This window comes from Hemibagrus wyckioides, linkage group LG12 (assembly GCF_019097595.1).
Source record: "Hemibagrus wyckioides isolate EC202008001 linkage group LG12, SWU_Hwy_1.0, whole genome shotgun sequence".
NCBI classification, from domain to species: domain Eukaryota; kingdom Metazoa; phylum Chordata; class Actinopteri; order Siluriformes; family Bagridae; genus Hemibagrus; species Hemibagrus wyckioides.
The window spans coordinates 8,957,147-9,029,235 of NC_080721.1; positions in this window are offsets into that span (position 1 = coordinate 8,957,147).

A 72,089-nucleotide genomic window follows, 5' to 3' on the forward strand; every position below is an offset into this window, starting at 1 on the left:
TGCTATTCATATCCTGTCATGTAATTGTACTATAATTGGACAATGGTTTGTTTAATTACCCCATTCAAAGGCATTTGGAAGGATCTAATCTTTCTGGACTAGGAAGAAATCAGCCGTACCCTTTACTTTATGCCATTTTGTACATTTGTGTTGGTGGTTGGAGAAATTAGCAGTGCTACAATGTTTATATTAACAGGTCCTGGTTTAATGGCATAATCAACTGTTATTAAAAAAAAAAGGGTTGTTGCGTTGCAGGGAACTCTAAGGGGAGGGGTTGTTTTTGTTTGATATTTGATATTTAAAGCTAGCATCAGGTAAATTCTCAGAAAAGCGCTTGTTCTGAAATTTGTTTGTTCAGTTTTCTCTGACATTTGTGGAGATAGATAGATAGATAGATAGATAGATAGATAGATAGATAGATAGATAGATAGATAGATAGATAGATAGATAGATAGATAGATAGATACATTATTCATCCCAAAGGGAAATGCAGAGTACTGTAGAAGTACTGTACAGTATATGGTATAATGCAGTGCTAATACGTGCACACCTGTGTCTGTTTATCAGTAAAATCAATATTATTTGGTTTCAAACCAACCAAATGTTTTGCTGTATAGTAAAAGCCTTGTGTTTGCCCCCTAGTGGAAATATGCCACTACTAAAACGTTCAGTGAGACCAGTCTGAGAAACATTAAGAGAAAGGGACAATTTGTTCCTTCACGCCTTTTTATCACGGCTCTAGACAATATCCATGACCTATTGAGGACCCAAGCATGGCTGAATCATCTAATTTGTGATTAATCATTTAATTGTACCTAGATATTTCTTTACAGTCCGGCTAAACTTTTTCTCATTTTTTTATTTCACAAATCAAAGGTCTGTGTTACTCTGAATCCCTCTTCACCTCTGTCTGGGTATAAGTGAATGTCAGAATAAAGCCTGAGGCTGTAGCAGGGTGGGTTTTTTTTTCAGGGCAGGTGTTTCACATCACTCACACTGTATGTTTTGAAGCAAGTGTTGGTGTGTAAATGTATATGCGATTGAACAGACCTCTGTAGGCAAGTCCCAGGCCTGCTGATTGGCTCCCTTCTGGAGGGGTCTGAAGAGGTCAAGTGGCAGGAAGTGGGTTTGACATGTGATCCAGACCATGGACGTGTTTGTGAGTTCAACATGCCTCACAAAGCATGACAATTTTAAGCTTTTTCACCTAAAAAATAGGAATAATTAGTTCCAGGAAAAAGCGATTGGATTGGATTAGATTAGGATTATTTTAAGTTATCCTCATTAGGGATTATGGCAAGTGTGCTATTGTGTATATTACATTTCTCATCATGTTGCATCTCATAATCTCCAGTGTAAGTCGAGGCGTGGACTCCGCAAGACCTCTGAAGGTGTGCTGTGGTATCTGGCACCAAGACGTTAGCAGCAGATCCTTTAAGTCTTGTAAGTTGGCAGCTGAGGCCTCCATGGATCAGACTTGTTTGTCCAGCATTTGGACACCTTGAACTGTTTGGCATGTTCCTCAAAACATCCTTGAACAATTTTTGCTGTATGGCACGGTGCATTATTCTGCTGAAAGAGGGCACTGATATGAAGGTGTGTACTTGGTCTGCAACAACAATTAGGTAGGTAGTATGAGTAACATTTCATATGAAAAACAGAACCAGCAGAACATTGTCTGGAGCATCACACTGCCTCTGCCTTCTTCCTATAGTGCATCCTGGTACCATTTCTTCCCAAGGTTAGTGACCTGTATGGACCCAGACATGATGTACATGAAGACATCATTCGTCAGACTAGGCCACCTTTCATTGGTACATGATGCTCACACATAGCTCAAGCGGTTGTTGCTCAGAAGATCAGGGTTCAAGCTCCAGCGCTGCCAAGCGGCCAATGTTGGGCCCCTGAGCATGGCCATTAACCCTCTCTGCTCCAGGAGTGCTGTATTATAGCTGACCCTTCGCTCTGACCTCAACTTCCATAGTTGGGATATGTAAAGAAAGAATTTCACTCTGCTGTAATGTATACATGACTATAATAAACGCTTCTTCTTCACATGCCCATTGCAGCCACTTTTGGGGTGGACAGGAGAAAGCACAGACGCACCGATCGTTACACTAACCCATTTTTCCTGCTTCTAACACAACAAGAACTTTAAGAACTGACTATTCTTCTGGTGCATAATATATTCCACCACTAAACAGGTGCCACTGTAACAAGATAATCAATGTTATTCACTTTACCTGTTAGAGGTTTTTATGTTATGGCTGATTGGTGTATATTTTCCCCCCAAAAAAACAGAGAGAGAGAGAGAGAGACTTGTTAACATTTCCATTGCAATTTTCAGATGAAAATTACAAACTGCTCTTTTAAAATATACACATTGACTCAGCTCATTCATTATATCGTTAAGCCAATCCCTAACTGGTGCTTTTGTAGCAGTAATTGGTGTTATTTCTGCTGAAATGAAGACACACCATATACCAGATGAAGATGTACATAAAGTGTTTAAAGTACTACCGGCTGTAGTGTGATCATCAGTGAGAGATAAATGCATTCTGCTTCCACACGCCGTAAAGGTACTGTATGTATGGGCGTGAAAACATACCTGCTGGGCCTTGGCTTGTGTAATGTAGTAGCAGCCTTCCAGAAGCTGATGTAATCTCTATGGGTAAGTGTCATCACTCTTTATGTTTCCCTGCTGCTTTCTTCACATCATCTCATTTTCATTTTCTTCTTTAGGCATATACTGCTCAGACTAATCTCTCCCTTGCACATTTGCACACCAGTTATGATCATTATACCCAGTGCTTGTGCTTCACTCAGCCTTTTCTCTCACTCGGCTGCCCTCCCTCAGACAGATGATTACGACATGCAGTCTGGTCTGGAGCGCTCTTTTCCCCCATCACACACACACCGGAGCGTCCCGACATTGTCCTCGCAGCTCATTGGCTGCATCCCTGCGTGGAGTGACCCAGTAAACTCGCAGCTGAACCGTGCGTCTGCGTTCTCATTGGCTGTCTCCGGGCCACATGCACAGTCCAACAGATATATTCTCCTATCTCCCAATTTCTTTCCACGCCTCTTTCCATCTCCATCTCCTTTGAGCTCTATCCGTTCTTCTCCATTATGCAGAATCCAGTCTTTCGTAGTCTTTCATAAAGATGTGTTCAACAGAACAAAGACATTTCATGGATTTCTGTTCTCCTTTCTCACCCTCTCTCCTCTACTTCCACTTTCCCATGGCTTCGCACCAGTTCATGGCCTCCATCCTCACATTGTAAACTCCTATTGTGTGTGTTTCTATACAAAACGTGGGAGAGAGGAATAGAGGAAATAGGCTATTTTGAAATGCTGACAGAGACAGTGATGAATATTTTATACACAGGTTACAAATCTGAAGCTGGAAATGTAAATCAGTAGTCTTTTACTCGAGCTTTCTTTTTTTTTTATTTTAAGCACGCATTGAAGGATATTTGGATCTCATGAGGGCAGGACCTCTCCGTGATCTGTCTCTTCCGTGTAGTGCCATCATCATTTCCCCTCGGAGCTGAGAATTTTTTTTTCCTGTTGTCCTTTTTTCTCCTACACATTTTGCCAAACATCCTGCCACACTTTTCTACCCACCCTACTCCATACTTTCCAATATTTTCCACTCTCTACTATATCTGATTTTATAATGAATATGTTTAGCATCACTCGTCCCTCATATGTTTTTTAATTTTATACTCTTATACCCATATACTTTAGTATGTAAAGACTTCTATTTGACTTCCCATAGTATCAACATCTTTTCCTCCTGACTTTCCTACACCATCTCATCCATATCCTTATCCTCTAACCTTCTCCATGGCACCCATTTTCTTCCATATTTTCCTTCTTTTTTATTCCTGAACATTTTCTTTAAACATATCTTCTATACTCTTCCCTAACACCACCCCCACATGCTCTTCCATATGTTCTACCATACTACACACCCATCCATCATCCTTCTCATGAATGATCTTGAATGCACTCTTACATAATTCTCTCTTTTCTGCAGTCATACTCCATCAAATCTGTCTCCATACTCTTAATATACTTAAATATTTTCTACCATAATTTACTCTAAGCTTACCCTACTCACTACCCATACTCCTCCACTCCTCCACTATCCTATCCTCTTTACCTCTATACTCTCATACCTATCCCTCATATATGCTACTCCAAGCTTTAGTCTTAGATCTCCTACTGACTGTCATTTTCTTCTCCTCTATTCACCTAATAACCTAATGCCATTTGCTTTCTCCTTTATACTCTCATACTTATCTCTCTAAGACTCTCTTGCAAGCTCTTCTACCCACTGCCCTTTCCTCTCTACTCGATACTCTAGTACTTTTTTCCTCCTAGACTTTCTTACAAGCTCTCCAACCCACTTTCATTTCCTCTCTACTCAATACTCCCATACTAATTCCTTCTCAACTCTCCCTCAAGCTCTCCTACCCACTTTCATTTCCTCTTTACACTATACTCTCTTACATATCCCTCAAAGACTCTTCTCCATGATTTCTTCCAAACTCTTCTACCAAATATCATTTAGTTTCTCCTTTATTCTCCAATACTTATCCCTACAATACTCTCCTACAAGCTCTCTGTCTTTTCTTCTCTACTTAATACTCCCATGCTTATTCCTTCATGCTCTTCTCCTAGTTCTCCTACCGACTGTCTTTTACTCTTCTCTATGAACTTATGTTTATCCCGATACTCTCCTATCTTACAATCTCTCCATTTTTCCTCACTTCTCTATAATTTTCCACTGCATACATTGTCCATATTTCCTCTATACTCTATACTTACACTTTCCTCTCAGCTAATCCCCCTGTCCCATTTCCCCTACAGTCTACTACTGTCCTATTTTCCTTGATGTATATATATATATATATATAGATATATACTTTACTCTCCTACACACTTCCTCTACCCTAATACACACATCCTCCAAGACATGTTTTCCACCAAGTCCTGCACCATCCTTTCATCTTTCCTTCCCTCCATCCGTTCTCCAAACTTTCTTCCCTCTCTCCTCTACGCCACACTCTCTACACTGTTCTTTTGATATAAAGTTCTTTCCTTCTCACTCCCCCCTTCACATCCATCTTCCCAAACCGCTGCCGCTTTATAGCCCTCGTAAAAAACACACCCTGCTGCAGTTCCGCACTGAGGCCTATTACAGCGTAATAAACACAAAGGCTCATGTTAACATACACATGCTCTTTAACACTCTTTAGCATAAACACAGGCATGCTCTGTCTTTATCACATGTCACACACGCACACACACTTTAGATCCAGTCAGCTGCTAGTCTCTTCTGCCTGAGTGTGTGTGAAGTCTTCCTGTTCTTCCTCAGGTGTCTTATGTGTCTCAGTTCTGAGTGTGAAAAGCTGTGCAGAGCTTTCTATTTCCAGCCCCGAGTCATTCAGATCTCAGAGAAAGAGCGGGAACGTTCCTGTCGAGAGCTGAACCTGAAGCTGAAGGAGCATTCCAAGGAAAAAAAAAAAAACTGAAGGGAATATGGAATATGTAGAAGAGCTGTTTACTTGGAAGTGAAACATTGTTGCATCGTTACGGGAAGACGAATTCAGTTCCTCTTGATATGAAATACATACTTACGATATGTAAATATTTATATCCGCAAAATAGCGCCTGGAAGACGGTCCAGAGTGTTTATTCTCTCATATCCTCTTGAGGATGAATGTGTTCAACAAATGTTGCTCAATGAATGTGCAACTAGGAAGGAGATAGATAGATAGATAGATAGATAGATAGATAGATAGATAGATAGATAGATAGATAGATAGATAGATAGATAGATAGATAGATACATACATACATACATACATACATACATACATACATACATACATACATACATACATACATACAGTACATACTTACTTTTGGGGATCCCATGAGGAACATTTTTGTGTTACAGCTTAGTCAGTTACAAGACACAGTTATCAAATAAAGTAATATTTTCTTATTCATTTTAGATGGATAAATCTACAGGAGATGAAAACTCTGGCTCGTCGGATCTCCTCCTGATCCGATACCGTTCATATCCTCCATGATGAACGACGTGAAGGAGACTCATTAAGATACTTGGGCTGGAGTGTGGAGGGAAAGTGATAGCGAATAAAATCGGCAAGTCATTTGTAACACCTTCACCTTGTTACTACGAGATGGAAATAACTTCATGGTACCATTTCTAAAAATGATTTCGCGTGTTTGTTAGAGAAACTCATACATTTCCATGATGGAGAAATTCATTTCTGGTATTGGACGGGAAGTCAATCTTCCACTCCGCCTGGCCTCGTTCCCTGCAGCCTTCTCAATCACCGCTGACATCATCCTCATACCGTCACAGACCTGCGGTTTATTCTCACATGTGTCCCTCCAGCTCCCAACAGGCCTGCTGCCTTTCTCTGCGAATCATCTTTTCGCACGTTGATGCCACATTTGCCTGTTGAGAAATAGCACCTATCTGTCCATCTTCTCAGTCGCGAATGAACGGGGCTAATAATAGTCAGGGAGCTTTTGGTCAGATGGAAATGAGAGCTGCTTCTCCTCTGGGATGCACTGACATCGCCGTCATTCTTCTCGCATGTGTTGCTTGATGCAGGGGCTGACATGCACTGTTTTGAGACAAATACACTATTGCACGTGTATGTTTTTTGCTCTTTGAGGGTCAGAGGAATGGTGTGTTCACAGTAATTTACTGGATTCTTCTCAAGTCAAAGAGGATTCATATTGAGCGTATGTACAAACACAGCACTTCTTTTATGGGACGACACCAAATTCTAGCTCTATAAAAAGAGATAAATACAAAAATTGTTTTGATTGGAGGCTTATTTTCCAGTTGTTTCATTGTATCTTGATCCATCCCTGATTGTTGTTCATATCTGATCCTTCTAATTAGTCTTATTATGTCTAGAAAATCCATTTGATTTAGCTGTGGCTGAATTCTAAAAAAAAATCAGGGTTTAACCATAATTCAAAAAGTCTACAGCAAGAAGGAATGGTGTGGAAATGTGTTTATTTAGGTTACTTTCTAACCTTGCCTTGGCTGTCTGCTGTCTGCCTGCAAAGGTCACGATAGTTAAGGAGCCATTTTGCAGTGGTTTAAAAAACAAAACAAGTCAAAAAATAATAATAAAAGTCTAAGGATGTCTAAATCCTCACTAGCTAAATGCAATTTCCTCACATAGTGAATGTCACAGTTCAAATTGCAGGAGAGTGATGTGCCACAGCAAAATGGACAATAACACACAATAATCATTTCAGCCTGCAGAACAGAACCCGATGGAGTGATTTACTGCACCTGATGAGACAGAGGCTGCTGTGGGCGGTTCTGATGAAGTCTCAGTGATATTGAAACTATACGTTTCTCCATTTTACTTTAAAGGGTTTGAGATGTAAGATGTGGTATGTGATAACCAAATTTGAAATGATACAACTTCCGAGATAAGTGAGAAAATAATACAGAGGTTTAAGTATAGTGGTTTAGAGGTAAGCACATTTGTCTTGCACCTCCAGGGCTAGGGGTTTGATTCCCATCTCCATCCTGGTGAGTTTTTATGATATCCTCATCTTTCAAGGGTTTCCTCTGGGTATTTCGGTTTCCTCCCCCATCCCAAAGACTGTTGGCTCATTTGCATCTTCAAATTGTCTATTGAGTGTGTATGTGTTGGCACCCTGTCCAGGGTGTCTCCTGCCCTGTGCCCTGAGTCCAATGGGATATGCTTCAGGTTCCCTCTGACCCCTGTGTAGGATAAGCACTGGGTGGCTTGTGGATGGCTGTTTAAGTCCAGGAAAGCCTGCAGTTTTCAGAACTATTATAAATGTATTTTTTATAAGGTATATATTTTCAAGTCAACACATAGTGTCTATAATCCGCTGTTTGTCCTGTGGCATTGCATTGCATCTTAGCTTTCTAGACTGCAGTATTTCTTATAAATATTTCTGTTGTTACCTAGCCTACTAGGGGCAAAATGTAAATAGAAAAGTTCTAAAAAACCCCACACAGTTTCGATCTTCAAAGTACATGTTGATATCAAACCCATTTCTGCTCTCTGCGATACTCCAAGTGCTTGTTCATAATCATCTTAAATTTGAAAGCGTTTATCTTCAAAATTCTGTGTAAGGTTATCCAACAGAGGGAAAACACACATCTCACACTGAAATCCAACAGAGACTTGACTCGTTTTATCTCAGGGTGCGGTGATAAAATAATTCATTTATTGTCACTGATTGAAAATCTTGAGAAGGTGACTGTACTAAGCGAGTCTGCCTGCCTTGATGGGGTGTGAAAAAAGGCCAAAAGACATCACTGAATCCCTGAAATACTTACAATTACATTTGCATTTAGTCATTTTAGTTCCTAAATTGTAAATGCCACTTGCCTGAAAATATTTCTTAGCTCTCATGTGTCATATGTTGGAGTGTGAAATTGGCCTGGAGCACAGAGAGCAGTTTCCCCTGAAACAGCGAGAAGAAACACAGCTACAGGATTTGACAGAATTGCAAATCATAGCTTGACATAATGTTGAGGACGATTATGGTGATGTAATACCGATCCACGCTGCTTTATAGAGAAACGCTATCATTTATAACACGTGAAATGCGTTCCTTCACTCTAGGCAGCTGTTCACCCCTGTGTGTGTACATTTAAGCAAATTGTGTTGTCTACTGTGTTGTATTTGCTAGATTAAAGCCTTTACTGTGTCATGTATCTGAAAAAATTATGATTATCATAATTTTTGCCAGAAATAACAAACAAACTTTGAACACTGCTTAGTAAAATTAACCAAAATAATGACAAGAATAATACTTTGTACCTAGTACCTAATTTGACCTGTTTCAAAGAAAATAAATAAATAAATAAATAAATAAATAAATAGATTGTGATAAAATACACACAGCTTCCTAATAGACAAGCTTTTGGTCAGTTGAGTCAGAGCTGGAGCCAGGCCTAAACACACACACACACACACACTTCCTCTAATCTTTTCAGCAATAGCTCCTTTGCTGTTCCCAGATGTTGACTTTATGTGCGCTTTGGATTTCTGTTCTCCTAAAGCAGTAAGACTTTAACAGTATGGGATTTCTGGGATGCTGTGAGGGCTTTGACCTGTTTTGCTGCCATGCTTCGGCTCCATTTGTCCTTGTCACTACAAATCAGTTCCTCTCTGATCACCTGATGCCGATACCTTTTCTCTCCTGGTGGGTGTGGCCTATTCCAGAATGACCACGCCCCCTTCCACAAGGCACGAGGGCTCACAGAATGGTTTGGTGAGAATGAGAATGATAACAACTATATTCTGAGGCCTTCAAACTCTATCAAACCGTTCTGTGGATGAGGAAGAACCAACCAATGAAGAACAAGAACAAGCTAAAAGTTTATAGGATGAAAGAAATTGAAATCATATTCAATGACCTTCATACTCACCAGATCTCAACCCAGTATAGCAGATTTTGGAGTGACATGTTTTCGTAACACCATCATCAAAACAACTAGTGATGAAATATCTTTTGGAAGAATTATGTTCAGTAACAGTTCCAGAGACTTGTAGACGTGATGCCAAGGAGTATTGAAGTTTTTCGGGAATGTTCCACACTGCCTGGTGACCGCTGGAACAACAGCTCAGTGTTGTGTGAAATCCACAGAGCACACGCTGTCTACAGAGACACACTCAGGTTTAAAAAAGATGAACTAGTAGCAAAGGAGTAATCAGGGTCATTTAGCTTTGCCAAAAAAAATGAGGTCATAGGGAAGTCCTGAAGGATGGCCAGGGAGCAACAGCAACATGTTCCTTTGGGTGTGTGTGTGTTGTGGTTTGTAGACAGGATTTCAGGACAGGACATTTGTACAGCTTCTCGACTCTCAGGCACATTTCAGTTTACTTTTATTGGAATATTGCAGAGGAGTGGAACCATCAGCAAATTGAGAGAGTGTGTGTGTGTGTGTGTGGCTTACCATCTTCATGCCGAATTTATCTCTAGAGCTCCTGAGGATGTCTGACGGTTAGCTGGAAGCAGTGTGTATAAAACCTCTTCGGGAGCCTGCTTGTGTGTGAGCATGTGTGTGTGTGTGTGTGTGTGTGCTCGTGTTTGTGTGCGTGCCGATGATGATTAGCTGGATGTAGGTTTTTTTTAAAGCCCATCTTGGAAAGTGCGTGTGGGAACTTTAAACCCTCTCAGCTGTGTGTTTGTGGGAAGAGGAGATGGAATAAACCTTGCCTGCGAGGCAGATCTGGCTGGCAAGTTGATTGTCCACGGGAGCCTTAATGTTGAGTCAAAGAAAGCAAATTAGAAATGCATCTTAGAAAAGCTAATCCTGACAGACAGCTGGCAGATTTCGACAATATTTTGGGAAATGGATAAAGAATAGAAATAGCACGGCACCGTCATCTGACCCCGATGCGTTGCATCTTATTTATCAGACCAGGTCATGACACACTGATGATTTCTTTAGAGAAATGCGTTTAGATGCATTACAGTACCTGCTTTTAATTAAACAGAACCAAAATAGCATCAGAAATGTATAATCCTCTGGAGTACTTCAGGTTTATTTACAGGCTTTCAGTGTGTGCTGGTGTTCCAGAATAACACTCATGCTTGATGAGCAACTCTGAAGTAAAGGGAGAACTGCTGTCCAAGTTTCAAACAGAATTCATCTGATCTCTCTCACTTTGTCTGTCTGTCTCTCTCTCTCTCTCTCTCTCTCTCTCTCTCTCTCTCTCTCTCTCTGTCTGTCAGTCTCTCTTCTTCCCTCTCACTGTGTCTGTCTGTCTGTCTCTCAATCTCTCCCTCTCTTCCTCTCTCTCTCTCTCACTCTATCTTCCTCCCTCTCTCTCTCTTCCTCCCTCTCTGTCTATGTCTATGTGTCTCTTTCTCTCTAACTCTATCTCACTTCCTCCTTCTTGCTCTTTCTGTCTCTCTCTCTCTTCCTCTCTCTCTCTCTCTCTCTCTCTCTCTGTCTTTCTGTCTCTCTCTCTCTTCCTCCCTCTCTGTCTATGTCTGTGTCTCTTTCTCTCTAACTCTATCTCACTTCCTCCTTCTTGCTCTTTCTGTCTCTCTCTCTCTCTCTCTCTCTCTCTCTCTCTCTTCCTCCCTCTCTGTCTGTCTCTCTCTCTTCCTGCCTCTCTGTCTCTCTCTCTCTCTCTCTCTCTCTCTCTTCCTCTCTCTCTGTCTGTCTCTCTCTCTCTTCCTCCCTCTCTGTCTCTCTCTCTCTCTCTCTCTCTCTCTCTCTCTCTCTCTCTTTCTTTCTCTCTCTCTCTCTTCCTCCCTCTCTGATCTACTGCTAGCTAATAGTCCAGTGGAGCCAAACTTTCCAGGCTCCTTTCTGATCTGATGAACCTTTAGCTCAGATGATCTCTCATCGCACAGCAGCTTCTCTCAGCATGGAATCTGACCTTCAAAAGATCATTGGCTCATTCATCTCAGGCTTTCACATAAACAATAAAAAATACATGCAACTGTTGATTATTTCCTAGCATTTATTTATAGAAGGAATCTCTAGTGTCAGGGCCTTGCAACTCAACAGTCATTTTTATTGCTTGTCTGTAAACACTAAATTACCTTTAATCAGCTTCTAAAGCTTCTCATGCTGGTAACAGTTAAACACTAATACACACAAGAGTGCCTTGGTGCAGTTATTCTGAATATGGACATGGCTGTGATTGGGCTGTAGGCACGAGGTCACAGGGCAAGTGCTGTAGGTAACCACGTCTGTGCTGATATTCAGTATAGCAGCATGACTGCGAGTCTGAAATGACTTTTATACAACTGCTACATAAACAGGAAATGATTAAAGAGAAAGTGACTTTTCAGACACAGCCTGGCCAAATGTTTTCTTTCTTTTTGCTCCACTAGCAGACATAGATCACATAGTAGCCTGCCTAGCTAGCTCACATTGATTTAAACAATCCTGCCAAAGGTGCTCTCGGCTTCACGTCTCACTTTTCATCTTCATCTTATCGGCTTTTGTATTGTTCTAGAGGACTAGAAGGTTTAACATACAAAAGAAATCTGTTTTCAAACTCCCCTTATATAACTGGAATGATGCCTAATAAAATGTTTGTGCTTTTGTACTTGTGTTGAGTCTCTATGAGGCCCGGAATTTTCTACAGGTTCATTATAGCACTGAATAATTGGAGCAGTCTCCTTTTTTTTTATTTCCTAACTAATAAACTGTCTTCTTCAAGGCAGTTCCTAAACTAATAAACAACTGAAACTGCTCATTGAATAGTGTTAATGACTACTGAAATGCAAAAGGTGGTGTTCTTTACAGCTTAGGAGCTCTTAAAACAGAGACCTTGAGGCATTTTTCTTTCATTTTAGGTATAAAAATGTCTGGAAATTAGTAATGAAAATGACAGATTTTATTTCACGTAGCACAGTGCGGTGCCAGAGTAAGATTTAAGCGATGGATAAGGATATAGAGCTCGTCTATGGATTTGCAGATATTTATATAGTACAGAAATCTGGATGTAGGTTTCGATCTTTAATTAATAAGACAGAAAAGGAATGACTAAGGCAAGGAACAACTCCCTGAGATGATGAGGGAAAATCTGTAAAAAGGAGCCATACTCAAAAAGTATATATACTTCACTATATGGTATGTTCAGTATGAGCTTATTATTATGGCCATATTTGGACTCGGAGACTTAAGTCATGGATTTCAATCCAGACATTACATCAATATTTACTCTGGAAAATGAATTCAGAGTTGATTTTTTGGGCCTCTCCATCCAAATTATGCAAATTATCCATGTTTATTTCACCTCGGATGGTAACTCAGCTCTGAATATACAGTAGGGTCAAATTTCTGGAATGGTGCACAGGACAGTCTTTTTAGTTACACCATTTTCCTAGTATGACTTACTAAGAAATGACACAGAATTGAATCCGGCCACAGAAAAGATCTGTTACTACATGTAATTCCCGGGCATGTAAATATGTCACTTTCCATTCTGTAATATTTGTACATTCTGGACTGTTAATACATGTAAGATCATAGACTGCACGTCATGCTACTACATGTAATCATTATGCACATTACCTCTCTTCCTTTCTTATTATTTCTATTCATTACATTTACATATACGGCATTTTGGCAAACGTATCTAAAGCAACTTACATTTAACTCATGTAAACAAATGTTGAATGTTAAGGGTCTTAAACTCACAACCTTCTGATCGCTCATTCAACATCTTAACCACTGAGCTGCCATGTCATATAATAATTCTTTAACTTATAGTTGCATACTGTATATAACTGTACGTCTACGTGTGCTTTATATGACTGTACATGTGTGTGACAAATAAAAATCTTGAAGGGTTTTTCTGAAATCCCTGAGATTGAAGCTCACAACCATATAGTCACTAATACACACCCTTACCCTGAGTTACTATATGCCCCATTGACCTTCACAAAGACCCCAGTGTAGGGATTGAAGTCATGACCCTGAGATTAAAAGTGTGAGCCGGACAAGTTTCCTACACTTCAAAAGTAACCAACAAGCAGACACTTATGAGAGCTCTCAGTGTTTGTGTAAGTGAGGACTGTATGTGAGTCTGACCTCGACATTAGGCTAGATTAGCAGTAGCATGGCGTGGTGATTAAGGGATCTTTAATTGTATTAGTCGGTCAACAGATGTTCTGCTCATTAGAGAGTAATAGGTGGGGAGCAACGCCAAGCTTTATCTACAGCACTGTAATAAAGCCATCTATGAACATAGGAGCTGTATTTATGTCCATGCTTTGGCCCAAGGCCAGTCTAGATTAAAGGTCACGGTATGACCTGTTCAGGACACTCTGTGATATGTCTTTCTATTTCAGTCCTAGTGATGCATTTGAGTGAGGACATGAGATTACATAAACGAAAGAGCAAGATGTACTGAAAGGAGGCTTGTGTTCTTTACGCTCGCTCTATTCCTCATTCCCTTCAACTGTGTAAACATCTATCTGTGGAAAGCTGTAGGAGGGGAGGATGTGGGGATGGGAGGAGGAGAAGAAGGAAAAAAAAACGTGGACGAGGAGAAGAGTGAGAGAGAGAGAAAAGGGAGGTGGAGTGGGAACCTGGTGGTGGTTTGATCAGCAGATCAGCTTAAGTCTCTCCTTCATCAGAAGCAGAGCTGAGAGAGGAAGCAGACTCTACAGAGGAATAAACACAGTTTGAAGTGGCTTAGCCAGGCCTGATAATCTGAAAAATCCCCTACTATTTAGAGGGGCGCTGTTAGGTGTGTAACTTGTTCCCATAAATCTCTCTGAGTCATGTTTTTTTTTTAACAGTAGCTGCAGTGATATACTTATTATTATTGTTTATTAATTATTAAGTTGAAAATGAGAGCTGAAATGAACATAGGATTGTTTCTTCATTTACTTACACTAAAGGTGCTGGAAAACATATTCCTCTTTCCTCCATGCATGAGATGAGGAGGACTTCTGAATTTCCTGTGTTTACAATGAGCTGTTTTATTGTGCGTTTAGCCCTCAGCATGGGATACAAGCCTGGGAAGTGGACATGACTGATTGCAGTATGAGTGTGAGCAGTGATTTGGGACACAATGCCACCTCAGGGCTCCAGGAGAGAAAAAAGCAGCACTGGTATTATCTGAATATCTGTTCAGTGCTGACATCAAAGGAAGAACCTTGGACTCTGCTGCTTGTATATACAATATACAGGAAGACAAACGGTATTCTGGTTAACTTCCCATGACACACTGTGCACACTGGTCACTCTTTATTTCTACTCTTGTGTAACTTATTGTTACTCAGTGGCTATAGAAGTACATCCTCTGATGAGTAAGAGCCTTGTGTTTGTTAAACCAAGGTCTTGCTGTACCACATGGCACATTTTTTTTTTGCTTCACCAACTGGCCACGTACACTGAGAATAATTGTGTTACTGAAGGAACCTTTAGAGTCAGCATTTGTTAAGAATGATACACGTCAATGATGCATTGTACAGTACTTCACGTCATTTTACGCTGTTTACACTGTTATACAATGCAACATTCATATGTACACTCCCTCTCTTTTCCAGCAACAAGAAAAGTAAAGCTTCCTATCAAGGGCATCAGTTTTCAGCCTGGTGTCTGTGTCAAAGGTCAAATTTGGTGTAGCTTTAATTAATGTTTAGATTAAAGGTACAGCAGTGGGTCCTTAAGGTCCTGTGTACATGCAATTAATGTTTAGAGATACATTTATACAAACGGTGTACAGTTGATGTTACTGTACCTTTGTATTGTATTGTACAGTCTGTTTTTACTTTATATCCTACTGTGTTAGTGCACTTAGATCTGTCTTGTTTTATGTAGCTCCAGGGTCCTGGAGGAAAGTTGTGTCATTTTCACTGTGTATTGCACCAGATAAATATGATAGAAACGACGATAAAAGCTTCTTGACTTCAACTGACTTTGACAGCAACATGGATAAGTACATTTTAGTATATATTTGGTTCAAACTGCTACTATGCTAGAGTATATATAGTATTCTATACTGTTCTGTACTAAACTATACTATACTATACTATACTATACTATTATATTCTACACTATACTATACTATACTATACTATACTATACTATACTATACTATACTATTCTATTCTATTCTATACTATACTATACTATACTATACTATACTATACTATACTATACTATACTATACTATACTATTCTATACTATTCTATACTATTATATTCTACACTATACTATTCTATACTATACTACACTACTCTATACTATACTATTCTATACTGTACTATACTATTCTATACTATACTACACTACTCTATACTATACTATTCTATACTATACTACACTACTCTATACTATACTATACTATACTATACTATTCTACACTACACTATACTATTATATTCTACACTATACTATTCTATACTATACTATACTATACTGTACTATTCTATTCTATTCTATACTATTCTATTCTATTCTACACTACACTACACTATACTATACTACACTACACTACACTATTCTATACTATACTATACTATACTATACTATACTACACTACTCTATACTATTCTATTCTATTCTATTCTATACTATACTATATTATAATATACTATACTATACTACACTACTCTATACTATACTATACTATATTATACTATACTATATTATACTATACTATTCTATACTACTCTACACTACACTATACAATACTATTCTATACTATACTATACTATACTACTCTATACTATACTATACTATACTACACTACACAATTCTATACTATTCTATACTATACTGTACTATACTATGCTATACTATACTATAGAACCTCTGCATACAAATTTAATTGGTTCTAGAGGTGAGTTCTTAAGGTGAAAATTTGTACTGTGAAATTAATTTTCCCATAAGTAATATTGTAAATGCAGATAATCCGTTCAAGCCACCCAATAATATGACCAATATTCCCAATACGAAGCGTATGTAAACTGTATGGCTGCTTACAAACAACTGACCCAAGCCAAGCATTCCATGTCACAGGAAGTCATACCACCAAACTTCGGCCAAAATAAAACAGATCACCCACGCCACCAATCTGTAAACAACAAACACCCGAAAAATCACCTAGCTTTTGAACGCATGCCGAAGTCAATGCTGGTATTGGTTTCGAAACAGCTTTCTCTGAAAAAAAAAATTCTTAAAATTGGTAAACTCACTTTCCACGGACTAAACAAGTTTAGAATTAAACCTGTAGAATTAAATTTACTGATGTATGATTCAAGATTACAGTATATTCAGTAGCAGTAGTACTTTTCACTTGTTCATTTTGAGGAAAGTCTGCAAAAACAGTTATTTATAACATCTATAAACATTTATTTCTTCATCAGCCTTGTTTTTCTTTCTCTTAAAATAAATGCCAAAAAAAAAAACACACAGGAAACCAGAAAATAAAAGTCCACAGTTCTGAAGACTTTCCCATGTCGGAAAACTTCCCTTTAACTAAAGGTTAGAGTGTTTAATAAAATACTAACACTGGAGACTCCTTCCATGTGTATTTGCATATCAAGCATCTTTGTTCAATGACAGCTTGTTTATAAATGTGTTTCGGTTATTTTCAGATTATGTGATGTGTCTGCTAAAAAAAGGCCCTGTGAAATATCTGTTACTATAGAAACGAAAACAAATAAATGAACGCTTAAATATAACCCGGTGATATGCTTATTTACTGGAAATCTAACTCTCACACACAAACAGCAAGCTTGTATCCTCTTGACATCGGCCCTTCATTTCTGTCTTTTTTATGCAAATTGTCCTGCTACGTGATGCAAGAACTGTAGTACTATTAACACCTGTCAGATTAGCTGTGCTTTTTTACCTCGCTTGGTTGAGGCTGTTGCAGAATTACAGCAGTTATGTGACAAGCTCAATAAGTGTCTATGTATTAAAACAGGATACTAACAAAAATGCTTCATGAATCTTTAGACAAGATGACATGATTATACATGAATATATTGCTGTTTGAATGCTATACATGATATAGCAGTGTTGGTTCTTGACTCCTCTAGGGTCCATAGTACGATCATGGGCTACTTTCTGTGTATAGCTAGGTAGCCTAAGCTTTTTAAAAAGCTTCATCTATAACATCCAAACAGAAGGTTAATTATTCTGGAAACTTCATCATTTCTATATGACCTGATAAAAATGGAAGCAGTCAAGCATTAAAGAGCGCTTCATAACTCGGCCTGTAGCGTTTGTATTATGGCACACTAGATGCTTCCTCCTGTATCTGGCAGTCATGAGGGCGCAGTGTAATTTACCCGGCGCGACTCGACCAGGCCTGCATGCCATGCTCTACTGAATATTGTCGCTTTGCCTCCACATCTTCCTTTCTGCAATTCAGACTCCAGAAAAGAGCCATATTAAGAATCAGATCAGCTTTCCTCAGACCATGACGAGCCATTTAATGATAAGGGCAAATATGATGGAAAGCCTGTGGGTGAATGTTTGGGTTTGGGTGGGTCCAGAACCGTGGGATTATAAACTATAACTATATTTTCACATGATTTCGTAGTTTTTATATATATATATATATATATATATATATATATATATATATATATATATTTTTTTTTTTTTTTTTTTTAATTTCATATTTCATTTCTTTCCTGCTTGGTTTGTAATGCTGCTTATAATCTGTCGCACGCTTATTTCACAAATCGAGCATTATTTAATCCAAAGGATGTAACTCTATGTGCAAAAAGAAAGAAAGAGGAAAGATCTCAGCATCTTATTTGAAGCTCAGATCGATCTTTTCCATTCCCTGTCGAATAAACCTTTCGTTCACAGCCACAGTGTGCACTATATTTACTCACACATGCCATAATTAAACTCAAGCTTTGGGATTTAAATGCTGTTGACTTCCTCTCACCCTTGCATTCCCAATCGCTATGTTAATGGTTGTTTCCCTTGGGTCCATAATTCATGTGCTTTCTGGCTTATTTCTCCTGCTGCACTGCTCCAGTGGGTTGAAGCAGCAAATCGCTCAGCTTATGCTTACGAACTCGGCAGCCAAACCCTCCTCATTAGAGCGCAACACTCTACTTAAACGTTATGGAAGCAGTTCTCACATGTTCCAATGCCTCTCTCTCTCTCTCTCTCTCTCTTTCTTCTTCTCTGTCTTTTTTCTCTCTCTCTTTCTTTTCTAACCACATTCATGCTGATATGTGATTTGGAAACCTTCCTACTGCATGGATCATTATGCAATTTGAGGTTTGTAATTGCTGTAATTATGTAGGGACTGGGGCTCTTTTTGCTGGCTTTTATGGAAATGGGAGGGTGAGTCTAGTTGTTTAGCCCTTCCCATGAGTATTTCAAAGCTAAACGACATGTCTTGGCTGTCTAGACTGAATCATGAAGCGTGATGTTGCGCTCTCTCTGTCTTGTTATATTTACAACCATATTATTTTCCCTATATACAGTGGGAAAGTATGAGGCAAGCACAAGCATGCGAGCAGGTGAGCAAACAAGAAAAAAATTGAATTTCATATACAGAAGTCAATCCTATCTATTTTTTTTTTGTGTCTTTGTCGTCAATTAAACGAGACATTATGTGAGGAAATGAGGAAGACTACTTGAGGTGTGGAATTGTCTAAGTGTGAACAGGATGTGTGTGTGTGTGTGTGTGTGTGTGTGTGTGTGCTCCTACAGCGAGAGGTGATTACAGTCAAGCAGTCACACCAGACCTGGCTGCTAAATCAAGGTACTCAAGTGCAGTGTTGACATAGCAACAGGGCTAAAAATTGTCAATGAGCATTCACCGAGGTTTGATGTTTGATGTTTCTCAATGGCTCTCTCGCTCACTGTGTGTTTTGCAAATGGAAGCGGCTCACGAAGAAAAAGGACGTGCATACCTCAAGACGATTTCCTTTAATCAAGAGGAGAATTATTTTGTAGTATGAGATTAAGATGAGATTGAGATTCCGGAAATGTCATTTGAGTGTAAGAGCGAGTCTGAAGAGTTCAGATACAAACCAGTGAAGAAGAAGTGGCTTGATCAATTACATACAAATGGAGTAAAAAAGATCTATGTAAAGGATGAGTAACCCGGCTGCAAGCTTAACCTTCATTTCTGTAAAAAAAATCTTTTCAGTAAAATAATGAAAAATATCACGTTGAAAAGATCTTGGTTTTATGAATAACGAATAACTTGAATATTTGTTTTGCTTTTAAGAGCTTCATCACTGAGCCATGACATCCCTTTTATATTCATCCTGTAGAACAACACAAGGATGTAGACTAGCCAAACTGAATAAATGATATATCAATCAAAAGCAGACCATCACAAATTCTAGACCTTGCTTAAACTAAAAACAGTTGGAGAAATAATCTGGAGACAGGGCACAGAAAACAACCAGCTATCTCTCACCATCGGAGATGAGCCACAGATTGACTATGAGAAAATTACCCTAGGAGGACCTGAGGGCAGAACATGACAAACCACAAGAAAGGTGGAATAAAGACAGCGGGTACAAACAACTGGTTTGTTTTAGTGGAAGTAACATGCTTTCCTTTTAGGACTGCTGGAATTTACCAAGCTTTGGGATCCTGGAGGGTTTTTTTTTGGACTGTACGAGTGTGAGAAAGCAGAATGAAGAGTACTGGCTGCTTCAGCAATATATGAGCTAGGATTTCAGATTGGCTGAAAAAAAAATAACACATTTTTTTTGACTGCCCTTATGCCATTACAAATTGGAAACGAGTTTTGAGCAAATGTTCTTTCTATCTTGTTTTTTTTTTGGTTTAAATCACTAAGACATGTCCAACTGCTTGTCTGTGGTAACTGCACACTTTATATTTTTCTGGTGTTTAAGAGGAGTTTGCAGTTTTGTGAAATATAATTCAGGGTGATAATAATTGTGCTGATGGCGCCTAACGTTTCTGGAAGTGTTTTATATTTTTCCAGTATGTAAGGCTAGATAAGGTTTCTGTTGATATGCCTCCAAAAGGTATAAGAAATAGTTTGTAACCTTTACTAAACAGTTAGAATTGCATAGGTGGCTGTGGGTGGAGCTAAACCGTTACATTAGAGACAGTGGGACTAGTCAAGCTGTTAGTTGGAGTGGAGTGTGTGTGTGTGTGTTTGTGTGTGTGTATCTGTGTGTGTGTGTTTGTTTAGTGATAAGACCTCTATTTGAAGCAGTCCTGTGTGGTTGGCAGAGCTGAACTTCCTCCAACCGCTTAACCAGCAAATGTTCTCACCTCATGTAAACAGTCTTGTATTTATTTGCAGTATGAACATTTTATCTCTGCTCTTCCTTGCTTACTTCTTTTGGACTTTTGCTTCGGCTTTGTGCAGAGATAGGTGGTGTGCCATTAGCGGGCTATTGAGTGACACAATACTTGTAATTGGATCTGTTTGTATGTGGAATATATGAATATTTATGTGAAAACATGAAACTTCCAATCCTGTAATTGGGTTCATTTGAAGCAGAGGAATGTTGACAAGAGTGGCAATCGTTTGGGGGGGGGGGGGGGGGGGGGGGTTATTATTAATATGTTTGAGCAAAGTCGACTTTCAGAATGCCAGATGGTCTAAAATATATTTCTCAAGGATATATATTAGTAATAAATAACAATAATAATAATAATAACAACAACAATCATAGTAATAACAATAATAATAATAATAATAATAATAATAATAATAATAATAATAACAATAATAATAATAATAATAATAATAATAATAATAATAATAATAGGAAAAAGAATAACATAATCAGAAAAAATATGATTTATGTATTTATATAAATATGGAAAATATGTAATAAATTTATTCACTCACACACATACTGTATATAGATAAAACTATATATATATATGTGTGTGTGTGTGTGTGTGTGAGTGTGTGTGTGTGTGAGTGTGGGTGGGTGGTGCCATTCATGCAACTGGAGTATTGTGCTCAGTAACTAATTTATTCAAATTGCCCTGTCTTGATGTACTGTTTTAGGTGATGCTTGCCTGAAGCATACCAATCTCTCAGTATGTTAATGAGTTACACAAGAAACATGTTAAATATGTACACTCCTCATTTACATACAAATTCAATTAACCCAGTTGTGAGGGGGGAAAAGAGGAAAAGCTTTTGATTGATGTTTTATGCTCTAGTGTGATGGAGGTGTAAAGCGTATGAAGGGTATGGAGGATGATATATTGCAAAACATTTGTTTATTGTCTGCCTTTGATTACTGGAGATAAACAAAAAAGCCCGACTTGGAAAGATTTGACGATACGACCGTCAACACGTTCATGAGTCATGAAGTTACTAACAAGGCCTCGGCTCATGGCAGACGATAGAGGACTTCCTGCCTCCAAATACAAAAGCACACACAAGCATCGATGTTACGTTTTAATGACTTGCTTGAAGCGCATTGTCCAATTAAGGAGTATTGTAATTGGGACACACAGGAAAACTGTGCATATCAATGAAGAGGCAGCCGTACATCACGTTTGCTCGCAGGCACGTAGATCTGCGGCGTGAACCTACAACATTTACATATTAGACAATTAACTAAATTGATCTCTGGTGCCTCTGATGAGAGGTGAAAGCAGGTTTTTGTCTCCTCTGGGGTTTGAGCGCACTGGCCTTCAATCACTGGTGTCAAGGATAACACTGACACTAGTGCTTCATTAGCATACGGCTAATTAGGCCACCATAAATAGGCCGACGCTCTCTAAAGCTATGAATTTTTTATGTGGTTTTGCCCAATTTCATCTACCAAAGTCAACCATAAGTGCAGACTTGATATGCATGAAATGTGTACTTACGTGCTTGTCTATCAGGCTAGCATTTTGTATCTGATACCTCTTCCTACCACGAGGTCCTGGATAGTTTCCTGAATTTTCCCCACACAAATATTGACCAAGATTTACTCATAGAGAGAGCAAGAGGCTCATCTATTTCACAAGACTAAATGTGTGTGTTTGTATTATCTCTTCTCAAGGCTAGTGAGGATGTTCTCAGAAAGTCCATGCTGCTCATGGGAAGCAGAGTTTTCCTTGGCAAGGCCTTCGAGGTCTTAGGAGATCATCAGCTCGCCGAATGTGAGAATGATGGGGGTGTTTTCTTGGGTAATGAAGCAGTTTTCAGGTTCATCTTGGTCGCTTTCCTTCCAGGAATAAGATTTGTGTTGCAGAGGTCATTATGAAATATACATCACAGCACACACATGCTCATAATTCAGCAGAATAGCATTTATTAATGCAGGAGCCTTGAACAACCTTTAGAGTCATTATTTCTATTCTGTAGGTTGAAGATATACTGGGCTGAAGAAGAAAAAAAAATGCTATACAAACATATGCACTACTGTGGGCTTTTTGTGCAGCTACATGCTTTTTTGATTAGATCTGACGTGAGGGAGGAGCTGTGCTCTGTATAAATGGAAATGTGAAATGAGATTCTTATTCTCAGATAACACAGAACATTATTAGGACACTCAGTCTACGTATTGGAGAAAGGACAGGCTGTAATCATCCAAAAATTAGGTTCCAGCAGTGTTCTGAAAACATGAGATGTAATAATGTTTCATTCACAATGTTCAAAAAGCAAAAGCTGCTCATACAACATTTCCGGCTTAGGTGGAAATCTATAATACGGAAACGTACTGTATACTATAGCGCGCTTTGATACTCGATTCTGATTGGTGTCACTTGAGTTAATTTCCTGTAACAAGATTTTTTGTTGTGTGTGTGTGTGTGTGTGTGTTTGCATTTACAATTCCAGCATTTGTCAGACACCCTTATCCAGACGTACAGGAGCGTTCCTATGTCATGTCAATGCCGGAATGAACTACACCAAGAGGTTTATAAACATGGCTGCTATGAACTACAACCCCCCCCAGAAACGATAGTGTGTCACGTTCAAGTTCACCATCTTACTGATTACATACATCTGTTCACCACAGTATATAAGGACTCTCATTTCACACTCACCTTGCCATGGAAAAGCTTAGTGTTCCTGTGCTTTACTTTACCACACCATGCGTTATTTCTTCTCCTTTTTCTTTTTTTTTAGTTTCTTGCCCGTTTTTTGATTTACAGTTGATTTTTATTGCTCTACCCTTTACTCATCTAACCAACACCAGTATTTTGTCTTAGATCGTGTCTGAAGATACTAACCCGAACCCTAGATTTTTCTGCCTTTGCTCTGATTAAAAAGTCTCCACTCACCGCTTGACCATTGCAGAAATATTGCAGAAGTGTAAGGGCCTGGGTTTAGGTTTAGCAATGGCTAACAGTGAGGTGGAATATCAGGTCTACAGCAGAGACATATAATAAAACATATAAACATATAAATCCGCAGAGAACTTTCTTAAAGAGATATTTCAGCTGACTTAAACTGCACCACACTTCTTTGTTGAATTCTGTCCATAAGCATTTAACATGTGCAACTATACAGTATCAGAGTCAGGTCAACTCCTGTATCATCACTGTAGTATCATCCTGTATCGTCCATGTAGTGGGACACACCGTGGCCTACAAACATGGCCGTCCCTGGCCTTTCCAAAGAACAAGATCTGTCATGTTGTGAAGCAACACTTGTGAAGATTGTGTAATTTCTCTGGTTTTTGACTTTGCTCTCTCTCTCTCTCTCTCTCTCTCTTTGTTTTTGATATATGCTTTACTTTATTCAACAACACCTGATCTCTTTGTCCGTTTTTGACCACGTTTGTCTCACAATTTTGCATTCTGCCAAAATAAACTCTCTCCACACGTGCATCCAAATCCACCAATAGTTCTTCTGACAATATGAATAAAACAATAATGGTTAATTCAGTTATGTAAATAATAAGTTAACAAAAGAGTGGTGTGTTTGGTTGGACTGGAACAGACATACTATTACCCCTCTGAAGTTAAAGCGGTTTATTGCTCCAAGAAACAAGTTCCTGTTTTTGCTTATGTATGTTGTAACAGCTATAAGCAGTCATTCCCACACCAGCTTCATATTTTCTTTCTCTCTTGAAGTCAGTAGGACGAAAAAAGTGGTTTCTTGCTACTGCCACTCAGAAAAAATGACAGTTACGGCACTACCTCTGTCAAACAACTGACACTCCTGAAAGGATTTCCTCACAGAAGAATGTAGAATATTGTATTATAGTGTACGGTACATGCGCATTATACTGTATATTACGGTGGTCAAGAAGTGCTAAACAAAATAACAAACCCAAAAACAAACTAACAAATCCGAAAACTAAAAACAAACAAACCTGAAAACAAAATAACAGATCTGAAAACACAAGGACAATTCGAACAAACCCGGAAAAGGTAGGTATAGTTTGCGAATGGAAATCTTACCACTGATTGGACGAGACATCTGCCACTCAAGATATACAAGGAGTAGGAAATTGTGTATCTAACTTTATTTCTTATACATGTGTAGAGTTCTGCGGTCAATTTAAACAATTTTATTTTTTCAAAATTTAGCGTATAGGCCCTGTGATGGACTGGCGACCTGTCCAGGGTGTACCCCTACCTTTCACCCAGTGTGTGCTGGGATAGGCTCCAGCAGATCCCCGCGACCCTAATTAGGAATAAAGCGGGTATAGGATATAGAGCTGCTGTTATAGAGAATAGCCTAGAATCGAGTTCTGTTTTATAATTAAACTTAAAAAGAGCGTAAATTACCAGAATAGCTTTTATTGTAACCCATCCACTCATCCAGAGAACTCGACACATTCCTAAAGCGCATTATAGATCATGAATGTAATTGTTTTGGCAAAATGGCTGAAATGAACTAAAGAGTGACCGGCAACAGATCGAGTGTTAGCTAGCAAGATCTGCCTGGTTAATGCTGAACTGACATGCTGGATTAGTCTCTCGCGTTTTTTCTCCTCACTTCCTTTTTAAGTTATTAGGAGAATTCAGCATACTTTAGCCCCCCAAATCCTATTCCACATGTAGATCAAATCTCATTTTTTCCTGCTGAAATGTTTCACACAGTGCTTAGATTTAGTGGCTTTAAAGCAGAAGATTGAAATTGTACAGTGCTGGCTGTGATTAAGTCTTGTGCTTATTTGGCATGACACAGAGCTATGCATGATAGGATAGAGAAAGCTATGATTAGACAATCCTTAACAGGAAATTGTTCAGTTGTAGCGTAATGCAGCACACTGTAGAGCGTTTGTATTTTAAGGGTTTAAGGGGAAAGTCCCTTGTATAAGTGTATGTGTAATGACCCGGCGCGTCTGTAATTCCATGAACTTGCCTGTGTCCTTAACCCTTTCCTTGTTTTTACATTCTTTTATCTCTGCGTAGTATTTCTTCGCTCTTCTCCCATTCCCATTCAGCTCTCATACTCATCTTCTGTCTTTTCCCGTAGCTTTGTGAGACACCGCACGTGGAACGCTAACTCATTTGAGGACAAGGACAAGCTGAATTAATCAGACATCAGTCTGAAAGAGAAACAGAGAACACATATTATTTATGGAAGACGTTTATCCTTTAAAAAACTATTGAAAAGCAGACATTTTTTTTCTTTGCTCTCACACAGGACCAGGTTTCCTTTGATGCACTTTCTCCCCATGCCTCTGAATTAGTCCTCTACTGACATTTATATTTAATATAAAGACAAACATAGCCTACTAGTGACTCGATATCCTGGCCAATTAGGCCTTAGTGTAGCATTATTTCCAACAAAGCCAATCTGTCTGCCAACTTTAGATGACCCCAGTCTCTGAGGACTGATAGCGTCGCACACCAAACTGCTAAATATGCTAATTATGTTTTGGATGTCTCTCAGGCCCTGATTTACTAAAGGTTGTGTGAATAAAACAAATGCAAGCTTCAGGATCTTCAGCATGGTGTTTTAAATGAGGGAAATTCCATGTTTGGTCCATTTTTAATGAATGAATACGCAATTTGGGATGTTTCTACTTAAAATTGCAAAATGCTAGGCAGGAGTTATGAAGATACACTTATTTATTATCCATTAGATCTTATTAATTGTGTATAGAAGTGTATTATATAATATTAATATATGAATATACAGTAGTACATCTTTGTATAAATATATAACTACATGTAAATATATGAAATCATCGTAACTATATTAATCACCCTGTAGTCCGTGTCATTTATTACGAGCATTTGCATAACCCTGTTTTCTAGCATCCGATGCCAAAATGCAAGCATCAAACTTTAGTAGTTTAAAAAGTTGGCATAGTTTTCTCAAAATATATTGAAATGTGGTGCTGTATTTAAGCCACAGTGGGGAAAAAAGGAGTATGTGGTCAGTCAGATATTTTGTTTATTTGTGATATTTCTCAACAAAAAGTTTCTTTCTTAATTTGCTAGACCGAATGATGTAGAGCGAGCGTGAACAATCTACGAAAATTCATCGTGTTGTGAGATTATAAGGTGTGCTAGCTAAACTGTACATAAGTTCATTTACAAGGCTAGCTACAAGCTATTTTATGTTAAATACATAGATTCATGTGACTTATTCTGGAGCTTAAAGTGCTTCATTGTCAGTATAATTCTTGAATATGTAAATTAAGCATTATAAAGAGATGTTAGTTAAAAGGATACGGTAATGTGTTTGTTACAAAATGTAATGTGATTATATTTTCTGTATTATTATTTCAGTTTTAGGCTTTTATAATAACTACCTAATAAACCTGTGGACAGCAATCATTATCTCTAGAGTCTTAGTGAAAGAAAGGCGTTTATCTGGAAATACGTGACTCGTATAGAGGACAGCATAATGAACATAAACCAGTTACATGTGAAATCTCACGGGGATGTTGGCGCCGGTTGGATCTATAACTATAGCATTGCATTGTAATTAAACCACACATGGTAGAAAAGCGCACACACAAACACTCAACTGTGTGAACTGGACTGAACTGAACCGAACTCAACAATCCTCCTATTTATGCACAGTACTGTATAATATACAGAATGTATACTGGTCAGCACTATTTTGTGTACAGTGGAGCCTCGGCAATAGGAAATACACAATTCCCTTGTAAATTTTTGCCTTAAAATTTTTTGAAATTTTGCAAGAAATTCACATCAGTATACGAAGCATTTTCAACATACGATCGAATCGAAGCCAACACCCGGCTAAGTTGTGCGTACATCCAGGAAATGATCAAAAGTTGTTTCAGTCAGTGGAAAGCCAAGCAAAGCCAACTGAAGCAAAAAGCTGTTTTGAAAGAATCGACCCACGATACCAACATTGTCTTCGGCATGCGTTCAAAAGCTAGCTGATTTTTTGGCCGTTTTTTTGTTGACAGATCGGTGGCATGGGCGGTCTGTTCTATTTTTAGCCCAAGCTTGTTGGCACGACTTCCTGTCAGGACCCTTAACATGGAATACTTGGCTTGGGTCAGTTCTTTGTAAGCAGCCATCAAGTTTACATACGCTTCATATTGCTAATATTTTTGGATGGAACTGATTATCTGCATTTACATTATTTCTTATGAGAAAATTCATTTCGCAATACAAAGAACTCACCTCTAGATCGAATTAAATTCGTATCCCGAGGTTCCACTGTATTTTGTGTATCTGTTCTGTATTGTTTTGTATTCTGTTGTCTTGCATGGTTTGCACTAGGTTGCACACAATGCACTTTATGTGGCTAGGACAACTTACTTTTAGTCCTTAGTTCTGTGTTGTTTTATATAGCACCAGGGGTCCTGGAGGAGCATTGTTTCATTTCACTGTGTACTGCGTCAGCTATATATACTTGAAATGACAGTAAAAGCTTCTTGACTTGGTAATGTGTCTACAGCTAAACTCCAGCATCATTAATTGAAATCTCTGCTCAGGTGTGAGCTTGGGGTTTGATTTTATTCAGAGATTTGGAAATCCACGCTCATATCAAATTGGAAAACGAATTTCGACTCAATTCAATTCCGTGTACGCATTTGAATTCTGCAGCGCTTTGTTTCGATGCACTTTTACGTATATTTGAAATGACCTAACAAACTTTTCTTGTTTTGTTTCCGTTTCACGGCACTGCTGATAATTCCGCAGTAAATCTGAGGCGCAGTTACACATGCTGTACCAGGTTCTAGTTAAACTCTTCTGGGATTCTCTTCGGTATGTGAACTCATTACAGCTACAATCAAGCCCAAGAATTAAAAAAAAAAAAAAAAAAAAAAACTCATTTAAATACTGTTTCCTCCCCCTACTTAGCATGTAATGGCATTTATGAAATTATAGTTGTAAATCATCTGATAGATGGCCAGGGTCTGTACACGCAATTTATCTGATTGCACACACAAAGTAGCTTGATTGGGATCGTAGTACATCAGAGCCTGAGTGTCTTTTATCTGAGCTTCGAAACACACTGGGTCAGACAGGAAGAATTAAGGATTATGGGCCATATTTAGAGCTGAGTGATGCACAGTTATGGTCAGGAATTAATAATGAATTTGTGCTTACTGGTATCCGGACCTCATGATGGACGTAAAACTTAACTCATCTTAATCAGAGACATTGATTATTTCAAAGTTTTAATATTTACAGAGATACAATTCTGTACTATATTACTTAAAGTGAGCTGTATGATGTGTGCTAGGTCAGCATATCCTTCAGACCGTGGCTGCGTTTTCTTTAAATGCAAGCATCGTCTTCTTCTTCTTTCGGCTTTTCCCTTCAGGGGTCTCCACAGCGAATCATCTCTGTCCACCTATCCCTACCTTCTGCATCCTCAACACTTGCACCCACTAGCTTCATCTTTGGTCTTCCTCTTTGCCTCCTGCCTGGCAGCTCCATGTCCAACATTCTCCTACCAATATACTCACTCTCCCTCCTCTGAACATGTCCAAACCATCTTAATCTGTCCTCCCTAACTTCGTCCCCAAACGTCCAACATGAGCTGTCCCTCCGATGTACTCGTTCCTAATCCTGTCCACTCCCAAAGAGAACCTCAACATCTTCAGCTCTGCTCCCTCCAGCTCTGACTCCTGTCTCTTCCTTAGTCTCTAAATCATACAGCATGGCCGGTCTCACCACTGTCTTGTACCATTGTGTGCATTATTTTATTAATTTGATATAAAAAAAAAATAGGGAGAATGTTTGATAAGATTTCTTCTATCATGCTGACATTGCAATATTAACGACCTTGATTTACGTCATTACGATTAATTGTTAGCGTAACCCATCTATGAACACACTCTGTGTAAATATTTATGTAGCTTTTAAATATTAACATCAATGCAACGTGAAGCATCATCCCGAGGAATTTCTCCTTTCTCTGTATAGAGTGATGGGTGAAAAATGCTCAATTAGATCTGCAGTATTAAATCTTAGCTCAAAAGATAAATGGAATTTACAGATAATTCATTAGGGATGGTGAATCTAATTGGTTCCTTTGTCAACAAATTTGGTCATTAATTGTGTTTACCAATTTGTAAATCCTGGGAGATGTCTAACATTTTGCCGTCACAATAGTATTTTATTATTATTTTTTTTGCCTTCTACTCAACTGATTAACAGACATAATTAATCCATTTCATTAACCGCATTTTAATGTCGGGGGAAAAAAATCGATGTCAGCTGAAATTATCGCTTTGTAACACGCGGCGCATGCAAACACGGCCGAGCGTGGTTTATAAAAGACCGCTCTCGAGATTGCACTTCACATCCACGGCCTTACTGATGTTGTGTTCGCTTTGAAACATGTTAAAGAGTGAAATTACCCCTCAGACTCGCGGGCTAAGTGATGCTGACATCCCATAATTATGTCCACGACATAGAAAATTAATCAGTCGCACATCTGTGGAGACAATTTAAACATCTGTCAGTCACTTTGACAACATATGATGGATAATTGTGCGGCGCCGTGTGCTTTCTTCCCACTTGGTTTTCCGTGTAAATATTTCAGCGTCTCCGCGTTTATGATGTGCAGCGACGCAGCTGCCGTTCCTCGCCGTGCCATAGAAATATATCAGATGGGACATCCATAACACTGCATGTCATTTGCATAAACAGCAATCAAGGGTGAGAAAAAAAAGAGAAGAAGGAGAAAAAGCTTGTGTGTGATATCATCATGAGATATTTTAAACATTTAACGTTGTAGTACATCACAGTGGCGCACGCACACACACACACGCACACACACACACACACACACACACACACATATAAACCAAGTGTCTTTCTTCTCTTAAACATGCACCTCAGAGACTTGTTTGTCACTCACTTGGTTGCTTTGGGGGTTTTTTCTCCCTCCCTTTCTTTCTTTCCTCTTCCATCAGCTGGAACTGGCTAATTACAGAGTGATCATGTCTTACAGGATGAGTTGGTAATTGTGCAAAAACTTTGACACTCTTCCCCCAACGTGCAATGAGTGTATTATGTTTTCAGTGCAATCTGTTTCTCTCTCTCTCTCTCTCTCTCTCTCTCTCAATCTATGTGTTTCTCTCTCTCTCTGTCTCACTCTTTTTCTCTCCCTCTCTCTCTCTCTCTCTCTCTCTCTGTTCTTCTTTATCTCTCTATGTCTCTCTCTGTCTCTTTCTCTCTCTCTTTCTCTTTCACTCTGTTTCTCTTTATCTCTCTCTGTCCATTTCTGTCTCTCTCTGTCTGTCTCTCTCTTTCTTACTCTCTCTCTCTGTTTCTCTTTATCTCTCTATGTCTCTCTCTGTCCATCTCTCTCTCTCTGTTCTTTTTTATCTCTCTATGTCTCTCTCTGTCTATCTCTCTCTCTCTCTGTCTCTTTCTCTCTCTCTTTCACTCTATTTCTCTTTATCTCTCTCTGTCCATTTCTGTCTCTCTCTTTCTTACTCACTCTCTCTGTTTCTCTTTATCTCTCTCTGTTTCTCTCTGTCCATCTCTCTCTCTCTCTCTCTCTCTCTCTCTCTCTCTCTCTCTCTCTTTCTGTCCATTTCTCTCTCTCTCTCTCTCTCTCTCTCTCTCTTACTCTCTCTCTGTTTCTCTTTATCTCTCTATGTTTCTCTCTGTCCATCTCTCTCTCTTTCTCTCTCTCTCTGTTTCTCTTTATCTCTCTATGTTTCTCTCTGTCCATCTCTCACTCTTTCTCTCTCTCTGGTACTCTTTATCTCTGTCCATCTCTCTCTCTCTCTCTCTCTCTCTCTCTTTCTGAGATTTGTCTTCAGTTGCGCTTACAATTACAAAAATTGCTCTTTCAAATCCGTATCAGTTTATTATTATTTTTTTTAAGGAGATCAGGTAATTCAGCCTGATCCGGCGTCGACACGATGCGCTATCTCAGGATAAAGACTGCAGATTAACCATTGTTACATTGTCATTAATAGTGAGTTAATTAAAGCCTTGATTGATTAAACTGTAATGAAGTAGAGAGCTGCTGCTAGCTAGAGGAGGAGAAGCTGCCGGTGAGAGGATCTACTGGGGTTAGTGGACTTGATCATGGATGACATCACCTTCCCCTTGGATAAGGGCAAGGAAGAGGACAGCACTCGTCTGCCTCTGATTAGCTGAGAGGTGACGAGGGCGGCTCAGGGGCTACTCAGATCACTGAGGTTCAGGAGAAGAGCTCTCTCTCTCTCGCTCTCTCCCTGTATCTCTCTCTGTATCTCTTTTTTTCTCTGTTTCTCTCTAGGCAAGAAGCATCAATACATAGCTAAAAAAGGAAGAAGAAAAAAACAAGCTAGCATTTGTAATATTTCTACATATTCAGTCAATCATTCAGACACAGGTCAAGAGTTTCTGTTAATGTTCCCATCAAACAGCAGAATGGGAGGAAAATGTGATCTCAGTGATTTCTTATTGGTGCCAGATGGGCTGGTTGGAGTATTTTAAGAACTGCTGATCTCCTGGGATTTTCAGACACAACAGTCTCTAGAGTTTACACAGAACGGTGCAGAAAACAACAACAACAACAACAACAACAACAGAAAAACATCTAGTGATGAGCAGCTCTGAGGGCTGAAGTCCAGAGGAGAACAGGCAGCCTGGTTAAAGCTGACAGGAAGGTTATGGTAACTCAATTAAGCTCTATTTACAACTGTGATGAACAGAAAAGCATCTCAGAAAAAGACCACATCGGTTTTAGGCAAGAACTCCGAGGCTACAGTGGGTTGAGACTCACAAAACTGGACAGTTGATGCCTGTAGAAAAGAGAAAGGAGTTAACAAGATTTGTCTATTTAGCATTTTTAAAAGGAGTCACCAGTGTTAGTGATTTAACATAGTCGTGTTTTCTCACACAGGAATGTCTTTATTGTTGTTGTTGTCGTTTTAACTTCATAAATAGGAAATAAAGTGATGCTGTCGAGGAAGAAACTGTTTATAGCCTTTACTGCATAAGTGAGAAATGAGTTTGTTTACTGGACGCTACACAACATTCCATTGAAATCTTGGCATTTTTTAATAAATGGAATAATGTTGGAAAGTTATTGTGGTATAAGATGAATAAAAACACTTTGATATGTATTGTTCTTAAAAGAATCAACGGCAGGGATTTATTGAAGCGTTTCATGTCGTATTCGCTGATTGTTAGTCTCTGTATAGTTATAAAGGAAGACAAGCCTTTTGCGTGTAATTGGGCAGGATGTCCTCCATAAGCCCTTTAATGGTGTCAGTTTCTCACAGGGATTTGAACCATAAAGCAGTTTCCTTATCCGTAGATTACCTGTAGTTCCAGGAGATGATGGCGTATTTTCAGATGGAGTCTTTTGAAAGTCGCAGGGCCTCGGCTTTGGTGTGGGTTTTTTTTCCTCTCTAGATCTCGAGCAGGCGGGTGTGTACGTGTGAGAGAGAGAGTGTGCGTGTATTGTAATCTATGTGTGTCTCCTGGCTGGCCTTTCTATTTGCTGCGTAACACCGAGCTTGACTCCCACGGCGGCTCTGAGATCAGAGGAAAGCTCTGGGTGGCAGAACGCTGGCGTGCAGCTGCAGCTACACACAGGAAGACGAGAACGCCATCCCACACACTGCGCTCTGCTCACGGAGGAGGCGGGAAGTGCTTCAGAGTGCGCACCGGCTCTCGTGGCATGCTTAAGCTCAGCCAAGGTCCATTTCATTTCTTTGGCATGTTTGCTTACACTGTCTTTCAAGTCCGTGATTTGTGATCTGCGCAATAACTCTCAGGAAGCTGGGTGTTTTATAAGGATCCTGAATTAAATTAGCCATAAGTGCTTATTATGTACAGAATGGTTCCTGTTTAATGTGCAGGGAAAACTCACACTGTAGGACTGAACACAGATTACATTCATTTATTTATTTATTTATTTATTTATACTCATATGTGAGATGCCTAACTACCTATTTATAAGCAAAAATATCCATTTCTGAGCTGAAAAAGAAGAAGAAGAAGAAGAAGAAGAAGAAGAAGAAGAAGAGATATAGCCATAATCAGTTATTAAGAGTTTAATGTATTGTGATGCGAAGATAATGTAGGAGTTATATCCTTTTCCTTTGGTTCAGTGATAAAACCGTGATTTGTACAAAGAACATTTTCATTTTGTGAAGGTGTTTAAAAGCGTCCTAACTCACCGTTTCATAATAGTGCCACATAACGGTGGAGTGACAAGGCTCTCTAAGCTGTGGTCTTAAAGCCACCTAGCAGGCTTAGTGTCAGTCCAGTGAAGGTGCTGCTGAAATACAGGCTCACTTCCTGTGTCGGGAAAACAGCTATAAATATCAAAATGTATAAATAGCAATACAAGTTCCATTTGTTAGGTTACATAGAACTTTTAGTGCAAAAACATTTGTGTATTAGACCTAGCAGATTGATATTCTGTTAGCAGATTCTCTGCCGTTAGACTAGATTAATACTAGATTAATACAGAAACGAGATTACTAACTAATCCAAAAGCATTTCTTTAATTATATCAAGCCCTAATGGTGACACAGCACTTATTGGGGACCTTGTTGTCATAGACACACCCACGGAAATTTGGAAAAGCATTTCAGGTCTCAGGATCATCTGATTCGAGTGCATCTGTGGGATAAAAGGTGATTAGTGATTAGCCTCAAAGCAAGAAGGTCCTGGGTTCGAATCCCGGGTTCGAACAGGCAGTGAGTAGGAATAGGAGTGAATAGGAGTGAGTGTGTGTGGTTGTCCGTCCATATATGTGGCCCTGTGATGGACTGGTGACCTGTCCAGGGTGTACCCCTGGATATATATATATATATATATATATATATATATATATATATATATATATATATATATATAAATATATATATATATATATATATATATATATATATATATATATATATATAATTTGTTTTTATTATATCCTTTTAAAAGAATTTTATTATTTTTATTTATTTTGTTTTATTTATTTTATAAGAACCATATGGAAGTGAAATGATTCTTTTGCATACACAAAGCAAGCCTATTATCAACACACCCAGGGACACACCCATTTGGTGAGAACCTTTTTTTTATTATTAAAATTTGTGCCAAAATTCAGAAAAAGCATGCAAATTGTTCAACAGCTGCTATCCGCTTCACATTAGAAAAAACATACAATCCCTATAGGGCTCCTGAGCATTCGATACTAATGTTATATAGTCCATGTTTGAGAAGGAATCACAGGCTTTTTGAAGTCCCCCCTCCATGAAAACAAGGAGCATATGTTCAAAGCTAATCGTGCTCCAACTTAAACATGCCCGGTGTGATAGATCTCCTGCTCAGAGTGTGAGAGGAAAGATGATTCATTCTATTGTTCATTTACAGGCCTCCTGCTCCCCTCATGGATGCAGTGAGTTGTCTTTCTCTTCAATGTTTTCTGCCAGCACTGTGGTGGGTCCCTCATGCTCCCGATGATGAAATCTGGGCTCTGCTGAGGAAAGCCGCATGGTGGGAGGCCTCAGGGTTTCACCATGATACAGGGAATTAGCTGTTACATGCCTAAATCCTGGGTCTCTTTTCTCTGTCTCTGTCTCACACACATTGTCGTTGTTATTCGGCTCTACATATTTAGATAGTTAGCGTACCACGTGATCATAGACGTCTGTGAACAGGAAGCAGCATCTACAGTGTCGTAATAAAAAATAGCAGTGTGCTCTGTGTTGGATTTGCTCTTCCTTTTTCATATCTCACAGACTTCCCTTTGGTACATCATAGAACAATTGGGTTTGGGGGAAAATAACAAGATTTATAGCTAAGATACATTTTACCAGGTGCTTTTGTGTAGTTATGGGGTTATTTTAAGTCTTAAACGCTCAAACTGTACCACGCTACAGCATCAACTTCCTGCTAAACAGACAAAAGCAGCCACTCATTCAAAATAAGAAATAACATCTTTCTCTCTCTGATTGTAATCAGCTTCTCTTTTTATTTTAATCTTTCCCTTCTTGCACGCAGCCACTTTTTCACTTTCCTGCTCCTGGCCTCTCATCTATACTGAAGTCTATCCAATCCATTTTACTCATCTGCCAATCTCAATCTAGCCGATCAGCGCTCATCTCCTCATCTCTCTAGCTGTGTCTAATCAATTAGACCCTCCAATTGGATCGCCACCACTGCCGGTGCGAACGTGCACACAATTCCCTCTTTTAATACTCCGACTAATAGGTGAAATTGGAGTTAAATGGTAATATATACACGACCGGTGATGGAGGCGTTCTCCGTGGACTTGCGGTTTCCTGATGTGTGACATAATACGATACGCAAGACGTCCTCGCAAAACCTTCTCGCTGCAAAATTACCAATTCTTTATTACACTTAACTGGTCCTGTTGTGGTTCAATCAATATGTATATATATTAAACATTAAAACTAGCTGCCTAATATTGTGTCACTCTCGCTTATGTCTTCAGAACAGCTCTGAAGGTGTGCTGTGGTATCTGGCACCAAGACATTTTAGTAGAAGTCCTGTATGTCAGGAGGTGAGGTCTCTATGGATCCAGCTTGTTTGTCCAGCACATCCCATAGATGCTCAATCAGACTGAGATCAGGGGAATTTGGAGGCCAAGTCAACACCTTGACCTCTTTGTCATGTTCCTCAAACGGTTCCTGGGCAAGTTTTGCAGTGTGGCTCAAAGAATCCACTGACAATATGGAATACCGTTTCATGAAGGGGGTAAACTTGGTCTGCAGTAATGTTTAGGTAGGTGCTACAGATAGTTACACAGCCCCATAAAGAACAAGCTGTGATACACTGTGTGTTCTGACACCTTTGTATCATAGCCAACATTGAACTTTCCAGCAGTTTGTGCTACAGTGGCTCTTCTGTGGGATTGGACCATTTAGCCTTCTCTTCCCACATGGACCCTGTCACTTTCCTTAGTTGTCTTTTGGTACTGGTGCATACTAGGAAAACCCTACATGATCTGATGTTTTGGACATCCTATGACTCAGTGGTCTAGCCATCGCAATTTGGCCGTGTATATACTGTATATGTGGTGATGTGGGAAGCAGTGTATAGTGAGCAGCTTGTGTATAGCGCTTACTGTGGTTTATCAGCACCATAAATATGTGAAATTGTGTTGTTTATGTGGAGGTGTTTTATGAGCGAACAGAAGGATCTTGGTGCCACAGAAAGCCTAAGGGCAGGATGTAATGTCTTTTGTGAAGGGAAGCCATTAAACTTAATCGACACGTCCCGCTACCCGCTGATCTGGCTTTGTGTAACAATTAGGCCTTGCAACACGAAAAATATTGTTAAATACCGCTAGATGAATAATGCAGCGGCTTTATCGCCGACAAATGTGCGGTGTAAATCAAGAGTGCATAAAGCCACACTGGATAAAACATTCTTTACCGTTTTATTTATTTCATTATTTTTTTGTTTGCTAACCCATAAAGCTTCAGGGGTCTTTCCAGCACAAATGGCCGTGCTGTGCAGGACTGTAAAATCGTAGGATGAGATAGCAGCCTTGATTTAGGATCGTTTGCATTCAACTCAGCCTGACAAATACTCCATTCGGGTTGTTTATGAAATCATCATGCCTGCGCTCCACCGAGAGACGGGGTGTGTTACCGGCGGCGAAGCAGCATCACTAATGTGGTGATGTATGAAATAGGCTGTACGCTACTACATAACAGAGCAGGAAAATGATTGGGAAAATAATGCAAGGCAAAATTTATGGGTTTCTATATAGCAGTACGGTATGAAGCAGCACCAGGGACAAGACGTTCATGCAGGATGGTGACATTATATTGTTTGTATGTATATATATATATATATACACATGCATGATGCTGGTGAGCTCATGGTATTTTTTTTTTCTTTTTGTCATTCAAGCGCTCTCTCTCTCTCTCTCTCTCTCTCTGTTTTTCTTGTACCTATTTTAAGCCCCTCAGCCCTTCTAAGTGGCCCAAGCTCCCCCAAAAGAGGGCAAAGTTCAAAGAGCTGAAGAGTCTTTTCCTCAACAACAGTCAGCATTGGCCAAAACGTTTAAATCCATGGTGTCAATGATGCTGACATCCAAAACAATTAGTAGTTTTCCACTGATGCCGTCATTCCCCGCAAGCTCCACGGTTTTTCTTTTTTTCTAGTGACATAGTCATATTTAAAACCACACCCCTCCCACAGATAGAAGTCCATGCATGGAAATGCGATGCGATGCACATTTCCATTTCTGAGGCCTTTTCTGGCACACATCATTGTTTACTTTAACTATTTTCATAGTCCGTATTCCCACTAGCTCTATATTAATAGGTGCCGTGCCCAGAATATGCCAGAGCTACGCCATAAATAAGCAGACCCACTTCCTTCACCTCCATTACTAACAAAGTGGGCCTTATTAGAGGCCTGACCACCGTGGTCATCTCAGGTTTAGCTTCGACACGGGTGGAGCGGACTTATAGGAAAGCAGCTGGAAAAGTACTGGAGCTTAAACGCTGAGGCATGTAGGAGGCTGTTGCGTTTTTCGTGCATATCTTTATCTGTATGATGTAAGGCAGATGAAATTCACAGCGGAGATTGTTTCTGTGTCGTTTTAGATTTTCAACTCCGATTACATTTACAGTTTTCTTTTGTTTGTTTTTTTTATGTAGCATAATTGTGATACACACCGAGCACAGAAATGAGAAGTTAAGGATCTGGTTTAAAGGCCCAAATAGTAACTTTCTGTTAATTCTGCAATTTGAACTCAACCATCTGGTTACTCAGAACTTTCCAGATTATAAACGATATTCAGCAGGTAAAAAATTGTGCTGGGGGTTTGTGCTTGCATGTGTGTGTGTGTGTGTGTGTGTGAAACCACATGAGCTAAGAAAAGAATACAGAGACGTTAAACACTTTTAGTGAGCCGTGCTAAAAAGTACTTTCAAAAACCAAGTGAGGTCAATGTGTGTGTGTGTATGTGTGGGCGTGTGTGTGTGTATGTGTGGGCGTGTGTGTGAGAGCTGAGGAAGAATGCTCTTCAAAACCGTCTTTTCACTTCCCCATAATCAGACTGCCTGTAACTCAAGGTTAAATATTTGGCTTTGTGATTGAAGTCAGACGATTTTAAGGAGGTTTTTATTGTCAGGCATCACAAATTCACTAAAGAATCATTTGAATGAAAATAAGCACACATTGTTAATCACAAGCCTAAAGGACAAACACTTGATTTATTTATTTTTATAATTTTTTTTTTTTTTTCAATCTATGGTCTTTCAATAAAGCCATGTAGAATTGGAGAAAAAATAAAAAAATAAATAAAATAAAATAATAATAATAAAATAAAATAAGAAATCCAGTCTCTGTGCTTTTAACTGTAGGAAAAAAGCTACAAATTAATAACTGCAATTTCTAAAAATATTAAAATGTAAATGATAATTTTGTATATGTAAATAAAAACACATTTTTAGTTTATGAAATTGAAAACATAAAATATATAATGCATAATTATTCTTAATTAATTAAATATTATTATTATTATTATTATTATTATTATTATTATTATTATTATTATTAAAGCAATCAATCCCAGGCCCCATCCACACTTGTTTACTGTTGCTATATAGGTCGTAGGTCGTTGTCATGAACTCAACCTCTTCAAGCTTCAAATACACGTTAAATAAAACATGAGTAAGGAATAAATCGAAATAAAAATTAATTAATTAATTAAATAAATAAATCTTTTTCTGCAGCCATGATGAAGATGAGATCAGTGCTATACCACTAACACGAGCTGCTGTTATTGGAAAATAATCAATGATGAGATGGAGCGAAGTAAAACCTAAAGAGTTTTAGTGTCTAAAAGTTTTTTATATTTATCCAAGAATTTCTTTAATTGTTTATTGCTTTATATATTGCCATATGAATAAATAAATAAATAAATAAATAAATAAATAGTATTATTATTATTGCTATTGCTATTATTATTAGTGTTTATTATTTATCTATTATTAAAGATACATTAAAGACACATCTCTCTATTTATTAGTTTATAGTTATGTCTAATGATGCAAGCTATAAACACCAGACTAAGTGTGTGTGTGTGTGTGCCAGCTCTCTCTCTCTCTCGACGTTAATCATAGCGTATCAAACTCAAAACTCTTTCCCATGTTAGAAAACAGCCTTTGAATTTCACAAAACACAGAAAACCAGGTCAACAACATAACCACAAGATGCTGACTTTACATCCATTTTATGTGTGTGATATGTAAAAAAAAAAAAAAAAGGCAAGAAAAGCAAGTTTCAGTATAGCGAGCCAGCATGCTCTTATCTGATTGGTCAGAAGTTGATTTCTCTCACAGAGCAGTTTGCGCAGTGAAATTTCCTGTGAGAAGACGTTTATTTAGTGTTGATTGAACAGTTAGAGGTAAAGCTGTTATGACATGAAGGGCTTTGCAGTTATTTTCAGTGAAATGACAAGCTGCATGTGTTTTTGTCTCATTAAGTTCAAGAAAGTCATGCTGGAGACTGTTAAGAGCTGCTCATAATACACGTGTAAACAAAAACACAATGTTAAGCATAAAAACTTTTATAAACACAAGATATCGTAAATAATGTGTACAGGAGATTAAATTGTACAATCTGGCATTAACTACACTATATTGCCAAAAGTATTCGCTCACCCATCCAAATAATCAGAATCAGGTGTTCCAATCACTTCCATGGCCACAGGTGTATAAAATCAAGCACCTAGGCATGCAGACTGTTTTTACAAACATTTGTGAAAGAATGGGTCGCTCTCAGGAGCTCAGTGAATTCCAGCGTGGAACTGTGATAGGATGCCACCTGTGCAACAAATCCAGTCGTGAAATTTCCTCGCTCCTAAATATTCCACAGTCAACTGTCAGCTGTATTATAAGAACGTGGAAGTGTTTGGGAACGACAGCAACTCAGCCACGAAGTGGTAGGCCACGTAAACTGACGGAGAAGGGTCAGCGGATGCTGAGTCTCATAGTGCGAAGAGGTCGCCAACTTTCTGCAGAGTCAATCGCTACAGACCTCCAAACTTCATGTGGCCTTCAGATTAGCTCAAGAACAGTGCGCAGAGAGCTTCATGGAATGGGTTTCCATGGCCGAGCAGCTGCATCCAAGCCATACATCACCAAGTGCAATGCAAAGCGTCGGATGCAGTGGTGTAAAGCACGCCGCCACTGGACTCTTGAACAGTGGAGACGCGTTCTCTGGAGTGACGAATCACGCTTCTCCATCTGGCAATCTGATGGACGAGTCTGGGTTTGGCGGTTGCCAGGAGAACGGTACTTGTCTGACTGCATTGTGCCAAGTGTAAAGTTTGGTGGAGGGGGGATTATGGTGTGGGGTTGTTTTTCAGGAGCTGGGCTTGGCCCCTTAGTTCCAGTGAAAGGAACTCTGAATGCTTCAGCATACCAAGACATTTTGGACAATTCCATGCTCCCAACTTTGTGGGAACAGTTTGGAGCTGGCCCCTTCCTTTTCCAACATGACTGTGCACCAGTGCACAAAGCAAGGTCCATAAAGACATGGATGACAGAGTCTGGTGTGGATGAACTTGACTGGCCTGCACAGAGTCCTGACCTCAACCCGATAGAACACCTTTGGGATGAATTAGAGCGGAGACTGAGAGCCAGGCCTTCTCGTCCAACATCAGTGTGTGACCTCACAAATGCGCTTCTGGAAGAATGGTCAAAACACACTCCTAAACCTTGTGGACAGCCTTCCCAGAAGAGTTGAAGCTGTTATAGCTGCAAAGGGTGGACCGACGTCATATTGAACCCTATGGATTAGGAATGGGATGTCACTTAAGTTCATATGCGAGTCAAGGCAGGTGAGCGAATACTTTTGGCAATATAGTGTATATGTCATCTGCAGCACAAGCACTGTAAATAATGTAAATATATATTGTGGAGTTTTAGAGGTTAGTACGTTTGTCTCATACCTCCAGGGTCCTGGGTCGATTCCTGTCTCCGATCGTGTGTGTGGAATTGTAATGTTCTTCCTCTGCTTCAAGGGTTTCATCTGGGTTCTCCGGTTTCCTCCCTCACGACAAAGACATGTGTTGCAGGTTGACTGGCATCTCTAGTGTAAGATTTTACCCTGTGAAGGATTGTAACCCTCTCTAGGGTACCCCTTGTCTTGTAACCCGAATCCCCTGTGATAGACACCAGGTTCCTCGTGATATCTATGGTGTTGTTTATAATATCTGCTTAGTTCTATGTCTGACCTCATCTACTGTTTCTGATGTGATTCTGACAGACATTAATAAACCTTAAGCCGAAATAAAGCTGTCAAGCTAAAACGCTGTATAGTGTTCTGGATAGTCATGTCTGCCGCTTCAGGCAGTCCAGGATGAGGCTCGTTGTGTAAATGTTGCATAAACCTGAACAGAGATGGAAATGAAATCCATCCAGCACTGAGAGCCAGGAATGTGGTCAGTGGATTAGAGTGTCATTATTTCTGCCCAGTGCTCGCTGACATGAGAGGAGGGGTAGTGCCACCTGGTGCAATCTGCCCAGGCAGCACAGACAGAGCTCTGTGTGTGTGTGTGTGGGGCAACTTGTCAGTACTCTGCTGTACCTGGGTGTGAGCATACAGTGTTAAAACTGTGTCATAGCTGTGACATTTGGCAGTAATAGGCATAAGAGCCGTGTGTGTGTGTGTTACATTATTTTTCATAATTATTTGTCAATTAAAATATTTTATTATTTTATATACCTATTTAAATCTATGTATTATATATATATATATATATATATATATATATATATATATATATATATATATATATATATATATATATATATATATATTAGAAATAATATTAATCTACTTTGCTCTGTTGTTCTTATTATAATTAATAATATTACAATAAACATACAGTCAGTGTTATAATTATTGGCACCCTTTAAAAGAATTAGCAGCTATAATAATATATAATGGATAATGTCAGTGCATGTATACTTGCACAGACTATACAACAGAGAAATAAGTCAAGTTTGGATCACAAACAGTTAAGATGTTGGGATACTGATCATAAGGTTGTGAGTTCAAATCCCACCACTGCTGGGCCCTTGAGCATGGCCCTTAACCCTCAGCTCCTCAGTTGAATAACTGAGATAAACGTAAAGCAAACATTTTCCTGCGAATGGCATTCGTCAGTTTGTATGGGTTATAACAAACGTGTGCATGTGGTTGTTGAGCTACGCGAGTCAGGTGATGAATATAAAAAGGCATAAATAGATTTTTTATTTTTAAAAATACCATTTGTTATAATCAGTAACTGAAGTCAGGGACTTGGGATTGTTGATTTTCAAAAACGATTAGCTCCTGGAGCTCTTGTGAACACTGATGAGATGAGAGATGTAGTTTTATTAATCCCCAGTTTGTTATATAATGCTAATTATGCTATGTTCAAGTCCTCCTTGCAGGCTTGTTCATAAACGTTCAGAGGAGACTATGTTCAGAGGTTCATGGAGATTATACCGACCAGTTAACCTTCAAAATTAGCGCTTAAATCTTACCGTCTGCTGCTCTAGGCATCACATTCACATTCGGGGACAGTAGGGGTCATAAAAATATTAGTTCCTGTATTGTAATTATGACATTGTGGTGGTGTCTCATGTATACGATATTTATGACAAGACTTGAAGGAAGCATTGCTGGATATTTTTACCTCCAAACCTCTGCCAGGAAGTTCATCTTTAGCTCTGTGGATCTTCTGACATGATTAATGTTCCTGACCAAAATCCAAATGAAAGGAGCTTGAAGTGTTCTGAATGGCGAAGCATCCATCCATGCTAGGTATTATACTCAGTGTGTATCTCTAAAGGGGGCTTCATAAATGAATTTATTAACCAGGGGAGATGCTGAAAACCTGAGTACTGTGTTTAAAAAGTCATAAATCATGGCTTATATTTTAAGCTCAAAATTTAAGCATGTGTTATGTATACAGTATCAAGGTGCTTAGTTTCACAAAGAGTGCCAATAATTATGCAGCTTATTGCACCTTGAATATGGGTGAGGGAGGGAAAGAGAGAATACTGCCAGCGCTGAGGGGTGGTTAGTGAAGATATCTGATATCTCTCCTCCCTTTTTCTATCTGTCTGTCTCTATTTGATGTGCGATTGGGAGGGTGTGTTGTATTCAGTTCTGTCAGATCACTGTAACTCAGCAGAGCGCTGGGAGTGGATCCCTCCCTGCTGAGCTCGTGCCCTGCCATAACCCTGTCATAACCCTGTCATAACCTTCTCTGACAGCCTCGCAGATGGTAGGGAAAATGGGGGTTAAAACCCAAAGGCCACATCACTCCACACACTTCCCTTTATCCCCTGAAAGACCAAGTGACCTTGCTCTGACATTCTCCCGAGTCCAAAGACAGAAGTGGAGGGAGGATGTAGAACATGGGGAGGGGGTCAAATGTGCATTTCAAAGACTTGAGCCATAAATATTTGAGAAGAAAATGGCTCAGCGTTTGTCCAGATGCTTTTAGCCGTGCTGTATCACGGAAGGTTTAAATATAGGTGTGCTACATTGGCTCCTGGGAGACTCAGACAGGATAAAAAAAAAGTCTTAGCCTCATGGTAGGGGTTAAAGTTCAGTGGCTGCTGGGAGGACAGATCTTTTGTCTACCTGTCTCCAGTTGCTACATCAAGAAAAGAGTCGACTGCATTCAGATGGATCTTTTGTCTACCTGTCTCAAGCAGGCAACATCAGCTAAAGACCCTGGCTGAAATACAGAACCTAGACAGCTGGAGTGCATTTAGTCTGTTCTCTTGTTACATGTTGTACAAAAAAAAATATGGTTATGTTTACAACCTTCCATTTCTGTCCGAACTAATAACTTTCAGATTTCTGAAACTTTCCTAAATCCTTACCTGCTTCACTGTCCAATGAATTATCAATCTACCCTCAAGCTTCCCTTTTTCGTTCCTCGAATTTCTACCAAAATAATTCCCAAACACATAATTGACCTTCACATTTCACCAGCTAGAGGCTGCATTTGAAAAACAAAACAAAACAATTAATACCTGCACCCCAAATTCGATTGACTCGAATCAATAACAAATAAACATCCTTGCGGTGTGTTTCAGAGCTGATGCCATAGCTGGCGGTGTGGTTTCGGTCTGTGGGAATGTAAGGTTACTTAAGGACATATAGATAACATGGAACCTTGAGTCGAACTGACTACACACTCAGCTTTCCTCGCATAATCCATTCCAATCAGGACTTCTCCTGAATCGGAGAGAGAGGACCTGACGTCTCGAGAGTATCCAGCCTTGGACTCTGAGGTCATGTGGTCCTATTAGCATAACTCATGGCTCAGGTGGTGAAATGTTAGCATGTAGTCTCACAGGAGTCATAATGAATGACCTGCTAATTGGGACAAAGGGAAAAATGTGTGCATTAACAAATTAAGAGATGGCACCCCATAACCAAGGGCAAAGAGGGAGAGTTCTAAGCTGGGGGCTATGAATGATAACTAGATGAGATTGTCGTGGATATTTGTGCACTCAACAATGTAAATACATGACATGTATTTAGGGCTTACCAGTTGTTCCAGATTCAGACCCAAGAAAGTTTTTCAGTGGACCAAACCAGGTCCTTGAAAAAATACTGTAGCAGAAAAGAATATCACCTAAAGAAGTTTTCTAACCATGAATCTCTTGGCTTCTGTATTAGATCCTTTATGGTGGTTTATCCAAATCACATACATTTCTGTAAATGATTCACTTGAAGGCAGCTCACTGGACCAGAAGGTATATAGAGACATCCGATCAGAGACTTTTACAGACTTTTTTTTATAGATTTTTCATTTTATGTACTCTCTCTGGTCTGGCTAAAGAACTGACAACATGGCTTGTTAAATAATAAAAAAAAAATACAGAATGTTTCAAGAAAACGGAAAAGTAAAATAGTCATAATCAGAGTTGACAAGCACAAATAATTGTACATGTGTATTTCGATCAAAATATCAAAATGGAGGTGTGTATCAAGGTTCTTGTACTGTATCTGCCTGGACACCAAGACACCTTTCTGATGGTTTGGATATAACAACATGTTATGATAAAACGTATGTTTTGGAAGGAACAGATATCGGAGAAAGCAGCATCTTACATAAAGACACCTCAAGAATTGAATTTTTACTGGATAAAAATAAATTCAAATGAAATTTAAGAATATCATATGAATGCTTGGTCAGCATATATATATATATATATAGTATATATATAGTATATATATATATATATATATATATATATGTATATATATATATATATATATACACTATATTGCCAAAAGTATTCGCTCACCCATCCAAATAATCAGAATCAGGTGTTCCAATCACTTCCATGGCCACAGGTGTATAAAATCAAGCACCTAGGCATGCAGACTGTTTTTACAAACATTTGTGAAAGAATGGGTCGCTCTCAGGAGCTCAGTGAATTCCAGCGTGGAACTGTGATAGGATGCCACCTGTGCAACAAATCCAGTCGTGAAATTTCCTCGCTCCTAAATATTCCACAGTCAACTGTCAGCTGTATTATAAGAACGTGGAAGTGTTTGGGAACGACAGCAACTCAACCACGAAGTGGTAGGCCACGTAAACTGACGGAGCGGGGTCAGCGGATGCTGAGGCGCATAGTGTGAAGAGGTCGCCAACTTTCTGCAGAGTCAATCGCTACAGACCTCCAAACTTCATGTGGCCTTCAGATTAGCTCAAGAACAGTGCGCAGAGAGCTTCATGGAATGGGTTTCCATGGCCGAGCAGCTGCATCCAAGCCATACATCACCAAGTGCAATGCAAAGTGTCGGATGCAGTGGTGTAAAGCACGCCGCCACTGGACTCTAGAGCAGTGGAGACGCGTTCTCTGGAGTGACGAATCGCGCTTCTCCATCTGGCAATCTGATGGACGAGTCTGGGTTTGGCGGTTGCCAGGAGAATGGTACTTGTCTGACTGTATTGTGCCAAGTGTAAAGTTTGGTGGAGGGGGGATTATGGTGTGGGGTTGTTTTTCAGGAGCTGGGCTTGGCCCCTTAGTTCCAGTGAAAGGAACTCTGAATGCTTCAGCATACCAAGACATTTTGGACAATTCCATGCTCCCAACTTTGTGGGAACAGTTTGGAGCTGGCCCCTTCCTCTTCCAACATGACTGTGCACCAGTGCACAAAGCAAGGTCCATAAAGACATGGATGACAGAGTCTGGTGTGGATGAACTTGACTGGCCTGCACAGAGTCCTGACCTCAACCCGATAGAACACCTTTGGGATGAATTAGAGCGGAGACTGAGAGCCAGACCTTCTCGTCCAACATCAGTGTGTGACCTCACAAATGCGCTTCTGGAAGAATGGTCAAAAATTCCCATAAACACACTCCTAAACCTTGTGGACAGCCTTCCCAGAAGAGTTGAAGCTGTTATAGCTGCAAAGGGTGGACCGACGTCATATTGAACCCTATGGATTAGGAATGGGATGTCACTTAAGTTCATATGTGAGTCAAGGCAGGTGAGCGAATACTTCTGGCAATATAGTGTATATTCATTGTACTGAATTGTTTTCTGGCTAATAAGATCCAGCCCATCCTATAAGATCCAGCCCATCCTATTATTTTGCGTTTAATTTTTAAATACTTAAAAATTAAACGCAAAATAATAGGATGGGCTGGATCTTATAGGATGGGCTGGATCTTATTAGCCAGAAAACAATTCAGTACAATTTAATTCAATTCAATTTTATTTGCATAACACATTTAACAATTGACATTGTCTCAAAGCAGCTTTACAGAACATCACAGTATAAGAAACAAAGTCCTAGATGTTAGACAATGAGGGTGGATGTCATATAGCTAAATATAACTAAATTTGCAGTGATTGTTGAAACCAAAAATATTCTTAATAAAAAATCAATTTAAGCAGCTGAGTAACCCAGTTCTAAATACATGTAACTTTCTCCTATTAAACATTAAATTAACTCTGATTGTTATCCTAGAAAGCCGAACAATTTGCAGATGATATTTGTTAAACTTTGAAATAAATTTTCATATAGGTTAATAGTGTTTTTATGGAAAATATCTAGCCTGATTTAGATTTATTTTTATTAGCCTAGCAACACAAGTGCAAAATTGAAAAAGATCATTTTAAACTCTTTGGCTGATTGACAGTATTTGAGTTTAGTGTAAATTCCAACATATTTTGCACAGAACCGTTCCCTTTGACACATCTGCGCTGGTCACAAATATGCATAATCTTTTATTTTAGTATATTTTGCATATTATTGATTTGAAGACTCTTCCACCATTAGTGAAACTGAGTGTGAATGAGCATTATTGCAGCTTCGCACACAAAAAAAATGGCCACAGGTGACATAATGATAAATGGCTGCGCAGAGTTATGAAGATATTGTCAAATAAAATCCTCATGTATTAAATATTCATCCTCCTCCTTCAGTCACGAAGCTGTGATGTTAACATTGCCCTTGTGCTATGTTAATCATTTCTGCATCATAAGAATGGGCCTGTCTGGATTTGCTGCTTTGCACATTATTTGCATCTTGCATGCTCCATGAGGCTTAAACGTATAAAGCCAGCAATTCTTGCGCGTTTGACTTGCACGTTAACGTCTCTCCAGCCAGTGCCAGATTGATCGATTGCTTTGTGTGTCGCTCATAAAACCGTCTGTAATAAATTCGGCCCCCCTCCAACCCTGTTCCATTTATTTAGGCATAATTATTTAGGCGTAATTATGCATTAATAGATGCATGGCTGGTTCTGATTGAATCAAGTGATCCATGCGTTTAGAGGGAGACGTACAGGGCGCAGCCCAGATGCTCACAATGGGGAGCGCTCTCATTAGTTCCTCGCTCCACAAAGGCCTCCGGTGACTCTCTTTTGTGTTTCTCTGGATGGGGGAGAAATGCTCACTCTTCTGGGAGCGACCTATCCTGAGGATGGAAAAAAAAAAGCGTGCTAATGTTCATCTAGACAAATGACTATACGCCTTTTATTGTCTGTATTTATTGAGCTCTCTAAACTTAACGAATAATCCAGACATATGTATATGAGCAATATATAATGCTTAGTACCTAGACTATTTAATTCATTCTGGAAGTAATCTTTTTTTATGCATCACTTAGCTCAGAGGTGGTCAAAGTAAGCAGGAGAGGATCGTCTTTAGGCTCCTAAGCCTTAAAAATACAGTTTATGAAGCGCACGCTCATTTAGTCATCAATTATGCTTTCAACTTAGAGAGCAGACTGCTGGCGTAATTGAATGCTGTTTAAAAGATCAGGATGGAGTGGAGACGTGATGAGAAATGATATGCTCACCTTGCCCTAGGCCTCGCTTGGAGATAGTCTGTTCTGTTATTTGTACCGGATGAGATTTCTACCTCAGACAGTGTCTGGGATTTAAACGTTGCATGTTCTATGGAGATTACTTGAAGATTTAGTCACAGACCAACCAATGAGTATTTGGAAATACTCTCTATTCTGGACCTGGATTGTGAACTTCTGGTCAGGTTGTGGGTGGATGAAGGGGAGACAGGGGTGTGTGTGTGTTGGGGAGTGTATTGGGTATTCAGAGACAGCAGGCAGGTAATAAGGTCATGACAAAGGAGTCGTTTTGATTAATATTGGCGTAATTCATGGCGAAAGTGTTTCTGAAGAACTTTTTGAATTATGTTTGTTTTGGGGTATTTTTGTTGTTGTTGATGTCTAGTCCTTCTTCTGTATGGACAAATCACAGACAAAACAAACTAAGACTGTGTGTGTGTGTGTCCATGCATTAAGGGCTTTCACTCTGACCTAGTTTGACTCATTGCTTGTGTGAGCTTTAAACCCAGTGACCACAGACACACATGGTCAATCTGCCACTGTCACTCTTTACAGCAGTCAGACGAATGTTTGGGGCATGCTGAGAGACCACACATGACTGGCCCTTTCCCATCAACCCCTGGGGCAAAGAAAGAATCTAGGCCTCAGCTTTCTAGCACAAAAACACAAATATGCCAACCTACATATTTATCTCCCGTTAAAGTATGACTTTTATCACAGCTCAGCGATTCTTGAGTTCTTGATTCTGATTGGCTTCTGAAGGTGTTGATTAATTTCCTATAGTAGCAGATCTAAGATTATTTCTAGCTGCAAGACGAATCACAGTTTTATATTAACTTGATCATTCTAATATGTTATCGTTTCTGAAGCAACAATTTACTCAGGGACTTGTCGTGTGGGTGAAGCTCCACATAAAGTAATTGATAGGTTGATTTTTGACGTTTTCTTTGAGTTTTCAGCGTCAGTGCTTTATAACGGTCAGAGGTACAGCTGTTCCTTTAAGATTTCCAACACAGTCTACATAAATGATGACTTTATATTTTCTCCATAACATGACACGTTGAATTCTTTATCCATATCAACTTCATGAGTGAGACAAATAATGCCGCTATAAGTGACTCAGTCTAAGTAAATAACATATATAATATAATAAATAAATAAAATATATGACATCTTGTATTATAATAAATAATAATTCAAAAAATAAGATAAATGAAACACTGCATGCTGTTAAAATAATAAAAATTATTATTATTATTATTATTATTATTATTTAAACAATGCAAAACAATGTATTTAATCCGTTCACATAATTAGCAAACAGTTAGCCCCTGTTATTACTATAAACAGTTATTGTCATGGTTACGCTTGACTGCTTTATCTATTAGCCCTTGCATGTCACATGACCTTCTCACATGTCTCACTGATCACTCACACCTGCTCTGTGTTTCTCCTAATCAACAGATCTACTTAACTTCTGAGGTGCGTCTCAATCAGCTCTCTAGTTCACTATTCAGGGCACCAATCAAGAAGTCAGACATTTTAAGGACTGTCTCAATAGTCATAAAATCCCTTCCGGTGTACTGAAATGTTCTCTTTCTGTAGAAATCCCACAATGCACCACAAAAGCCAAGGAGTATGATTGCTCACTATGTTGCCTTACTGGAAAGGATGTCATGTACCCATCTGAAGCCTCTCACCTTCAGAATGATAAAGATCAATAATGATTTTAACAAAAATCCTCTAGCTAGCTTACAATCCTGCTTGAAGAATCTGTGAATTTCCCTTTGGGATGAATAAAGTATCTATCTATCTATCTATCTATCTATCTATCTATCTATCTATCTATCTATCTATCTATCTATCTATCTATCTATCTATCTATCTATCTATCTATCTATCTATCTATCTAAGAATAATGACAGAAATGCAAGCTAACACATTTATATGAGATAAAAACTGAAATATTTGATACGTATGGGTTTTTCAGTCACTGATGAAGAAATCAGAACGTCAACAGAAATTGAGGTGTCCCAGTATGTAGTGAGTAAGCGTCCTTACCAGAGTCTGAATCTGTGTATAAATGATTTACATATTCACCACCTAGGGAGCTAGGAAGCTGATTGAGATGCACCCCTAGATTCTGTGTACCTCATTGTCATGCTTCTGTTGATGTTGTGAATTGTTTGATGCTTTACCTCCCACGGCATTGCTCAGAGTCTGTATTTATGTTTTGCTGGTTTGGTTCTTTTTGTGGGCAGCATGGTGGCTTAGTGGTTAGCGCTGTTGCCTCACAGCAAGAAGGTCCCAGGTTCGAACAGGCAGGGGCCTTTCTGTGTGGAGTTTGTATGTGCCTGCATGGGGGTACTCCGGTTTCCTCCCACAGTCCAAAAACATGTACATTAGGTGGATTGGTAATTCTAAATTGCCCATAGGAGTGAGTGTGAGTGTGTGTGGTTGTCTGTCTATATGTGGCCCTGTGATGGATGGTGTACCCCTGCCTTTCGTCCAATGTGTGCTTGGATAGGCTCCAGCAGATCCCTGTGATCCTAATTAGGAATAAAGTGGGTATGGAAAATGAATAAATGGTTCTTTTTGCACCTGAATCAATAAAAGTCTGCGCCAGCATCTGCTACCTTTAACATCGCTCATTAGCTTGCCCTTTCTTTCTCTTAAAGTAAATAAGACAAATTGCAAAAAGACTATCCTGAAAACTTAATAAGAATTAAAGCTTTACCTCTGCTTGTTTTCAAAGCGCTGGCACTGGAGACTCCTTCCAACAATGCCAAAGTTTCTCACAGAAAACTTCACTGCATTATGCTTCATGCATCAACGCTTCATGTTTATACCAAGCATCCACATAGTAATTTTAATAATTATTAATAATATATTCCTACTAATATAATATATGCTTGCAGTAGATATAACTGGAAGGTCTATTTGTTTGTGTTGAAAAGATAATTACTTACTGTAAATAAACATACTGTATACATACAAGAGAACACAGCTGGACAGGTAAAGACGCACAAACACAAACCCTCAGCTTTTTCCCCCATGAATATTCAGGTGCTCTCAGAAAAGCTGCGTTTCCAGGCATTTAGCAATTAGTTATTATTGCACAGCTTTTATAAATTCATGAGCACATTTTATCACATTAGTGTGGAGGTGCAAAGGACAACATTTGGAGGCTCCTTAATTATTAAAATGTTTTTGAGAGTCATGCTTTTTAAAAAAATAAAAATAAAAATTGCAGTATTAGGACAGACAGCTCTTGAAAACCTTATAGCCACATCAATGTGGATTATTTTTTTTTATATTAACGATTACTGCGCTCAAATATTCACGACTGTTTATCACTTGTTTATCCACTATGCTAATTAGGATTAAATCACAGGCTTCAGAGTCCATTTGTATGGTTAATACTCTTTTGTGTTCGACCCAAGGGGGATTTCTAAGCAGGGCTTTAGGGTTTGAGGGAAATTCATTTTGGCTGACATCATCATATTGCCTCGTCATGTCTTTCTTATCGTTTCAAAAAGTGCTTTAAGAGATTTTCTTCCAAAAAGGCAGCAAACCAGATTCCCTTGCCAAATTGCATGCTTCGTGCTTTTTTGGGCCAAAATGTCATACAAAATTTTTTTTTTTTTTGGATGCTGAAAGTAATTTTATTGACTGTCTTCCCCATGTTATCAGAGCTGCACAGCCTGCCAGCTATCCTCCAAAAGCCTTGGGCTTTCGTGGCAGATACACACAGGTACAATGGATACCCGTCCAGACGGTCTCCAATCAAATAATTACGAGCCTTTGCCAAACCTAAGCACCAGCTAATGAATGGAAATGAGCGATTTGTATGCGGCCTGCCCGAGAGGCTTTCTCAGTACTTACCTGATAAGTGGCGCGGTGCTGCCACTCCATGATGAAGTTCATTCAGAGATGATGGCATTGTTTGAATGGGTGACGCATGGCTGGAGTCCTTGTATTGGATTTCTGAATAGCCTCAACTAAAGGTGTTCATTAAGAGCACTTAGTGCTGATTTAATGGCTGAAAACATGTCGACCTTGTGCCACCCGGCATTAAATTGGACCTTCCTGCACGTTCTTAACTTTTTGTCATGTGTATAGCTATGTATTATAGTTCTGCAGGTCTCAGGGAGCACGAGTGTCTTCTGCTGTGAATTTTTGCTCTTATTGAAGTATTCCATGCAACGATAACCTTTTAACAACTGATTTTTTTAGAAACCATGTGCACACTCAAATACTCAGACTTGACCCTGATCAGAATTTTTTATTAATGTGAATTCTGTAATGCATTATGCATTATTGCGGGGAATAGGATCAAATAATGATGTTTACTCGGGGTTTGAATGTAGCACTAAGCATTGTATAGCAACGTGTCCTTCAGCAGTCGCTAAATACTTACAGTTAAAAAAAAAAGAAAAGAAAAACGCTTAAAATTCTACATTAGTAACTGGTGGGTGTCTTAATCAGAATTGAGGTGCCTTTGGGTTGTAATTTATTGTCGCAAAAGGCAAATTTCTGATAGCGTCAAAGCTACAAGAAAACAATTGGTTAGAACCAGCAGCCGTATTTTGTAACATTGTCAAGATACAGACAGCTGACTGCTATCTAGCAGAGAAACGTCAGCCTTGAACCATGAAGCTAAAATGGAAACTGTTCCATCAGAAATGATTAAACCTGTATTTGAATCTGACTAAAATACCCTAACATACCCTTATCACTGAGCTCAAATTGCAATATGACTGCATTTTCTTTATTTAACACTGAATTACACACTCAGTCTGCTCTCTAAGTTGAATGAAAGCCTAATTAATTGCTTAATGAGTGTGCGGTTTATAAACTATATATAGTGTGTATATATATATATATATATATATATATATATATATATATATATATATATATATAAGGTTTGGCTCTCAGCAGCTCTGAGCGAAGCGATGCACAAAAGATTCGTAAAAGATCTGAGACAACGATGCTGTCAGCTATTTTAGTCAGTAATAAAATCTTGTATATAAATAAGTACAAATAACTTTCAGACACAAACTGTTCTCTCTGTTACAACACTAGTATTTTTAACAGATGTTTATTCTCCAGATGTCCTGATGCCCTGGAGCTGACACATGAGAAACATGGGATATGTAGGACAATGAAGGATTATATTAATATAAATGTAATTTCTTTCATATCCATGGACAGCATAAAATACTGCCATACCAATGTTCTTGATTCTGATTGGTCAGAAGGTAACAGCAGATCTGACCGTTGGTATCTGTGTTTAAAAGCCATGCTGTGATTTAACAAAGAAAAAAAATGTTGATATGGTGAAACAATTTTCTGTGTGGAGATGTTTAGTTAACATTTTTGGAAGTTTTAAAATGTTTATAGTAGTGAGAGAATCTGGGTTGATTATGCATGCCTAGGGCTGTGCAATATCGCTATTAATTTTGCAGGATGATAGAAAAATGTCTTGAAATTTTCCTCTGTCGTTTATATCCCCACTGTTCGGCAGTTGATTTACGTTGTGAAGGTCAAAGCTAGGAGCTACAGCAATGTAACGTGAAGAAGTGTAACAAAACAGGTATCAGCCCATCTACATGATGATGAACTTGTACAGATGTTCTTCTTGTACAGTAACAATGATTTATATTATTTCAAGATCCATATCACGCATATCACTCCACTCTCATTAAAGTGGTACTCACTTTTCCCAATAAGAGTTCCCAATTAGTTGTAATCTCCTGTCCAGCCTGTGAGCCAGTGCCAAGCCCTTCAAAACTGGCATCACTTAATGAATCTATTAGTCAATCTATTAGTAGATTTTTTCATAAACTAAAATTTGCTGCAAGATTTATAAACGTTTACCTAAATGCTGATTTAATTTGTACTTGTGTATGTTGGTAAATCAGCCAATCAGCTGTGATATATTCACTGATCAGGCATAACATTATGAGCAGTGAGAGGTGAAGTGAATAAGACTGATGATCTCCTCATCATGGCACCTGTTAGTGGGTGGGATATATTAGGCAGCAAGTGAACATTTTGTCCTCAAAATTGGTGTGTTAGAAGCAGGAAAAATGGACAAGCGTAAGGATTTGAGCGAATTTGACAAGGACCAAATTGTGATGGCTAGACCACTGGATCAGAGCATCTCCAAAACTGCAGCTCTTGTGGGGTGTTCCCGGTCTGCAGTGGTCAGTATCTATCAAAAGTGCTCCAAGGAAGGAACAGTGATGAACCGACAACAGGGTCATGGGCGGCCAAGGCTCATTGATGCACATGGGGAGTGAAGGCTGGCCCGTGTGATCCGATCCATCAGACAAGCTACTGTTGCTCAAATTACTGAAGAAGTTAATGCTGGTTCTGATAGAAAGGTGTCAGAATACACAGTGCATGATGGGTCAGGGCTGTTCTGGCAGCAAAAGGGGGACCAACACAATATTAAGCAGATGGTCATTATGTTATGCCTGATCAGTGTATCAAGCACATTCACAGCGGAGCTGATTTCTAGTAAGCCACACCCACAAAACTCCATATAAGGCAAACCTCACAGACAAAATGAGGACTAAATAGCTAAAAAGCATGTATGTAAGGCAGTAATGCAACTCAGCTACTAACTTAGTGACACACTAACTCTTCCGCCTTTCACAGGGTTAAATTTCTTGTGTCGTATTCTTCTAATTTATGGATTCGTTTTAGATCACAGTGCTTTAATTAGTTTATATAAGCATAAATAAAACATTTACAGAGTAATCTGTGTATATAAAGACTCACCGCAAATTATATGATGAGTAGCCAATTCATCAAGGTTCACATTAGTAAATCGTTATATGTAAATTTACCCAAATTGAGTACCAAGTTTCTAAACGAACTGGATTGTCATAAATACCTCATTTCTCGTCTAAACGTCCCTGTGAACAATTTACGAATCAATTTATCCGTATTCTGTGTGATAAATGAGGTCCAAGGTCTTTAATAGTCACTCACACTGTTCTAAACTCAGCTTGGATTCTTGCCTGCGCTTTTGATTAGAAGAAAATGGCTTATGTTTTGCATTTGTAACACACTTTTCAATATTCAACAGGCATTATTCAAATGAGAGGGCTAATGAGAAGTTGGGATAAAGCTGGGATACGTTTTCCAGGCAAAAGAGTCTTTCTGGAAATCAAAGTGTTCTTACAGCATGGCCTCCATCAAATGAATTGTAACTGGAGTGCTTAAAAGAAGTTTAACAGCATGTCTGTTAATGTTGACTGACTTGACATTCTCAGATTTCCTGCTCTCTCTGCGGTTTCATGTGCACAAGAGGAAGCTTGTGGTTCTCCTCTCACACTGTATGCTCTATCTTACTCTCTTTCTGCATGTCTGTGTGTGTGTGTGTATATGTGTGTGTGTGTGTGTGTGGCTTACTGGTCTGAACCATAGATGGGCAGTTAGATAAGTGCGGCATGTTGACATGCGGATGAGCATCTCAAACACACACCCGGCTAGATAAGTCCCCCATGCCAGCACTAAGTCACACATTTAACACACACACATACAAACACACACAGCTCAAGGCATGGTGGTAATGTGGGTGTAGCGCCTCACATTTTAAACCAGCGATAATCTAACAGCAAGCGGACCAGCTGTTCCCCATGCTGTGGACAAACCAGGATGCACAGCAAGTTAAAATCATTCATCTCTGTTTGTACAATAAAGGTCAAAATGCATACCTGTGTCTACGGAAAAGGTTTGTCCTTCTTTCACTGGCAGATTCAGTAAACTGAAATTCGGTCCTTGTCAACCTCAAAGATTTGCCTTTTGAGATGCTTTTCTGCTCAGCATGTTTGTACAAAGTGCACCCATTCTCCTCAAACCTCTCTCACCAATCAGGCATCTCCACATATAGATTCCTTCACTGATTCTGGGTCAACTCGAGAGATTTTGTCATTTGTGAAAATCCCATGAGATTCCTGAAATACTCAAAATCCACCCTGTCAGACTTTTTTTTTTTAACATGACAGCCCGTTTTAAGAGTCTATAAATTAAGCGCCGCTAATTTACCAAAAAGCATTAAAATGCCTTAATTAGCACATTAAAAAGTCAGTGAAGCTGAAACTCTTAAAGTCTTCCCCCCTTGGAAGACTTATGCTTTGAACAACAGCATGTCCGCCTGAACTTGGTGAAAGTCTGCGAGGTTTCTCCCTGATCTCCGGAGCCGTTAGTGCAACGTTAAACTGCTGTCAGAGAGTTTGTGGGGTGCAGCGGCATTTTCTTTTCCTTTCTCATCCTCTGTGACCTCCACTTCCCTTACATCTCTCACATCTGAGGAGCTGTCGACATCTGGAGAACATTTCCCCCGTCCTCTAGCCTTGTTAAACACAACTTGTGGGTCTTTTTTTTCCCTCCTTTTTTTTTTTTTTTGTTTTGAGTTTCCTCGTGTACTTTTATCTGATGTCAAGGTGGAGCTTCTCTGAGTCTCTGTGACCCCAGGACACCCTTTTCACCTCACACACACACACACACACACACACTGATGAGTCAGGTTGTTAAACTCTGCCTTTGCTTGAATGTGTCACTAAGCCAGGGCCTTCACATAGTTGCATTGAATTAAGTTTTTTTCATACACAGAGGTGCTCAGAATGATTTATCCGCACTCACCTGCCAAGAATGCGACTGTAAAAACGTACGGAGAAATCTACATGTCACGGTTCACCTCATGAAGGTGTGCATACTTTCGCTCAAGCCCACAATTTTCCCCTCTCTGAGCTTTAATTCCCGAACAGAGTCAGTCACTGTTCACTTTAGTGTCCCTCTCTGACCTCCTTTTTTCTTCCTCCATCTCCTTGGAGACTGTTTTATGGCACCGGGTTACAGTTGAACCCAAATGGGCCAGCTGTTGCGGCTATCATGGGTTTAATCTGCGCCGGAGTGGTTTTATTAAGCTTTCAACGTGCAGCTTGCGTGACTCTGTTGCTTATTTAACAGCCACTACCTTGAGACGCGAGTGTACATCACCCAGCGCATACACATGTGCACACACATTCACATTCAGGCACATGGGGTATGACTGTTAATAGTGCCTTAAGACATTTACAGATGAGGTTGGAGTGCTCTACAGCTGCAGTGCAGTGTGTGTGTGTGTGTGTGTGGAGTGTGCATCAGTCATCACATTTCAACACAAAGTCGATTAAAGGAACCACTGAAGCTTGTGTTGGGGAAGCAGGACGGCGTCTGAAGTTTCTCTGTGTTGCTCTGATGGACTGCCTGCATGTGTGCAGTGGTGAGGGCTGTAGTGAATAGTCTGCAGTGGAAAGTCTGAGTTTTTTTGTTCGGTCACTATTTTTATTCTACTTTGTCTATGGTTATGTATCAGGCACATAAAATTTGAACATGAATTTGAAAACAAATGCGTCTTATTATACAGTCAGGGCATACAGTAGTTCAAATGATATTACACACACACACACACACACCCACACACACACACACTCTGTGCTGGAATGATTAAGAAACCAAAAATGCATCAACAAATCAGAAAAGTCCAACCACAATTTGAGAAACATGGCTATAAAACTATAAACTGCAACAAATAAAGCGGTTGTGTAAAGAATTCAGAAAATGCGAAAGAAAGAAAGAAAGAAAGAAAGAAAGAAAGGCAGTGAAAAAAGGGAAACAGTGAAAGAAAGAAAGAAAGAAAGAAAGAAAGAAAGAAAGAAAGAAAGAAAGAAAGAAAGAAAGAAAGAAAGAAAGACAGTGAAATAAAGAGAAACAGTGAAAGAAAGAAAGAAAGAAAGAAAGAAAGAAAGAAAGAAAGAAAGAAAGAAAGAAAGAAAGAAAGAAAGAAAGAAAGAAAGAAAGAAAGAAAACAGCAAAACTGAAAGTTGCAGGTTCTGAAAGGCAATAACAAAATTAAAAATGCAATAAAATATAGAAAAATAAAAAAAAACTCAAAAAATTTCAATGCAACAGCAAAATATTACAAAAAATACAAACAACCTACAACAGAAAATCTGAAAATACAACAAAATACAGCAAAAACACACACAAAAAAAAAAAATTCTGACACGACAGCAAATTAGAAAATGCACAAGCTGCCCCTGTTCAGACAGTTATCTAGTGAAAACAGTTGAATAGAGTTACTTATGTTGTTATTGTACAGAGTAATTCTGTCTTCTGAACACCCGGGATTCTGTTTGTCAGCTTTTCTTATAGATGCCGTTGTTTAAATCAGTATATTTATTTCCACTCATAACTTCTGAAATGGTTAATTTCCTTACGTTCTCTGTTGTGCTGTAGCCAAATAACAACAAGCATTAGATGTTGAATCCACTCTGAGTTAATTTTGAGTTTTCCTGATGTTGTTGTTTGTTGTGTCTGGCTTTGTTGTTGTGTTATAAGTTTTACTTGTGTGTTCTGTTTTTGTTGTTACAATTTCCGATTCCTTGTCCCGTTCATGCATTTTCTGACCTGCTGTCATGTTTTTGGTTAGTTAAAGTGTCTTGCGCTTGCAGGCCACTGTGTCACACAGTCTTTCTTAAGCCCGGAGTATTTCTTGTTGGATGAATTTCTGGGTGATTGTCTGTAGCTTTTTGGCACTAGTCAGCACCAACTTGGCCAGCTGAGCATGTTAAATCAGCAGTGGAGGCCAGCAGGAGATTTCTCTGATTCACTGATTGGTTGTTCAGCTGAGCAAATCAGCATTGAATTACTGCGAATCAAACAAACAACACTCTCAGGAAAACATACACATTGCTTAAATTTCGGGTTTTGTGAAGACACAGCATTAACCCTGTAAAGCCCACTGCTGCAGAATTACATCACTTTTAACAATTCTAAAAAAAGGCCTGCAAATGTTTTTTTTTTTTTTCTCAAGACCACATTTACTTAGTTAATGGGTTCGATTGTTTGTCCTCACAATGCTTTTGGATAGAAGAAGTGTTTATAGGTCCGGTCATCTGGCCATGAACTCACTCTACCTGCAAACTTTGCGTTGAGCTCATCTCCTTTTTTTTGCATGACTGGATTTGTCAAGATTCAAGTAAGTAAAATTCCTTAAATAGTTTTTTGTGTGTTTATTACAATGTCTAGAACACATACATATTTAGTTACTTTGGAAAACATTCATCAAATTTGATTTAGAGCTTTTATGTCTGTGTTGTAATTCTACAACGTTGGGCCAGAGTGGTAGTCAAAATAGCCACAAAATAGGACACTGCACTTCTCACATGGTCACAACTTGAAAAAAACTGTAGTAGAAATTTAATGTGTTAGATGATTCATTGTAACTAAGTTCTAAATTTGCTTTTCTGTTAAAGTTTTTATTTAGTTTAGCTTAGACCATAATTAAACACAGGAATAAATTGTATGTGGTATTAACTCCATCATCTGTAGCAGTATCTGAAACTCCCTGTATCTTTGTAGTTTTTTGTTTGTATTTTAACTTCTAAATGATCTTGAGATATATTTTTTTTATGAGTGTTGACCAAGTAGCAGTTTGTAGCATCAGGCTCTGAATGTTCTGGATTTTTTGGGGGGATGCCTGTTGCAGGTGTGAATGGTCTTGAATGTGAACCTGTAAGTGCTCTGGGGGGATGCAGTTGAGAGCATAACAGGTCAGCCAGACAGTATTGTTTGAATGTAGTGGAATTTTCATTAGCATTTACATTGAAATGATAATACTTTAATGGATAATACTTAGATCTCTACCCTCGACACATGGTCTACCACCCTGTCTATTCTTTAGTTTATCTAGTACAATATAAGACCCATATGTATTATTCACATATTTAATTTTATTTTTTCCATTTCAGAATGCCACCACGCAGAAAGGTCATCTATTCAGTGTGCAGGATGTGATTGTAAATACAATTTTTTCCAATATTTTTATTAATAAATGCTTATTCATAAAACTATGATTGTTGTGTGATTATTACACATGATATATACTGTTATGGGGCTAAGTAAGCAATCAACCCTGCAAATGAATGCTTAAATATTCTTTATATCTGTTCAGACAAAGTGAGTACAGAAATTCTGCTCCCAACTAGGCCCAACGTTGCAATATTATAACATTTCCCTAAAAACTTACTAAAATGTAAAAAATTTAAAAAAAAAAAATTCTTTAATTTCTACATCAGAGGCCTCCTAAAACAATATCTGAGAGGTCAAAAAAAATTTTGCTCATTTTTTTCTATATTTGGGTCTTACAGGGTTAAGGTTCGATCCTGAGCTCAGTTTACTGTCTGTGCAGAATTTCAGCTGTTCCTCTGGGTTCTCCTGTTTCCTCACACTTCACTAGGGTAGAATAGAAATAGCCTTTATTTGTCACATATACATTACAGCACAGTGAAATTTTTCTTGGGGTCAGAGCATAGGGTCAGCCATGATACAGCACCCCTGGAGCAGAGAGGGTTAAGGGCCCAACAGTGGCAACTTGGCAGTACTGGGGCTTGAAGCCCCGATCTTCCAGTCAACAACCCAGAGCCTTAACCACTTACAGTTGCCCCTACAGTCCTCCCACCTTGTCAGTATCCTCCCACCTTTCCAGTCTCCTTCCACCTCACTACAGTCTCCTTCCACCTCACCACAGTTTCCTCCCACCTCACTAAAGTATCCTCCCACCTCACTAAATTATCCTCCCACCTCTCCAGTCTCCTTCCACCTCACTACAGTATCCTCCCACCTCTCCAGTTTCCTTTCACCTCACTACAGTATCCTCCCACCTCTCCAGTTTCCTTTCACCTCACTACAGTATCCTCCCACCTCTCCAGTTTCCTTTCACCTCACTACAGTATCCTCCCACCTCTCCAGTTTCCTTTCACCTCACTACAGTTTCCTCCCACCTCACTACAGTATCCTCTCACGTCTCCAGTTTCCTACTGCCTCTCTTTTTTCCTCTCACCTCTCTCCAAGTTCCTTCTGCCTCTCCAGGTTCCTCATGCATATCCAATTTCCTCCCACCACTCCAGTCTCCTCCCAATTCTCCATTTTCATCTCCCACTTACCTTTGCCTCCGCAGGTTCCTACCACCACTACAGTATCCTCCCACCTCTCCAGTTTCCAGTTTCCTCCTGCCTGTCCAGTTTTTCCTCCAGTGTCCTTTTGCCTCCCCAGGTTCTTCCCACCTCTCCATTTTCCTCTCCAGTCTCCCCAGGTTCCTCTTGCCTCTCTAAAACATTCCAGTAAATAAAGTGTTGATTCTGAAGTACCCCAGGTGTGAATGAGCATGTGCACGGTGCCCTGCGATATATTGGCATCCCATTCTGGCTCCGAGAGTTCCCAGGATAGAAACAGTTTAAAATCCACAAAACAGCCACAAAAATAGCAACACATGACACCAAAGGAATAGTTCATACCAGAAGGCTTATTAGCACTTTTATGGAAATTGTATTAAAATTTCTTTCTTGGTCAGATCACACACAAATTACGGCAATAAAACAAATTAAATTTGATGAATTGTGCATGACTGTAAAGGACTGTCCAGTTCTTACTCTGATATCATCTTTAATGAGGAAGACAGAATGATGTGGGCTAGCCTGAGGATATCTGAAATGGGTTGAGGCTGACCACAGCTCTACTCCAGGGACCTCATCAGCATGATCATTACCTTGAGTGCAGGCCTGTCTAACTGAAAATGACATGCCTAACCATTCGGGTAGATTACTAATGCATTAAGGAAACACACAGTGTGTGTAATGACAGGTAGGATTGTTAGACAAACCCATGGCAAAGTGGTATAAAACAGCACTTAATGAATTACCTCCTGTATCTCGCACTCTTTCCTCAGAAACATACATGTGCATTGACTATAATATAACACCACATAATAAACACCATTCAGCTTGTGTCTCTCAATACCTCTTTGTTGTGTTCTCAATAGAAAGCTTGATATCAAGTGAAACTATTAGTGAGGAGAAAATAAGCCTTCATGGTTTCGGAATATGTATTTGAATACATTATTTATTTATTTATTTATTTATTGCTTATGCAAGTGTCAGGGATGTACATACATGAATCGGAATTTCTTTTGATCTCATTGGTCCCATGGACATTTTTCATACAACATAATAAGTATCACAGACCAAAATATATAAATACAGATACCGATTAGACATTAGGTGCACAGATAACAACACAGAAGTGTACAAAAAGTATGTATACATATAAAGTGCTCTGAGGTTTTTTTAGTAATTTTAGAATTTTAGTAATCCAGATATGAGATTGTGTTTAATAAATATATTCTGAATGTATTAAACTTGCTTAAACACCTTTTAACTATGAGTCCAGAACCCTGAAAACATCACTGGGTCTTGTTTGATGAGGTTGATGGCTCTTGAGGTGATGAGCTCTCTTAGTCTTAGAGTTAGTCATGCTTATCTAGTGGTACCTTCTGAAACAGGTGGGGTCATTAGGACATTTCAGGCCCTGTCCTCTTATAGTGCACAGTTCTTTGAAAGTAAAGAGGAGATGAATGATGCTCTTCTCAGCAGTACAGACTGCTTCTTGGACTATTTGTTTTATTGTGACACAAAGGTTTATATATTTGTTGGTTGCATTGTCACTTGACCCTCCCCTGGGTCATAAATGTTGGGTTCAAATACACCAATCTAGGATATGCATCTAACAGCTTTGCACATCTGGATCTTGATATTTTTTGCCCATTTTCTTTTCTTTCCAAAATCACTCTGGAACAACTAGATATTCAGAACACTAATTGTTTTCATCCTTGCTACAGATTCTCAATCAGGTTTAAGTCTGGGCCAATCAAACAGATTTAGGCACTTGGTTTTGAAGCACTCTATCCAGTGTAGCTTTGGAAGTAACAGGACCAACACCATTTTCCTCTCAGTTCCCGGCTAATTATTATGTTACTCATCTAAAAGCATATTATTCAGATTTTTTTCAGTAATAGGAAAAACGTGTTAGGAATGTACAGTAGATCCAGATCCAGATCCTGTGAGCTTTAATAGGCTAAATAAAATCTCTCCATTTTCCAAATGTCACAAGACCTTTATTTTCTGTAAGAGGTGCGGTCCACATCAAACACAGGAGTCATGACACTTCTCTTCTCTTCGTGGTCAACAAGCTTTTAATGACATTTGACCTTTCATATGCTGGTATTTTATTCCACGGAGAGTTGCATTGTGTCAATTAAAGGCCAACAGAAAGACATGTTCACCTTCATGACTATATAGCCAAAAGAGGATATATGAGCACAGCCTGCCTGCCTGCTCTAACAAACAGAGGGTTTGAAGATTTTAGTCACATCCTTGTCAGAATGACATTAAAGATATTTAATGCAGGCCACCAATCCATCAATTCAACCTTTCTCTTTGATAATAGCATTTTTTTTCACTGCACAGCTCTCTCTGAATGTTCTCGAGTAGTCACGAATATAAATATTATAATTCTGAGTGCTCAAAATAAAGAACAGGCATATCTCATTTCATGCTAAAATATTTTTTTCTCCAGCACAAGCTTGCTGCCATTTTTATTTTTTTTTTTTTTGTAATAATGCAGGGGGGTGAGGGTGCAAATACGTTAATCTTTATGAAAATAAAGATAAATGAGAGTGCGAGCTTATCAGAAACATAAATCTCAAATCTCTAGACTATGCAGGTAGGTTGTATAGTGTCATTGTTATACCTGATGACGGAAGCATCTAGAGCAAATTCAGGACTGTTTGCTGATTTTTATGCTACCTGAGCAAAAAATAAAGCCCATTTCGGGACGCTTGCTTGGCTGAAATAGAGAAAATGTGGAACTATGGTTAATTTGCCAAAAGCAATAAAGGAGCTTTGGAGCAAACAGCCATAAACACATTATGTTGGACAACGCAGTACAGCATGTAATGAAATATCAACTTGTTGATTCATGTGTGTTGTATTCATGTATAGGTAAGGGACAGACAAAGTCCAGGTCCTGATGACCAGCAGGTGGAAGTTCCTCCTGAACCTTTCGGTCCTAATCATGTGGCTATGTTTAAATGACCTCAGCAGTCCGAACACATCATCACTGGGGAATTTGGGGTTAAATAGCAAAAATCCGAACCTTTCAATTCTTCAAAACCTCCTGCACCAGTATACACCACTGACCAGTTTAGACCTCATCATGTTTTACTGTCCAAACTACCCACTGTGTATTAGATTTTCAGTTCTTATAGTCCCTAGACTAGTATTAGGTCATAGTATTAAGTCATGGTGTTTGGACTTCTTGTGTAACACAATTAACACTTAACCCTGCATCATAAGTGGGACATAACCACATCATAAATGGTTATGGCCTTAAGGGTAATTCTCTCTGCACTCTGGTCTCACTGCATAAATTACTAGTTCATTTTCCTTATTTTTGGTTCAGTGAAGTGAAACCAAAGCATGAATCCAGGCTTAGCTTACGTATACCAGCCGTTTTCTTGTTGTCATGGTTACATTTCAACAAGGTTTCAGGAACTGTGATTACTTTTTTGACTAGTGGTCCGAAACTGCGCCCTATTCTCTATATGGTGTCCGGGGAATTTTGCCAATTTGTTTGAAAGCCTAGTGGAACATATCAAGAGTGCTTATGAAATCCCACAATGCACTGCAACATGTTAAATGTTCCTTTATGTACGCTGATGTTCATTTCACACAAAGAATAATAATAGATAGCTGACAACAAATGTAGCATAAACCTTTGTCGGTTTAAAATGCATACACACCTGTGCAATTAAAAACAACTCCAGCAAGATCTGTTTAACTCCGCCTACTATTTTCAGACACTCTAGCACCTACTGTCTGATACTCTACTGTCTGATACTCTACTGTCTGATACTCTATCAGCTACTGTCTGATACTCTATTACCTTCTGCCTGATACTCTAGCACCTACTGTCTGATACTCTACTGTCTGATACTCTATCACCTACTGTCTGATACTCTACTGCCTGATACTCTACTGTCTGATACTCTATCATCTACTGTCTGATACTCTACTGTCTGATACTCTATCATCTACTGTCTGATACTCTACTGTCTGATACTCTACTGTCTGATACTCTACTGTCTGATACTCTATCATCTACTGTCTGATACTCTACTGTCTGATACTCTATCACCTACTGTCTGATACTCTACTGTCTGATACTCTATCACCTACTGTCTGATACTCTATCACCTACTGTCTGATACTCTATCTACTACTGTCTGATACTCTACTGTCTGATACTCTATCATCTACTGTCTGATACTCTACTGTCTGATACTCTATCTACTACTGTCTGATACTCTATCACCTACTGTCTGATACTCTATCACCTACTGTCTGATACTCTATCACCTACTGTCTGATACTCTATCACCTACTGTCTAATACTCTACTGTCTGATACTCTATTCACTACTGTCTGATACTCTACTGTCTGATACTCTCTCACCTACTGTCTAATACTCTATCACCTACTGTCTGATACTCTCTCACCTACTGTCTGATACTCTATCACCTACTGTCTAATACTCTATCACCTACTGTCTGATACTCTACTGTCTGATACTCTATTCACTACTGTGTGATACTCTACTGTCTGATACTCTATCATCTACTGTCTAATACTCTATCACCTACTGTCTGATACTCTCTCACCTACTGTCTGATACTCTCTCACCTACTGTCTGATACTCTATCACTTACTGTCTAATACTCTATCACCTACTGTCTGATACTCTACTGTCTGATACTCTATTCACTACTGTCTGATACTCTACTGTCTGATACTCTATTCACTACTGTCTGATACTCTATCACCTACTGTCTGATACTCTACTGTCTGATACTCTATTCACTACTGTCTGATACTCTACTGTCTGATACTCTATTCACTACTGTCTGATACTCTATCACCTACTGTCTGATACTCTATCACCTACAGTCTGATACTCTCTCACCTACTGTCTGATACTCTCTCACCTACTGTCTGATACTCTATCTACTACTGTCTAATACTCTATCTACTACTGTCTGATACTCTATCACCTACTGTCTGATACTCTATCATCTACTGTCTGATACTCTATCATCTACTGTCTGATACTCTCTCACCTACTGTCTGATACTCTCTCACCTACTGTCTGATACTCTCTCACATACTGTCTGATACTCTATCATCTACTGTCTGATACTCTACTGTCTGATACTCTATCACCTACTGTCTGATACTCTATCACCTACTGTCTGATACTCTACTGTCTGATACTCTATTCACTACTGTCTGATACTCTACTGTCTGATACTCTATCATCTACTGTCTAATACTCTATCACCTACTGTCTGATACTCTCTCACCTACTGTCTGATACTCTATCACTTACTGTCTAATACTCTATCACCTACTGTCTGATACTCTACTGTCTGATACTCTATTCACTACTGTCTGATACTCTACTGTCTGATACTCTATTCACTACTGTCTGATACTCTACTGTCTGATACTCTATTCACTACTGTCTGATACTCTATCACCTACTGTCTGATACTCTACTGTCTGATACTCTATTCACTACTGTCTGATACTCTACTGTCTGATACTCTATTCACTACTGTCTGATACTCTACTGTCTGATACTCTATTCACTACTGTCTGATACTCTACTGTCTGATACTCTATTCACTACTGTCTGATACTCTATCACCTACTGTCTGATACTCTACTGTCTGATACTCTATTCACTACTGTCTGATACTCTATCACCTACTGTCTGATACTCTCTCACCTACTGTCTGATACTCTATCACCTACTGTCTGATACTCTATCACCTACTGTCTGATACTCTATCTACTACTGTCCGATACTCTACTGTCTGATACTCTATCATCTACTGTCTGATACTCTCTCACCTACTGTCTGATACTCTCTCACCTACTGTCTGATACTCTATCATCTACTGTCTAATACTCTATTACCTACTGTCTGATACTCTCTCACCTACTGTCTGATACTCTATTACCTACTGTCTAATACTCTCTCACCTACTGTCTGATACTCTCTCACCTACTGTCAAATACTCTATCACTTACTGTCTAATACTCTATTTACTGCTGTCTGATACTCTATCACCTACTGTCTGATACTCTATCACCTACTGTCTAATACTCTATCTACTACTGTCTGATACTCTATCTACTACTGTCTGATACTCTATTTACTACTGTCTGATACTCTCTCACCTACTGTCTCATACTCTGTCAGCTACTGTCTGATACTGTATCACCTACTGTCTAGTACTCTACACTACCGCTCAAAAGTTTGGGATCATTTGCATATTTCAGCTTGATTTCAGATTTAAGACTCCATCAGCCAATCCAGTTTGTGGGAGATGCTCCAGGAAGCATGGGGTAAAACCTCATCAGATTATCCTGAAAAATTGACAGCTCGAATGCCCAGGCTGTAATTGCTGCAAAAGGTGTTTTTTTTTTTTGTTTTTTTGATGAAGGCAAAGTTTGAAGATCATTTTAATCAAAATCATTATTTCTAACTCTGACATGTCAGCAGGTCCTGTTCTTTTGCTATATTTTCTATTCAGACTAATTTTGTGTGTGTTTCCTTGGATAACAATAAACTTTTTTAGTGATCCCAAACTTTTGAGCGTTAGTGTATGTACTATTGTCTGATACTCTTTCACCTACTGTCCAGCCTCAAATGATCAGCTGTTATGACAGTTACAGGTATGTTTATATGGCACATTTACATCACTATCTGTCAACTGTCATGGCTTATGACATCTTCTATGACAATTTTATGAATTCCATATATTGGTATTAGTCCCATTCCTGATATCTATCAGTGAATTATTTTTCTTTCTTTCTTTTTTAAATACAGACATTGGATGATATTATGTGACATGACAATACATGCCATTTATCTGCACCACAGAAGGGACTGTAGCTATAAAGCATCTATTCAGTGTACTAAAATACAGTGTGCTGAAAATCCCATTTTTGTCAGGCCTGATATTGAGGAGCGAAGCATTGAGGGGACGTGACATAAGATTCGCTTTTAGATGTTGAAGAGAGAATTATGAGCCTCTTTTATATATTTATACGATGGTGGTTATATCCCACAGTGCTTTATTCTCCCCAAAGGACTGAGTGTAGTGCAGGAAGTCTGGCTGAAAGGAGCCTTGTCGCCTTCAGAAAGCCTGTAAGCATGTAAGCATGTATTGTGTGTGTGATAAATGTCGTGTACGTGATCCTCCTTTGAACACCCCCCCACACACACACACACTTCCCCCACCACCTCCCACACACCCATGTAGATTTTGGTGTGTTCCATGTTTGCTGTATGAACATTTCTGAGTGACCTTCAGTGTGCCGAGCCAGCACAAAATATGCATTTAAAGGGAATTGCTGAAATAAATATCCAGGCATGGATGGAGATCGTTTCCTTTGTACTGAGCAAGGCACACACATGCATCACTGTCTGCATGTGTGTGCTGCATTCCTCCGGCCGTTTCATTTGCAGGGAAATTAACCGTGTTCAGCACATAAACAAACGCAGTTGGCGCAATTACACTGCGCTCGCAGCTGCTGAACTGACTTAGTCATGTCGTTAGCCAGGTTTCTTCTTAAGGAGGAAAAATATAATAAATAAATCGATGGATGAATTTATCCGTATGAAATAAAAAAACAAATAGATAATATTCATTTGTTTGTTTGCTTGTTACATAGATAGATAGATAGATAGATAGATAGATAGATAGATAGATAGATAGATAGATAGATAGATAGATAGATAGATAGATAGATGTCCACAAGCTTGCCAGCAGTCACAGCATCTGTCCTTGGCTGCTTATTGAGCTGATTCCAAGCACTCACCCTTTCCTAATAGGCTTTGGGAATTGTGTACGGCTACCTGATATAGATGAGACTGTTTATTTTTTTTGAAGAAAATGTAATAAAGTCTGCCGTTTTTATTGGCCGCTGATCCCACCACGGCTGAAAGTGAGCACTTCAGGCGCTGCTCCATAAGCCTTTTGCTTCATCCGGATTTCATTTTGCAGATGGGACACGTTTGCGATAATGAAATGCATGTTCGAGACAAAGACATCCGACTGAATATCAAACCTCGGTGTGTACCGAGTGCTGTCCTGCATCTACCGGCCTACCTGTCCTCATTTTGTCTCGTCCTCTGCCTGCATCATATCCAAACACTAACACTAATAACTCGAAGTCAAACTAGCGCCGGCGGTTGCGTTTCGTTGTGATGCCGGTGTACGTTCGCCAGAAACAGGATTAATAATATCATCAGTGATGTGGTTTATAGTGTATCAGCGCTTCATTGATCTTTAATGGGGCTCACGTGTCATCCGCGTAAACTTTAGTGATGTGTTTAGGAATCGTAAGCTCCCACACCATGCATCAAATCAGTTAATTACAGACGTGAGTTTAGTTAATTCCTGCTAGACCACACTGATAAATTGTCCCTTCTGCGTAACACTCCTGTAATAAACAAGGCAAGCGCTTTCCCCATTAATAAGCGGCATATAGTGTAAACACCTAGAGTAACAGAGTGTGAGACTTCTCTGAGTGCAAAGAGAGCTCAAACTTTTTTCTTTTTTTTCCCTTTTTCTTTCTTTCTTTCTTTCGTATTTTTTTTCACCAGCGTAAACACCCGTTCCGCCACGCTGAACAGACAGGTGTGCAGCACTTGCTTGTTCAACACATTTCCTGTTTGGTGCGATCACACACTTTGATGAACATCACAGCGTCTCGCAATTTAAACACGGTTTACCAGCTTTGTGTGCAGGTTGATGGGTTCATGCGTGCATGTGGGTGTGACTGCACATGTGCATGCTTTTTGTGTGTGTGTGTGTTTTCTTTTTGCCACTTCTCTTCTCACTGTTCGCTTTTCTGCAGGCTCATTTGCTTCTGCAGCCTAAGGGGACTAGACTGACTCCTGGGAATGTGCTCCATGCTGAATTTACAGTATGCACACCATCAGGACGTATATTATAGCTCTTCCTTGAAACATTCATAACTCCATACGTTACACTCAGGGCATCAATCTTGAGTTTTACACAAGGCACCTGTGTGGATCAGACTCTCTCTGGGGTGTTCATGATAATAAATATCGCCATGTCAAAACTGAGACAAACACAAACGCAAGCAGTCATCTTAACATGATGAATCATATCAGTGACTTTTACTTTAATGCTAACTTCTTCTGAATAAAGACACATGTGGATAAATGCTTATATGAATTGTTCTTGAGCTGTGATTTTCCGTGTTGTTTAAAAATCCCCAGGTGTTAATCTAGCAGCATGTAATAGTCTGAATCTGCTCCAAAGAGCTGTTTTTATTTCAGTATTGCAATGATCTTATTGAAGTCTTTTCCCCCCCAGAGGCTAAAAATGAATTTGCTCCTGTTTTTTTGTTGTGTCCATGTTCAGCATTGAATGCCTTTGTCATGTCACACAACAACAGTGGTGCTTAATATGAAGCTCACATGAAACAGACACTCAGGTCTTTTATATAGCTTATTAGAGGCGATTTATGCATAGATATGTTGCAAAATGATGATATCAAACCCATTTCTGCTCTCTGAGACGCCCCAAGTGCTTGTTCATAATCATCTATATCTTTAACCACCAAAACTCAGTGTAAGGTTATCCAACAGAGGGAAAAAAAAAAGTCTAACACTGAAAGCCAACAAATGAGTCCTGACTCATTTTACATCAGACTAAAAATCATTCATTTCATTGAAAATGTCCCATAAGTCAATTTCCATTCCATCTGCAGAACAGAACACTGGTGTATTGGTTGAAATAAAAAAAACATTTCTTATTAAAAGAAAGACAATATCGACAAAAAGCGAAGAACTATACCAAGTAACAATATCTGTTTTTCATCATGTTTTATTCCTCTTATACCACATCACTTTACATTTGCTTATTAATTAAACACA